The sequence below is a fragment of the Thalassophryne amazonica genome, chromosome 16 (assembly GCF_902500255.1).
Source record: "Thalassophryne amazonica chromosome 16, fThaAma1.1, whole genome shotgun sequence".
Taxonomy (NCBI): Eukaryota; Metazoa; Chordata; class Actinopteri; order Batrachoidiformes; family Batrachoididae; genus Thalassophryne; species Thalassophryne amazonica.
The window spans coordinates 85,668,899-85,740,987 of record NC_047118.1 but is presented as its reverse complement, the minus strand read 5'-3'; the positions used below and the strand labels follow the sequence as shown (position 1 = coordinate 85,740,987).

Genomic DNA, 72,089 nt, shown 5'->3' with positions numbered 1-72,089 from the left:
GATTACGTTACAATTCAAACTTTATTTCGAGCGAAAAACCAAGCCTTACCGAGACATGTCCAGAGTCTGTTCCGATTGAGGGAATGCAGATATAGTTTAAGAGGTTGTGCAATTTTTATGAAACCACCAGTAAGAACAAATGTAAGGGTTTTTGTGTGTCTGTGGTTGGGGTTAGGAAAGGGAACAAATGTTCAACAGAGGTTAGAATGAGTAGTACCTTAGTGAGATTTAAGAAACTACTCAAAAGAACATTATGTTCTAAGTATCATAAAGAAGCAAATATAATTTGATTTATATGGAATGTTCATTTATAAGTGGGACTTATTGTATATTTGAATGTGTGGGTATGTATATGTGTATGTTAGATATATAGATATGGGTAGGTGTATATGTATATGTATATAAGTGACTGTGTATATGTATGTATATATTTATGTTTGTAAAGTATTACGTATGTATATAGGTATATATGGCACAGCCCAAGCAGAGGGTCACCCCCAAGAGCCTGGTCTGCTTGAGGTTTCTTCCTTATAGGGAGTTTTTCCTCACCACAGTTACCTAGTGCTTGCTCTGGGGGTTGGTAAGGTTAGTCCTTACTGGCGTAAAGTGCCTTGATTCGACTTTCTTGTGATCTGGTACTATATAAATATAATTATAAGTGAATAGTATATTGATGTGTATGTCTGTGTGTCGACATGTAGTAGTGAATTTATATTTATGTAAATATGACTGATTAGAATGTTGGACTTGTACTAGCAGGGGTGGGCGCTAATAGCTTTGCTTCAGCCCACACCCTTTCGGACTCACTAGTTTTGTTTGTGTTTGTTTGTGGAATTGTTCATTTTTTTTCTATTTGAATATTTTGTGTGCCGAATTAAAAAAAAAAAACATATATATATATATATATATATATTCGTATATATATATATATATATATATATACGTTTTTCCATCAGAATTTTTTCAGAAGCTGTTAGAGACTGGCACCTGGAAACCCATTCGAAAAATTTATCTGGCTTTCAGTGAAAATTTTATGGGCTTCACAGAGAATAAGGACTGTTACTACAGCTTTAAGGATGGCCCACAATGGTGCTCGGCGCGCCGCGCTCCAAGCCGCGACGACAGGCATGAACCACCGGATCATTTCTAAATGGATGGCTGTGTGGAGCTGGGACCATCGTGTGCACTTTCCTCTGGTTATCACAAGAGCTGGACATCAACCATTTTCCAGCAGATTTCACTTTTAACAGGAGATTTTGTCATGGAAAGCCGCGCAGAGGCTTTGTGCGTCACGACCGATTCGCTGTTCGAGCGAGACAAGGAACGCCTCCGATTCGGCGTGCCAGAGACATGCCCAGCTCTCCACAATTTCTCTTATAACTCAATCGACTGGTAAGCATTGAAAGCCGAGATAGGCATGTCCGAACTTGTCCTCTGGCACGCTCAAACGGAGGCGTTCTTTGTCTCGCTCGAACAGCGAATTGGTCGTGACACACAAAGCCTTCGCGCGGCTTTCCACGACAAAATCTCTTGTTAAAAGTGAAATCTGCCAGAAAATGGTTGATGTCCAGCTCTTGTGATAACCAGAGAACGTGCACACGACGGTCCCAGCTCCACACAGCCATCCATTTAGAAATGATCCGGTCGTTCGTGCCTGTCGTCGCGACTCGGAGCGCGGCGCGCCAAGCGCCATTGTGGGCCATCCTTAAAGCTGTAGTAACAGTCCTTATTCTCTGTGAAGCCCGTAAAATTTTCACAGAAAGCCAGATAAATTTTTCGAATGGTTTCCAGGTGCCAGTCTCTAACAGCTTCTGAAAAAATTCTGATGGGAAAAAAAAACCCAAATCATTTCGCCATTTCCAGACAATGAAAATCCGATGACGGGCGGGACCACTCCTTCCACAAGGTGTGCTCACAGGCAAATGACATCACCGACAGGCGTGGAAAAACTCACGCATGCGCACGAGGGTTCAAGCTTGTCTGATGTGAAAACATATGAATCAAATCCATATAGTTTAAAAAAATAAAAAGGTACGATACTTTATGGACAGACCTCGTACATATATATATATACGAGGTCTGTCAAAGTATCGGCCCTTTTTATTTTTTTCAAAAACTATATGGATTTGAATCACATGCGATTACATCAGACAAGCTTGAACCCTCGTGGGCCTCGTCGCCTGTGGCTGGCTTTGAGGGATGAGTGGTCCACCCCTCCCATTGCAATCTCTTTGTCTGAGAACTTCCTGAAAGACTGCGCTTTGCTTGAGCAAAGTTTTTTCACAAACTGAAGTGGACACCATTCGAAAATTCAACTGGTTGTCGGTGAAAATTTAACGGCTGATGAGAGATTATGGCATGATGCTGTCGCTTTAAGGACTGCCCACGGAGCGGGACGTCGCGACGCGCTCTGAGCCGCCGCTGTCTGCCTGTTTCGAGCGGAATAACTTCCCTTAATTTAAGCCTCTGTTGACCAGGACGTCGTGAGAGAACAAAGAACTTTCAGGAGAGGTCGGGATCAGTAGTTTATCCGGATATTCCACTGTTAAAGGTGATTTTGTAATGAAAGAAAGTGCGGACGGGTCCACGCGTCGGGACACAGCCGGCGCAGCATGGCGGCATAGGAAAAACACCTCCGTGTTGGAAGCCTTAAGGACAAGTTGGAACATGTCCAGCTGTTAACAATTTCTCAGATACTCACTCAACTGAAAGCCATCAAAAGAGCCGCATGGTTTTTACAAATGGTTATCAACACGGAGGTGTTTTTCCTGTGCCGCCGCACTGCGCTGGCTGTGTCCCGATGCGCGGACCCGTCCGCACTTTCTTTCATTACAAAATCACCTTTAACAGTGGAATGTCCGGATAAACTGCTCCTGAAAGTTCTCTGTTCTCTCACGACATCCTGGGTCAACAGAGGCCTTAAATTTGGAAGTTTTCAGCTCGAAACAGGCAGACAGCGGCGGCTCAGAGCGCATCGCAACATCCCGCTCAGTGGGCAGTCCTTAAAGCGACAGCATCACGCCATAATCTCTCATCAGCCGTTAAAATTATCACTGAAAACCAGTTGAATTTTTCGAATGGTGTCCACTTCGATGTGCCTCTTCAGTTTTTGAAAAAATTTGATCAAGCAAAGCGCCAGTCTTTCAGGAAAGTTCTCAGACAAAGAGAGTTGCGACGGGAGGGGTGGACCACTCCTCCCTCAAAGCCAGCCCACAGACGAATGACGTAACCGACAGGCGTGAAAAAACTCACGCATGCGCACAAGGGTTCAAGGTTGGCTGATGCAATCGCCCGTGATTCAAATCCATATAGTTTTTGAAAAAATAATAAGGTACGTTAGTTTATTGACAGACCCCATATTATATATATATATATATAATATATATATATATACAGGTAACTGAAAAGTTATCTTTGATAAAGCTAAAACAATAAACCACCCAAAAATATATCGGAAGTTACAGATAACCGATAAATTCCAGTATTGTCTGTGGTACACTTGCAGCTACTAGTAGAAGCATCAAAGGTGACGACAGACCCAAACAATGAGATGGCACTTCTGTCTTTGAGCATCCTGCCCCTGCTGGAAGCTCCAGCTTACTACATGGCTTCCAGCACAGACGCAAGCTGAGAGGAGCCACAAAGCTCAACTCTCTACTCTATCACAGTGCTGCATCAGGTGGCAGTCTTGGAAAATAAAGCAGTGCTGAATTATGTTTGGTGTATAAATAAAATGAATACTGATAGAATAACTCCATTAATGTCAATTCTATCATTTGTGCGAAGTTAAAATATAACATATATCATACATATATAATGTTGAATAATGCACTAATTGTGAAGTTTTGTAACAAACACAGACAGATGGCATTCTGGGTAAATGTGCCTCCGCTAACACTGATAGGTTGACTCATTCATTCTATTTAACCATGTTAATGTGAGGTGTGTCGTGTGTTGGTGTTTACAGATAAATGTGCTTTTGTAAAATATGACATTTTTTATTTGTTAAAAAGGGCATTTAAAAAAAAAAAAGCCGTTGTAATTAGATACCGTCTGATATAAACCGTTGTCAAAATAAATAGAACACTGCCATGATCTACTGGTGCCAGTGCAAGGCCCTTTTTCAGCTGATTTTCTTTTGTGCAAGAATTTTTGTATCGCACCGAGATTCAGGTTAATCGTGCGTCCTGCATCGCTTAGTATACATGGAGTAACGAGCTGTGTTTAATATCTCACCACCACCTCCTGATCGGCGATTGCATGGTCAGATGAAAATCAAACCTGTTTGATATTCTGGTCAGCCGTCGTGAGGGTATCCAGCTGCTGAAGCGCTATAAGCGTCCAACCTCTCGCACTGTGCCTGTGCAAACACCGCAGACCTGTCTTGTAATGTTTTTTTTGTTTTGTTTTGTCTTTGGTGTCTCCCATCGAGAGTTTTTGTAAATTAAGTTTGGGGAAAAAAAAAAAAGCTTCTGTTGATGTTTTGCTTCTGGAAACATGAGTCCGACGTGTGGTTTTTGAACGTACAATGTGTGTGAGAACATAAATCGTGTGCTCTGAACTTTTACACCATGCGGTTCTGTCGTACAGTTTGAGCTGGAACTGAGTACAGTGATTAAAATATCAGCTCAGCTTCAGGGTCAATACTGCCATGAACACTACTGGCCAGTAGATGGCAGTAGAGACATTCAAAACTCGCTAAAACAAAATTCCACATAATCTGTCCGTGGAGCCTGATCAGAGTGTTTCAAATGCATTTCTCATGTCGTGAACATACTGAGATTACCCTATCCTACCCATAATGCACCTGGACACAGCATGCCCACACTAAAACCTTAAAAATTAGCGCATTGCTTTAAAACTAAAACATATATCTGATATTTTCACTTTAACTTCAGACATGACGTTAATTTAAATAACTTGTCCAAAATTAGTTTGGTTAAAATTTGAACCTTAAGTTAAAAATGTATGCCTCTGGATGACTTGGGTGATATTGCCCGCGTATCAGTATGGGGTTAAAAGAAATGAGGGTTTTTTTGTGTGACCAGTTTGCCTTTGACTGCAGAGGATAGAGTGTGTTTTTTCTAGAAGCATCCTCTGTTTGCAGAAGGTAGAACTATACATCTGCTATGAAACATTTAACAGGTAGGTGCTCAACTGATTTTAAATTTTATAATGTTTGTAGCTGTTCAGCTTTATTTACCACGTTATCGGTCTAAAAATTATCGGACAAAAATTATCGCAAGATAATTAGTCCGATAAGAGTTTTTAAAGTTATCTAAAAAGATAATCCGATAATGAAAACGTTATCTTCAATAATTATTGGTTATCGGATTATTGGAACTGTGCCCACCACTGGTTCAGCTATATGTGTAAGACTGTTTATTTTTAATGATCTGTGTGAACTTTGTGATTCATGCAAAACATCAGTGTTGGCAAACAGGGAAATATACTGCATCCTTCTCAAAAGCACCACGAGCAAAAGTTTTCCAACTGAACTGACTTTTGTATCACCAGCCAAACAAGCACACGGTATTAAGAAAAAAAAAAAAAACGACCTGGCTGGAGGCCGTGGCGGTGCGACACTTTTCAGCTCTGTCTTGTCAAATGCACCCCGTACGTTCTGCAACAAGTTCACCAAGTAACTTTAAATAAATATCATACCAAAAAAGAGATGAGCTGAAAAACTTAAGAAGTGCTGAAGAGAGCAGCAACGTGAGCTGGAGTTGTGTGTCCATCACACAACTATATACAGTGTGTGTATAATAAATGTATATTATTATAGAGTAATGACTTTACTCCCCAATGCCAAACACCTTCTCGAGAGCGTTTAGGTTTTAGTTTGTCGTTGATTGTCAGTTCAAGCCCAGTGCGCAACACAACCCATGACCCAGTAGTCCTGCCAAAATGTACACGGTTATGTTCATAACATCACACAACACACATACAAAGTGTACTCTCACAACAACATTACAAAGTTTGTAATGTTTGTCTAATGCCGTTCAAGTTTTGTCCTATAAATTCAGAAACAAATATCCTGTGTGTGTCCAGGGAGAACATGGAGTCTTTGAAGTTCTGGAACTTCTCAAAGAAGAGCTGCGACTGGCTATGGCCTTGTCAGGTAACACACACACACACAAACTGCACACAATGGCAAAACAACCCATGTACTGCACAATACAAACATGTTAAACAGCTGTATGTTGTTTGTTTGTTTAGGCTGTCGTTCTTTATCAGAGATCAATAGGTCCCTGGTCCGGAGAGCATCATTAACCTCGAGGATCTAAAAGAACGACTGCTGCAGGAACTTTGAGATAATTCCTGCGACAACTGCTCCGTCCCCGTCCTCCCAGTCTTCATGGCAAACACCCTGTTGGTGCTCCCCACCAGTCACTACCCCTAAAATGTGGACAATAATTACAGTTAGTTTTGTACATTCAGTTTTGCTTTAGCTTGGTGAAGAATACAAAAAAGTCTGCTCTGGCCTTTAGACCGTGCAGGTTCTTGGTGGTCTGTGGGGCTGCGTCACATTAATCGTGCACCAGGGTGATGCTCTGAATTTGGTGCACTTTGGTCCCACAGCTTTAATCTCAAGGTATTTCATATAAAGTAAACAACAAATGCATTTTAATACAAGAAATGGGAATACCCACATCTTTGCATTTAAACACACACAATGTATTTTAAAATTTGTTTTGAAAAATTTAATGAGTTACTGAGTGTAGAGGTCAGCAAAATGAGCATGTCCCCCACTGACCCAAAGTTACTTTTCACTGAATATAAAACAATAATAATAAATAATAATAAAATAATAAAATAAAATAATAAAATAATAATTAAAATACTTGCGGCCGGTAACCGCAAGTATTGACCCACTATTATAATCAGTCTATTTTAATATAATAGAAGAAATATGAAAATATATCTGAATTATTTATAAAACAGTGCTGTTTAATCATGCCCCCTAGTTTTGTTCAACCCCGTAACAGCACACCAGTCTCCCCTTTTTAAAAATAATGGTTCAGTCCAAATTCCACAGCATTCAGAAAATGACATCAAGCAAGTCTTTTCCCGCTCAAACTGGTAAAGACCAGTGATGCCGGTAACACGTTACTTAGTAAGGCGTTACTCTAATCTAACCACTTTTTTTTTAGTAACAATTAATCTAATGTGTTAATCTTTCCAGATCAGTAATCAGATTAAAGTTACTTCTCCATGTCACTGTGCGTTACCATTATTTTTGTATTGTGGTCGACAGCAGCATTAAACTTGGTCCGTGGGCAGGGGGTCGGGGTTGACTGAACTGCCCCCTTTCAGTGAGCTGTGAAGCTTTCATTCGCGGTTTTCTGCAGCAGCTACGACTCGTCCTCACCTCTTAAAGCGCGGTGACAACAGCACACCTGCACTGCGTTTTACAAAGACATTTTTATGCTTTTTTCTCCTTTATTTAGAATTCTGAGCTGAGCCGCTCTGTATCTGCTCGTTAAAAACAGCTGATCCTCTCCGCGACGCGTCAACAACTAACACTATTTTCCACTCAAATGCACCTAAACTCTCTTTCTGAGGACCACATGATGTAAAACACAATAAAACTTTCTTACCTGTAAATCTGGTCCTGTTTTCTACATAAATAAATGTTATCCATTCTTTGAGCTCAAACGCCAAAGCAGGGGCAAATCCAAATGGAATGGGGGTGTGGGGCAAGGATGTGCCCCACCCCCACCCCCACAACACCCTAGATTAAAGGTCCAGTTTTGAAGCCTTTTTTTTTTTTTTTTTACTACAACTTCTAATACTACTTATAATAATAATAATTTCGACAAGTAATATGTTTAGAGAGAATTTAAATATTAGAAAAATGTTAGAAAGAATTTAATAGTTACATTTATAAACAATGTAGGTTAGAAATTGCAAGTTTTACTGTTACAGTGCTGTCAACAGTTAAATATGAGGTCAAGAAAGAGGTCTTTATTTTACTTTTTATAAAACAAGTATTTATTTTCATTGAAGTCAAGAAAGGGTGGCTATAAAGTGAGTTTGGCAAAACGAGTATCATTGTCAGTTTGAGGTGACAGAGGGTGTTGTCAGCAGCTGGGGAAAGTAACTAAAAAAGCAACTAGTAATCTAACTTAGTTACTTTTACAACTGAGTAATCAGTAAAGTAACTAAGTTACTTTTTAAAGGAATAATCAGTAATTGATTACTTTTTCAAAGTAACTGTGGCAACACTGGTAAAGACAAGTAAGTATTATACTTTTTTAACCTATATTCATTGTTTTTATCGTCAGATTAACATTGTCAACCTTTCAACACTTACATGCATAAATTATACTGACTATGTTTGGGAAAAAGCAAATAATTGTGGAAAAATATATTAATTTCTTGTTTCCTCAGGCCATATGCTGCTGCTTACCTTAGCTAATATGGACTTGTGGCTACTTTTCGGCTAAAATCTTCAACCCTGTAACATTCAACCCCATAACAAAAAAACACTGTCATGGGGTTGAATCATTGTTATGGGGTTAAGTTGCACTGTTTTTAAGCCAGTCAGACCCTTTTCTCTAAATATTATTTCATGTTCCTTATTTCCAGAGAGGACCCAACAGATGGCTAAATCAAAGGCAGAGAGGCAAAGAGAATATACAGGGCAAGAAGAAATGCAGATCCACAGAGAAGGGAAGAATACAACAGGGAAGAGCGTGAGCGATGGAAAAGAAATACAGAAGCACGGAAAAAGAAATCATTCAATGACCTAAGTGAGAGAGCTCAAAGACATAAGCGCAAATAGTGGCGGAGGCTAACAGAAACAAATGAATTGGGATGACCCAGAGGGAAGAGGGGTGTGGTGTGTGTTCACTTATGATAAGTATTGTAACCAGGAATAATCCTTACCACAGACGAAATAAGCAAGTGCACATCTCAGGCCGCGCGGTGCATTATGGGTAGGCTAAATCTTTCGACTACCAACCCACATGCTATGGCGGCAGAAAGCAGCGAGGAGTGCTGTGATTTGGTTTGCTGGAAAGTGGATGATTTAAAGTGTTTTTGTAAGCTCTGCAGATTGCCTGTTACAACCAGGACTAAATACGGCAGTGGACAGAAGCGGAAAGAAGAGCTGGCTGTGCTTGCGTGTGCCGCATCGTTACAGAAACTACCATTAGTGCTGACAAAGAAGGAAGAGCGCTGCTGTCGAAAATGACCAGTCCTTGTTGATAGTTGGAGACAAACAAATTTCTGACCCCTTGAAGGCAACTGACAGATGGTTAGACGAAGTCCAGAGACTGAAACTGTGGATATTGCAGAATATTTGCTAAGCAGGGATGAGAAATCGCGACTCTGCCGGCTTCATAATGACGACAATGACGGTGAGTCTCACATATAACCTCTTTGGTGTCACGTTTGTTTTGATAAGTTGACATACAATGATATGTGCATGCATGCAGTTTGTTTATAGAACGTCAATATTACAATATTACGCGCCACGTCATTCATGGCGCGACATTACAGTCATAAGCCGATGCACGAAAACGGCAGCACGGTTTCAGGATATTGACAAAATAAATGTGTGCAAGAAACTTACAATTTTAGACCATCTTTTACGTTCGTCTGGATCTTTCTTTTCTGTGGGGAAATTGTGTAGAATGAACAGAGGTTTACGACCACATTTCTTCTTCTTTCCGTCTTTGTGTGGACTTGGCGGAGCTTTGCAATCGTGTGTTTTTCAGCCAACTTTCAAGACTATAAATTCCGTTTGAGCATTTGAAAACAGCACAATGTGCCCCTGTCATTATTGTATGTGTCGCTTAAGTCTTAAAGCCTTTGAAACAATCCCTGTAAAAGCCTTAACTTTTTACAGTCCGCTGATGCTACTGTATACGAATTCAATGGGAGCGGTTGTGAGTTGGTAGTTGGGATTTTTGCCCCTGTTTGACTCACGCATGCGCAGATGCGTTGCGCACTTCGCTTATTGACATTCAAGTCAAATGCAACATGTCACCAAACTAATGGTTCCCCCCTAAAACTGGTCCACCCTGCCTTCACTGCACATGCGTCATTTCGGACCACAGCATCAAGTCTGAGACTTACTTAAAGCGATCAAATGGATTAATGAGTTTATTACCTATCAGATGACAAGGTAAAACCTCTTAAATCATCCTAAAGTCAGTTTTAAGCAGAAACGAGGCGATACTCGGTGAGTCGCCACTGACGCTCTGAAATGACATAGGCGCAGTTGCTGCACGTCAGAGTCAGACGTGCTGCTGTGGTGCTCTGATTGGTTCACCATCTTTCATGATGAAATAATGCTGAAGTTATGTGGAAATGATAGTTGTACAAAAGCTTCATGTGTCTGTCGCTGAGATAGATGATGACTGGAGTGCAGTTTGAAGCAGAAATGAGGTGATAACTGGTGAATCGATGCTGACACTCAGAAATGGTGCATATGAAGTGAAAGCAGGGCGGGCTGATTTTTAGGGGGGAGAGTTTGGACGGTGACACCAGGATAACCAAAAACAGGTCTTGTACTGTAGTATCCATTTGTTTTTGATGTGCTTGAGTTCATACCGCCTCCTCAGCCCGTGATGAGACGTGATTCCCATCACATGCAAATTCATAAAGAGAACTGAGATAGACTGACTGTCTGACTCAAGGATGAAAAAATGACAAATAGCAGGAAAAGTATACTGGATGAGAAAAGAGGCCACCCACACACATTTATTCATCAAACTTAGTTGAGTTTTTTAACTCTCCATACTAATTTTAAAGCATTTTTACAGCAATGCGTCACTTTTTTTTTTTTACTGCTGATAGGGCAGAAGACACAATCATTCTGTTAAAGTTTGCAAGGAAGATATGAAATAGCTAGTGTGTAACTTTGTTGCAATGACAACTATTGCATTGTTAAACAGATTTCGGTAAGATAGATTTTGTTTTCAGCACTATGCTGTTGTTCTTGTTTTTTTTTTGTTTGTTTGTTTTTTTGCTTCTTAGCCAGATCCATTCAATCTGTTATGTTTTTAACAATGTTAAATATTGCATGCCTAATTGTGAATTTAATTTATCTTGTTTATTTTTAATGAAAAAATTAAAGTAAATTTCAATTTGATTAAATGTTGTCATTTATTCAACCCTGTTACAGAGTCTTCAACACCATAATTTATACTTGTCATACATTTTTTGATAATAATAAAAACATTATATAAATGTTTGTTGATTTGTATGCACAGTTTAGTAAAAATATATGAAAGCATAATCTAATGTTTATGTTAAAGTATATTTTCATGATTTATGAAGACCAATTGTACATTAAGTTTCTGTATCCTACCTGACAGTCAAATTATCATTATTTTGTAGCAATAAAATAAGTTATTTAATAAGGGACAGGTGATCACTAAGGTACTGTAAGAATTAGTTTTAATATGTTTAGAATTAAACTCATACAAGAATCAAATTGTCCTGTTACCGGGGTTGAATGTAAAAACAAGCTAAGTGACAAAGAAATTCCTTATAGTCTTTGAGATTTGAGGTGGGAAAACGTATTTTTCAGAGGTTCAAATAGTCCTTCATCAGGTGTAATGTTCAAAAGGTTTAAATTTCAACTTGAATAAAATGACACATTTCATGTTTTGATTTACAGCTTTGCCTCTTCCAGTTAGGTTTTGACGATATGACCTCAGACCCGCCATTGTCTTGCATTAATTTATCTGCCTCAACAACCAGTTTTCTTTTCTCTGACCCACATTTTGCTCTTGTTATGTGTTTATTAATAACATATTTTATCTTCAGTTCCTGTTCTGTGAGCCACATGCACATCTGTTATTTTATAGTCACACACTTTTTTCTTATCATCTTGAAAAATGTGTTGTGGGCGTGTTAGTCCCAGTCGTCTTGTGTGTTGATCTCATCTGTCTCTGGTGTGGTGTTTTGTCCTGGCTTGTGGGTGTGTCTTCTGTTCCGGTGAGTTGCGTTGTGCACGTCCCCTCCCACTGTCAGTCGAATGATTGTGTGTGTGTGTGTGTGTGTGTGTGTGTGTGTGTGTGTGTGTGTGTGTCGCGCACGTTGTCTCCGTTCATCCTCCTGCGTCCTCACCTGTCAGTCTACTCCTGAGTTTGATGTTGCTTTGTGGTTTTAGGATTTCTTCCCTTCTTCAGTTCTGGCCCTGACGCTCCCCCTGCCTCATGTTCGTCACCTCTGGTATTTCCATTCGTGTAATTTCATTGTGTTTGTTTTCTTGCGTGCACCCATCTCCCTTGGATTGACTCTGACTCTTTCTGGTTATTTCATGTGGTGTCATAGTTTTGTTCACCTGTTTGGTCTTCTGCGCAGTTTCATTGAGGTTATTATTACACTTGCTTACTGCAGGCGTTGTTTTGCATTTATTTCTTGATGTGTATGTCTTATTTTTGCCGCCCACTTGTGTTCATTAGTTCCTCACATGCGTCTGTCGGTCATCATTGCAGCACCTGTTGCTTATTGACCTGGTTATTCACGTCACTCCTGTTTGTCTTTGCTTTGCGGGTCCATTTGATTTGCTTTCCATGTCTCAAGTGTTTACTGGGGTCATGCTTCGTTTTCCTCGTCTTTCCATTTTTTGTAAGTATCCTGGTTTTTGTTATTCACTCTTTTTTTTGGTCATTCGAGGTCTCACCTCTGGGATTCCTCCACCCTCTGTAGTGGTTTGGACGCTGTATTTTTGTTCATGTTTTCTCTGCACCTGTTTGTGTAATTTTTCTCACCCCAAGTATTAATAAAGAGCTTGGATTTTTGGAAACCACCCTTTTGTGTCCAGGCTGATCTGCATTTCAGGGTTCTTCTTGACTCGAGTAGAGCTGTTAACCCCCAAACGTGAATCCGCCGCAAATTGTGAATTATCCACAAACTATGACTTGCAAAACATGAAGTGATGAGAATGTTCATCAGCCAAATTCTGAGAGTAAATGCGTCATCAGCTACGAAATGATTATTTTATATAGCGTGGCATCAATCGAGACAAAGCGGGATGCATTGGCATGACAAACTGCCAATGCATCCGCTTGTCCCCCACCTGTCACTGTCCCCGGAGCGAGTCACGCCAAGCGGGGCCGTGTGCTTGACACCAGAATGAAGCCGGCTCAGACATGCCTCCCCACTCACTGTAGCAACGCAAAAAAAAAAAAAAAAATTGGGGAGATAGGGTTTGCGGATCAAGATATCCTGAAGTAATTTATCTGTAAACTAATTAAACTGAAAGAAATATGATTATGATATCCATGTTTTGCAACTTACATTTCACGAGACCTGCAATCAGGTTTTGTGGATATTTTACACAGTTTGCAGCAAAATTATTAACGGTTTCATGGATATTCACGATTGCGTAAATTTTCATTAATGGTTTTGGATAATTCATGATGTGCAGCAGATTCATGTTTTGGGGGTCAATAGAGCACTAATCTTAACAAATGTTTACTATTATTTTTGAAGGTATTGCAAATTAGATATAACAGCAAAATATTTCATATATAATAGCTGCACACATGCACACACACACAACACACCTCTTTCGCTTCCAAACACAATGAAATTTATTTGAAACATTGAATTTATACAAACTGCTTATTGAACAAATCAAAATAAATAAAGTGACAAATTGCCATGACAGCTGAATTATTCAACTGACATGCATCATGTATCTTAATTTTTTTCCTCCCATGCTTAGTCAGAGTAGATATACACACACATCGCCAGGTGCAAGGCTACTGCAGTGAACATGAACAATAAAAAGCCTGCACACTTACTCCTTTGTTACTGCCTTTAATGTGACAGTGTTTCGATCTTCCTCTGGCCATCAAGACCAGAGACCAGTAAGTAAGACCAGTAAGTGTGCAGGCTTTTTATTGTTTCATCCTCACATGCTTATCAATGATCTGCTTGTAACGCTCAAGCATGATCATTATTGATTTTGCCAGCAGTGGTGAGCACAGCTAACCAAAAAGTTAGCTTCGATAACCATTAATCCGATAGCTAAAAAGTTATATTTTATGACGCTAAACCGATAAACTGCTAAAACAATTTAGCTTTATTACAGATAACTGATCATTTTTAGTATTGATTCGGACGTGGCCACATCAGATTACACTGTCAGCTTCTGATAAACCAGTTTCACTTTAAGCGCCGCAGGGGCTGCTGGGTAAATTCAAGGATCACAAACACAAAACGAACGCCCGAAAATGAATGAATAAAATAAAACCACAAACACTGTCATCTTTCAAAAGCAGTAATTACAGTATTAGAAGTCACAGTTTATCTCAGTATTCACCGTCATTTATGAACTAAAAGTTTTCTGCTTTTTTCACCTGCAGTTTAAACAACCAAATACGTCCATTAATGCATTGATTGGCAAAGTAAAAGACAGTAATAATATAAATTCATACCTGTTAGTTTCAGTGGGATTGATTAAATTCTGAAGAAATATTCCACATAAAGCGTCCTGATTATCCAAAACGGTGTGTAAACGGTGAAGAAAAGTCCCTCACAGCTGCACCGTGATATCTCCTCTCTCCCGCCAAGTCTTGGCAATTAAATGATCCCATTCTACAAAGAAATAAAATAAAATGTTAAAATTAGTCCGTTTCGTTTGTGTCGAGCAGACGGTAACCGTGTAACGTCCAAAGTGAACCTGAATTAGCTTGGGACTCCGACGAGGGCGGTCGCATCTCCTCCCTTATCTCTGCTCTCTGCTTTAACCTTCAAGTCCCTGCTTCACCAGACTGTGAATTCCTCAAATTATACTGGATACTGGATCTATTGGACTACTATTGGATTAACCATGGAATTGATCAGCTGGTCTCTGAACACTATTGACACCATTTTTTCTACAAGAAAGTCAGGACCGGGGGATCCTACCTGCCCAGATGGAACGTATCCTGCGGGCTATGTTCTCGACTCCTGGGGGTCTTGGCGTATTGCATGCTTGGCGCCTTTTCTCCATTGAGGATGTCAAGGATTTATTCATTTTGGTCTTATGGTAGCAGGGTTGGTACTTTCTGGCTTATGTGCTGCCCTGATCTACCGGAAAATTGGCAAGATGGCGGCATCAAGAACCACGGCCCCTCGCTTGTCTGTCATGATTAACGAGGTGGGCAAGGTGTTGCATTCTCAGACTGCGATGAATCTTGAACTCAGACGCAAATTGGATGACGTCTTGGAGCAGATGTGTGCCTTGCAGATGAAGTTGAAGATTTCCGAGGCCGGGGAATATTCTTAATTCATAATTGGGAATATTCTTAATTCATAATTGGGTTTTGGTTGTTCTAGTGAAGCTGTAAAGTGTTTTTCACTGCGCAAACCACAACACGGCAGGCTGATCAAGCCTGAAGGACAAATTGCCTGTTTTCCTCCAGAGGAAAACAGTCTTCAGGCCTTGGTGATTATTTGGCTCTTTTCTTATCTCAACTCACAAAGACAAACTGTTTTCATAGGACTGAAGCATGCTCCACTCCCTCCCCCCACCCCCCTCCTACCCCCCATCAAACACCCCCCATTCCGGCTTCTGCTCAAGTCACCCTTTCCCCCTTCTGCAGGGGCGGCAAGGTTTTAGTTGCTGCTGGCCCCCATTCCTTCCCCCAAGCTGATGGTGTTGCTTCTCAGGGTTGCTGTGTGACCTTCACCCACTTGCCTCAATTTGGATAACGGACTTCTTCAAATTTTGTGCACATAAACAATGTCAAATGTGTATGTGCTGTCTTTAATTCTGATGCGTGCCATTATTACGGTAAACAAGTAATAATTGTGGACTAATTGCTGTCTGAGGTAACTGGAGTGTAAACATAATTTCTCCACTGTGAGATCAATAAAGGATATCTCATCTCAACTACACTACCCACAATGCTCCCTGCATCTGCATAAACCACTGATCTACACATGAGAGGGATTAAAATGTTTGATTTTAGGGTTTCCAAACATTTTTGACTGTTAAACTTTGCTCACTTTACCAGCAAAGAAAAAAGTTATGGGAAAAAAGTTATCGGAACTAAATTTATCGGAAGATAATTGGTCCAATGATGGTTTTAAAACTTATCTGAAAAATTAATCCACTAACAAAAACATTAGCTGCGATAATTATGGGTTATCAGATTAGCTGAACAGTGCCCACCACTGGTTGCCAGATACACCGTCCAGCCCAAAAGGTGGTCAAAAACTGCCAACTTTCACAGAAATCTAAAGAATTATGAAAGTATTATATATATATATATATATATATATATATATATATATATATATATATATATATATAAAAAATTGAGACAAAGCCTTGGAATGAACATCGGCGGTAAATTGATGTAAATTTTGAAGAGTACCTCAGGATGTGAATTTTCAACAAAACATTGATTGAAATGGGCATGGACACCAGCGACTGCAACTTGACTGCAACAAAAGTCAAATAAATATTATTCATAGAAATAAATTAGCATGGTCAGAATAAAATATTAAAGGATTATTAACCGAGCAAGCTATGTCTGTTTTTAGCTTCCTGGTTTGTAACGAATATGATACACATTCCGGACCGAGTGTCATTGATAAACAGGGGGCATAAGCACCAAATTCTGGGCCTAGGTACTAGCCATATTGAAGAACACCCCCCCCCCCCCCCGTTATGTTCTTTATCATTAACGCAACACCACATTTCTAATGTGTAGTCAAACCAGGTCTAAATCATGTATACCTTAGATCACACCTGGGAGTCAGAACCCTTTTTAAAGTTGGGGGAGCAATATTGAGTTGGGGGGTCTGGGGGACAAATTTCACCATTTTTGTAGAAAATGGTGCAATTTTTGTAGAAAATGATGCAATTTTTGTAGAAAATGGTGCAATTTTTGTAGAAAATGGTGCTATTTGGTCCCCCAGACCCCACAACTCAATATAGCTCGCTTTCAAGCTCACCTCTCTTTTCAAAGAATTTGGTTAGCAGCTGCTTTCCTTCATTTAGTTTTTTTTCCCTGTCCTTTTTATCTCCTTTTTTGAAATCCAGACTTTCATTTTTTAGAAAAGATTTTCAGCCTAAACAGTAGGGCTGCAACTAATGATTATTTTACTAATCAGTTCATCGGTCGATTATCTTTTCAATTAATCGTTTTGGGTTTTTTTGTTGTTTTTTTACTTACATATGAGTTTTGCGATTATTTCTTTGAGTTATTATTAAAAGGCCTTTATCATGCAACATCAACGTTTGAGCTTGTAACAAAGTTATGATGTTATATTGTCGTCAAAAACATACCTGGAGTAGTGTTTTGTTTTATTTTGCACATAAATCACCGACACACCACAAAGAGATTTACATCAGGTTTCATCCGATTATGAGCATTTTTAGATGCCTACAGCAACTATCTCAACCACTGACAACATATTACAGCAAGAGTCCACAAAGACCTTTTTAAAGGCCTGACTAAAGTGTAATATGTTATATTTAATAAGATATTTCATGAAAAAAAGACAAAAAATGTGCAGTTTACTGCATTTTTTTTTTCTTGTGTTAAAAACACAGCTTAGATGTGGTTTGACCGAAACAAATTGTCATTAAACTTAAATATAACAGGGATGAAGTGGAGGTTTAAGAATCACTAGGTGTTCACAGGAAACAGTTATTTCTATATTTATTTATTTATGTTCATTGTTAGTTGGTTTAATCTTTTCTGTTTTGTTTTATCAGATTCTTTTTGTCCGTTTCTCTAAAACTGTATTGTGGCATTATTAGTTATTATTACTACAACTGATGTTGTTGCTATTATTATTATTGATGTATAAATAAAAATAAATGAATAAAATATTACAATCTGTAATACATTTGACTATTTTACGACAACAAACACTGAGCCATGAATTATTATACAGAAAACAAATGTGGTGACAGCTGCAACAGCTTAATGCTAACTTTAATGCCGCGTTCACACCAGGCGCAACGTGAGCAACAGCAGCGACAGGTTGCCATGTAATCCCTATGGAAACACGCGTTTTGGCACCAAGTCACGCAGTGCGACGTGATGGACGCGAATAAAGCGACGCGATTGAAGCGATTTTGAGCGATTGCGCGTTTGTGGCGCGATATTGCGTCACATCACGTCGTGTTGCCCTCCTCCCCAAGTTGAAAAATCTGAACTTTTTCATCTCGTCGCGCCGCGATGATCAATCAGGGACTGAATATGTAGTGACGTGGAGATGTCTGGAGTTTGACTGAAGATGTGAACATGTCCCGTCTCTGGTAGCAGCCTGTGAGCAGGACTTATGTCTCTTTTGTCCTTTATTTCACAATTATGACAGAGTTTTTGGAGCGAGCAGCAGCACCACAGCAGGGGGGAGCGGAGTTTCTTTTTCTTTTTACTTTACGTGCGCGAGCGAATCATCCATGGAGATTTTACTTATGAACTACACAGATGTAAAGCAAATGGTGACTGGTTCTAAACACAATTATGACAGAGTTTTTTGGGGGAAGAGCGAGCTGCAGCCCCACAGCAGGCAGCAGAGTTTCTTTTTTTTTTTTTTATTGTTTAAATGTGCGCGCGTGAACGGGACAGGCGGTCCTCAAACTGGGTCCCGCAGAGGTGGAAGGGACCGCTGAAAGCTGCCGTCATGCAGATGCAGCTCCTGCAGCAAATAATGATACTCCCTGAATTGGGAACGTCTCATGACGTTTGTCAGCTTTCCACAACAACTCGCTCCGTGTGATCAAGGTCCGTCATATAAAACTTGACTGACAACCGGAGCCGGCGAGCAGAATGGAAGCTCCTCCTATTTGATGACGCACAGGGGTGAATTTTCGCAGCAAAAGCAGAGCAACACACTGGGCAAAGGTGGCGCATCCGTCACCATGCGACCCCCGTGAATTTGTAGTGTATGATCGCGCCCAGTGTGAACGCGGCATAACATTAAAAACACCATAGACATGCTAATGCATTAGCATCGGCCCCATTTTTAAGTTATAAAATACATCTATCAACTGTTTTAGAAGACCATAACAGGTCAGATTAACATAAAAAGGTAAATATTACTCACAGACATATGCTCTTTGGGGTTTTAGTGGGGAAAAATTAAGACTAAGCGAAATAAAACACTGAATCAACAAAGCACCAGATCGAAAGCACTGTGAATCACTGCTTCGATTGGTTCAAGGTTCAAAGAAAAGCCACGCTGCAGAAACGGTTGATTTATATGGAAGAAATGAAACATTTGCGGTAAAAAAAGTTATTTAACAACTAATCGATGACTAAATTAGTTGACAACTATTTTAATAATCAATTAAATCGATTAGGTGTTTCAGCTCTACTAAACACCTCTTCTTTCTGTCAGATCCCATTTGGGATGTGTGTGTGTGTGTGTGTGTGTGGGGGGGGGGTGGTCACCTGTGCGCCTGGACTAAACCATTGTAAAACTGTGCAGGGGTGTGAAGGGCCCTCAGAGATCTTTCAATATTATTGTTAGAGCAGAATTGTTTTGAAACATTTATATATTCATTCTAATTATATTCTTTTACAACATGAATTGTATGGACATTAATAACATGCAACACAAAAATGTATTTAATGCTAATTTTTTGTGCCCCCCCTCCCCCATGCTCTGGGCCCTGGGTACATAGTACCCTTTACCCCCCCAGTCCTACGCCCCTGCTCCTGAGCGCTCAGTCCCTGATGCCAGCTCCTGTAGCATAAATCAACAGTTAGTTTGTCTGCTTTAAAGACAGCATGTACATGCAAATCTTTACTTTTTTAAAGTGAAAAGACACTTATTGCTGTATTGTTATGTAAAAACACAACTTAGATTGGTTTTCTTCAGTGGGGAAAATCAATGCGACGGATGAGGTGTAGATTTTACCAGACGCACTGAACGCAACATGGGTGACCTGTTCCTGTGTTTATAAATATAATACAGAGATAAACTGTGACTATTAATACTGCAATTTATTGCTTTTTATAAAGATGGTGACCCTGTTTGGGATTACATTTTTTATTTATTTATTTTTGTGCATTTGTTTTGTGCTTGTGAACGCAGCTCTGTTAACAGTTTATAAAAATATAATACAAAGAAACTGTGACTTCTAATACTGTGATTTACTGCTGTTTGTCAAGACCATGACCGTGTTTGTCAGGCTTACTGGTACAGCATGGCTGGACACAATTGCAGGATTCAGATGACAATAAAACAGGGTTTAATAGATGTTCAGGCAGAGTTTGGTACACAGGAAGGAAAGCCAAGATAAGTAATAGGATCTGAAGCATTAGGAAGAGATGAAGTCAAAAAACAGACAGGTCAAAACCACGGGCAGGCTTAACAGGGACAAAATGCTCAGAAGAAAAGTGCTCAAAAGTGGCTAAAGGCTTAACAATCTCACAACTAGGCAGGGTGAAAGGTGTGACTTAAATAGAGAGAGTGATTAGGAGGAAATGCAAGACCAGTGTGTGTGGTAGGATCTGTAGGGGAGACCGGTGCCAAAGTAACATTTTACATTTACGAGGGCTGTCAATAAAGCCGACGCTGCAATCCATCCGCACGTCTTTCATTAAAAAAATCTCCTTTAACAGTGGAATATCCGGATAAAATGCTGAAACCGACTTCTTCTGAAACTTCTCTGTTCTCTCACGATGTCCTGGATCAATAGAGCCTGAAATGTGGAATGAAAGCCATATAGTTTTTGAAAAAAATAAAAAGGACCTATACTTTATTGACAGACCTCGTATAGCCCTCTGAAACACTGTTGCTTGCATTTTGAGGGCCAAATTTTGTTAGGTAAAGCCATAGTTTTTTTTTTCATCTTTCACCAAAAGAAACGAGGCATCAAACCAAAACATGGAAGAGTGTAGAAATTAATTTATACACAGCAGTTTACTATAGAAAATCCTTACAAATGATTTTTTTTTAAACTTGAAGATTAATTTCTGATTACTCTACATTTTGAAGTTAAAAAAAAAAAAATCAAAAAAGGCCCTTTATAAGCCCATAAAGCAAAAGCTTCAGTGTGGTTGAAGCCTAAACAGTCCCGGAACCCCTGGCTTCATAAAGTGATTTTTCCATCCCATTACGCTGAGAACAAATCCTGCAGAGAACCCTGTAAGAGATGGCAGCAGAGTTTCTAACCACATAGTTTATTAAATCTTGGAAAGTGAGAAGATGCGTGAGGAGTGGAGATGAAGTGTGCTGGTTCCTGTTTTTAAGAACAAGGGTGATGTGCAGAACTGCAGTAACTACAGATGCATAAAGTTAATCAGCCACAGCATGAAGTTATGGGAAAGAGTAGTTGTCTTAGGCTTAGAAAGCAGATAAAAGATCTGTGAGTAGCAATATGGTTTCATGCTGAGAAAGAGCACTACAGATGCAATGTTTGCTCTGAGAAATACTGATGGAGAAGTATAGAGAAGGCCAGAAAGAGTTACATTGTGTGTTCTTAGATTTAGAGAAAGTTTATGACAAAAGAAGAGTTGTGATACTGTATAAGGAAGTCTGGAGTGGCAGAAAAGTACTACAAGGAGTAGAGGTGGTGAATGTACAGAAACAGCATTAGTGAAGGTTACAAATGATCTTCTTAAGGCCTCGGACAGTGGACTCATCTCTGTGCTTGTTCTGTTAGACCTCAGTGCTGCTTTTGATACTGTTGACCATAAAATTTTATTACAGAGATTAGAGCATGCCATAGGTATTAAAGGCACTGCGCTGCGGTGGTTTGAATCATATTTGTCTAATAGATTACAATTTGTTCATGTAAATGGGGAATCTTCTTCACAGACTAAAGTTAATTATGGAGTGCCACAAGGTTCTGTGCTAGGACCAATTTTATTCACTTTATACATGCTTCCCTTAGGCAGTATTATTAGACGGTATTGCTTAAATTTTCATTGTTACGCAGATGATACCCAGCTTTATCTATCCATGAAGCCAGAGGACACACACCAATTAGCTAAACTGCAGGATTGTCTTACAGACATAAAGACATGGATGACCTCTAATTTCCTGCTTTTAAACTCAGATAAAACTGAAGTTATTGTACTTGGCCCCACAAATCTTAGAAACATGGTGTCTAACCAGATCCTTACTCTGGATGGCATTACCCTGACCTCTAGTAATACTGTGAGAAATCTTGGAGTCATTTTTGATCAGGATATGTCATTCAAAGCGCATATTAAACAAATATGTAGGACTGCTTTTTTGCATTTACGCAATATCTCTAAAATCAGAAAGGTCTTGTCTCAGAGTGATGCTGAAAAACTAATTCATGCATTTATTTCCTCTAGGCTGGACTATTGTAATTCATTATTATCAGGTTGTCCTAAAAGTTCCCTAAAAAGCCTTCAGTTGGTTCAGAATGCTGCAGCTAGAGTACTAACGTGGACTAGAAGGAGAGAGCATATCTCACCCATATTGGCCTCTCTTCATTAGCTTCCTGTTAATTCTAGAATAGAATTTAAAATTCTTCTTCTTACTTATAAGGTTTTGAATAATCAGGTCCCATCTTATCTTAGGGACCTCGTAGTACCATATCACCCCAATAGAGCGCTTCGCTCTCAGACTGCAGGCTTACTTATAGTTCCTAGGGTTTGTAATAGTAGAATGGGAGGCAGAGCCTTCAGCTTTCAGGCTCCTCTCCTGTGGAACCAGCTCCCAATTCAGATCAGGGAGACAGACACCCTCTCTACTTTTAAGATTAGGCTCAAAACTTTCCTTTTTGCTAAAGCTTATAGTTAGGGCTGGATCAGGTGACCCTGAACCATCCCTTAGTTATGCTGCTATAGACGTAGACTGCTGGGGGGTTCCCATGATGCACTGTTTCTTTCTCTTTTTGCTCTGTATGCACCACTCTGCATTTAATCATTAGTGATTGATCTCTGCTCCCCTCCACAGCATGTCTTTTTCCTGGTTCTCTCCCTCAGCCCCAACCAGTCCCAGCAGAAGACTGCCCCTCCCTGAGCCTGGTTCTGCTGGAGGTTTCTTCCTGTTAAAAGGGAGTTTTTCCTTCCCACTGTAGCCAAGTGCTTGCTCACAGGGGGTCGTTTTGACCGTTGGGGTTTTACATAATTATTGTATGGCCTTGCCTTACAATATAAAGCGCCTTGGGGCAACTGTTTGTTGTGATTTGGCGCTATATAAAAAAATTGATTGATTGAATGTAGATGAGTTTAAATACTTGGGGTCAACTGTCCAAACTAGTGGAGAGTGTGGTAGGAAGCTGAAGAAGAGAGTGCAGGCAGGGTGGAGTGGGTGGAAAAAAGATGGCAGGAGTGATTTGTGACCGAAGAATATCTGCAAGAGTGAAGGGGAAAGTTTACAAGACAGTAGTGAGACCAGCTACATGGTGGGACAAACAAAAAGACAGGAGGCAGAGCTGAAGATGCTGTGATTCTCTATGAGAGTGACGAGAATGGACAGGATTAGGAATGAACATATCAGAGGGACAGCTCAGGTGGGACGGTTTGGAGACAAAGTTAGAGAGGTGAGACTTGTAATGGTTTGGACATAGAGGAGGGACCTAGGGTATATAGGGAGAAGGATGCTGAGGATGGAGCTAAAGAGGGAGGCCAAAGAGGAGGTTTATGGATGTGCTGAGGGAGAACGTGCAGGTGGTTGGTGTGACAAAGGAAGATACAGAGGACAGGGTGAGATGGAAACGATTGATCTACTGTGGTGACCGCTAACGGGAGCAGCTGAACGAAGAGTGTGACGTTGAATGTGAGGCATTATTTGTAAAGTGCTTTGAGCGTCTGACGCAGATGGAAAAGCGCTATATAAAGCGCTGTGAAAACTCCGCGGATCTGCGGGATTCATCATGGGGAAACTTAGCATGTGGACGTCCCAAACATTTAGCGCTTTCAAGTTTTTAAAAGATTTGTGCAGCATGTCTGTGTCATGGAGCGACGTCGCACAGAGAGAAGATGGTGAGAAAGACGGTTTGAAAAAGTCTTATAAGGACAAGAATCCATGGAATCGTCGCTGGCTTCATCAACACACCTGAAAGATAAAAGAAACGGGAAAAGTGAACTGTGCCCTCTCAGGAAAACAGAATTTTTATCTCTCTGGAAAATAAACATTCTGCTGTTCAAACAGGATTTTAGACAAGATTATGTGCCTTTTTTCACTAATCTAGACTTTCTTTCATTGTAAAAAAAAAAGACACTGTGGCTTTGAATGGATTTAGACTGCATGAATTTACACAAGAATATAAATGACTTTTTACTGTAAGTTATGTTATTGATATTTTACCATGATTTTCCAAATATTCTACAAGCTTTAGCTGTGGTTTTTGAAATGCTGTAAGTCTTTTCAGTCTTCATAAATTTAATGCAGTTTAATTGTTCTGAGTTAATACATAATTTGGTTTACAATTAAAAGGAAAATCATTACTTTCATGTCATATTCTGTTATTTCAACATGATAACTGACAGGTCAAATAAAAGGTTTAATGTAGGATCATTTAAATATCCATTAATTTTGAGATTTGTTCTTCCAGGAGATGCTGAAAAAGTATCAGATAAAAATTTAATTCCGGGGCCCCACAGGGCCCTAGACCCTGGCTCCTGGGGAGCTGTTAGCCCTCCCCCCCTGCAAATTTGCTCGGATTTCACAGTTTTCATTTCACAGCCCTGTATATAAATGCAGTTCATTTACGTGTACACTGGGGAAAAAAAAGTCTGTTGGATTTACATGATTTAAACATGTACATCAGTTGCACATGATCAGAATGTATCCAAATACCTGCACATACATTCCAGTCCTTTTGTGTCCTCTGGACAAATTGTGCCCATACGTCTTGTTGGTTCGTCTCCTTGGGAATTTCATGAAGAGCAACTCCAGTTTGGGCACACTGCCGCACCAAAACACAATACAGCGACTCACCAGCTCCTAATTATAGACTCCACATATATGTTGGCGATTCAAAATATCCAAATCATTATTTCCATATAAAAAAACGTAACATAAGCCAGTCTCCCGTGTTTGCGGACTGTTAATTCAGGCAGGCCACGCCCTGCTGTGATGTCACATTCAGGCTGACCTATTTTGTGCCAAATGCCAATAACAATAACTTTAAATGCTTGAAGTGGCCACTCACAGAAATAGCCATTTATGAGTTTTAATGAATGAAGACCTTTCAAATAGTTACAAAAGGCACTGACTCACAAAGGTCTGAGTCCATGTTACTGCATGTGGCCTTTAAATCTCTTCTGCAATATATTACACATCCATAGTCCCATGAAAAGCATGCCGCAGAATACTGCTTCCAGATATTATCAGTTATCAAGTATTTCACCAATGAATATGGTTTTTTACAAGGGTGTAAAAAGCCATATTCATTGGTGAACAACTTGATAATGATTTTATCATATACAGTGGTCCCTCGTTTATTGTGGGAGTTACATTCTAAAAATAACCCATTATAGGCAAAATCCGTGAAGTAGTCAGCGTTATTTCTTACAATTATTATAGATGTTTTAAGGCTGTAAAACCCCTCACGACACACTTTATACACTTTTCTCAAACAGGCATTAACATTTTCTCACTTTTCTCTCCTGTGTAAACACTCAAAGCTCAGACCTTAGTAGAAAAAAAAAAATAGAACGTTTTCCTATAAATACTTATGATAGCTTTTAGAACTAACAAATTTAATTTTAACGATCAACCTACGAGGTTGGACATGTAAGAATTATTAATAGTGAGTGTCATAACCTCAGTGTGCTCTTGTGTGTAGGCCCAGAAGCTCTTTGTGTCATGGGACTACATTCAAATTCATTTGTATGTGATACACAGCTTTAGACTGTGTCATAAATTAGGCCTGATTTCTTCATTTTTGGAATCAGGAAGGCGATTTGGGCCAAATATTGGCTATGGTTTATTCAATATTAGGAATGAGCAAGTACACCACTATCTGTATCTGTTCAACCATCTAATTTATCTCTATCTGTACTCGTAGTGGGCCTAAAGCAGAAGTGGGTGTGGTTTAACCTGAAATGGGTGGGGCTTAAATCAGTACATTATTTTAAGTCTGAAATTGATCTGGATTGATCAGAAGTTGGTATATTTATTGTTTATTTGAAAACTATTTACAGAACTGCCTCAAAATTGAGATTCTAATCAATGTTTTTGATCACAAAATTAAGAGAACTATTTACAGAACAAGTTTTTTATGAACTCAGAACATGAATATTCTTAAGTGCATGAATGAATAACAGAACAACCTCAGAATTGACATTCAATGTTGTAGGAAATTATGAACTACTAAGTATGCATGAACAAGAGTTGTCATACTCAACACAACTTTTTATTAAATTTTATGATGAAACTGTGATTTTTTTTACAATTATTTATTTATTTTTACTACCTAACGTTCTTGGCATTGCCACACAAAGTTAAACAATATTGATTAAGGTGTGTGTGTGTGTGTGTGTCTTGGCATATGTGTCTGTGTGTGCATGGATGTGTGACTGTGTGAGAGGGAGAGAGAGGTTGGTTGACTGACCAAAATATTTTATGAACTGCAGTGATAAAGTGTCAGATACTGCATGCAGCCATATTAAATAAAAATATTAGGCTACTTTGTGTGTTCAGCTGAATGTGTGTGTATGTGTGTAAGTGGTCTGTAAGACTGTTTATTTTTTAATGGTCTGTGTGAACTTGGTGATTCATGCAAACATCCAGTGATGGCAAACAGGGAAATAATATGTCAGCCTTGTTCACTGTATTCTTCTCAAAAGCACCGCGTTCAGTACGAGCAAAGTTTTCCAACTGACTTTATATCACCAACAAAACGAAGAGCAAACAAATGGTTAAAAATAAATAAATACATTTAAAAAACCCTAGCGGAGTAGAGGCAGTGACAGATGCCACACGAGCCGTTTTCAGCTCTGTCTTGTCAAAAGCACCGCGTACGTTACGAAACAAGTTCACCAAGTAACTCTAAATATCATACAAACCGAAAAAGAGGCAAGCTGAAGAAAACTTAAGCAATACTGAGTGAGCAACGTGAGGTAGAGTCAAGCCAAGCACAGAGAGAGATCCTGTCTGTGTGTATGAGAGAGGCTGCAGAGAGATGTGCCTGTGTTTGGAGGGGCGGGAGCTGTGTGCGACTGGCCAATCAAGAGTGTGAAGACAGTCAGTTAGCCAATGAGAATTTTCCTTCAGTACGAGTACAGATATTGATGAGTTTTACTGGTATCATGCTAGTACTCGTCAAAAATGCTTTATCCATACCGGGTATCCGGCTCAACCCTATTCATTAATGTTATCAGTATTATTAATATTCAGACTAGTATCATTTCAGGCTAATACAGCTGAGAAACCTTTATCGAGTACCATTGTGTAGTTCACACTGTGATTTGTCCTCCTGTATGCAGTCTGGATGGATAGAGTCCATTTTGAACACGTCCTTTTCCACTCTGCCGTGATACACAATCAGTGGAATATTCCTGAGCAGCAGGAATGAAGAAAGAATTCATCTCCTCATTTACTTTTATTTATTTAATGCATGTCAAATATAAATACATACATGTTTCAGAGAAGGATGACCACCGACAGCCCATAATTTCAAGTGATTATTCTGCAACCAAATACATCTGGTGATGAAAGCTGAAGCATCACACTGTAGGTTTGTCTACAATTCTAATAGTGCAGCAGATAACTGAAACAATCGTGCAAATGATGATACAAGCACCAACGTTGGCACAAATACTCCTTAGACATTACTCTTTTGAAATAACCAAGGCCACTTGAATTTTCAATAGTAAGCCAGGTAGGGGTCAAAATTAAAAATGCTCAAATCATTTTGAAAAGGACACCACTTTGTCTGATGGTAAAGATTCCAAAAAGATATAGTTTGGACTATCAGGAGTTATGGGGTAAAAACACCAAAAATGGTGACAAAGGTCAGTTTCAGTTTGTACAGGGGTCAAAAGTTCAAGTTCCTTCAATTTTGGTAAAAAGAGATGCAAATTATTGGTTGAGCTAATAGGATTAAATGGAATAGTTTTGATTGTGTTGAATGTTTGGTCTCCAAAGTAAAGGTCAAACAAGGTCAACGTCTACTGGATTCTATGACATGTGACATATGTTACCCCGTAACATGATAACTAAGCCTGATACATGGTCCAAACTATTCCTTTTTAAAACGCTGTTAAGTCCAAACTATACCTTTTTGGAATCTTTACAATCAGACAAATAATGTGGTGTAGTTTTCAAAATGATTTGAGCATTTTTAATTTGACCCCTGTGTAATTTTACAATTGACCCCTACCTGGCCGCCTTTTGAAAATTCTAGTGACCAGTCGGTTTTTCAAAACAGTAATGTCTAAGGAGTATTTGTGCCAACTTTGGTGTTTGTATCACTATTTGCACAATTTTGCTCTAAATATGCACAATTTTGCTCTAAATATTCTCTTAGCTGCTGCACTATAACTGTTAAAGCACATCACATCTCATTATGATACAAAAATAAAAATGAGAAACAGCAAGTTCAATACATTGTATCTCATCTGTTATCCTTCTGTAAGCTAATAAATGTTACAGGGGCATAGTGGAACAAGATTCAGAGTACTGGGAGAGGAAGGAAGAAAATCAGAATCTGCTCTACAGTACCTTCCTGCAGTAAGATGTTCATGTAACAGCTGTTGGTCAACTACTTTGGTATGGTCCTTCTTCTTTAAGGTCTCGCCTCCAACTAGAGAAGACAGCAGGTTAGGTCAGCTACCCCCTGGTCTCCAGGGATCTGGATGAACAGAAAAAAACAGGCTGCACATGAGTAAACAGCTGCCAAAGTAAAAGTAATTAATGGGACAAAATAATACATAACGTTTATCAATCAAAATCACCCCAAGTCCAACTTTAAAGTGTTTGTATTTGTGGTGAGTAGGTGAAGATCCAGAAGCAGATTCACTGAAAATGAAGATGTGAAAACAGATTCAATGAAGCTTCACAGGCACAAATCCATCAGGGTGAGAACAGAAATCAACCAGACAAGAAGAACAAGACTCGGAAGATACGGAATACAAGAGAACTGCGGCACCACAACCAACAAAAACATGGCTGGAAAGGAGGACAAGGGCTCAGAGATGATCAGACCAGACCACCACAGCAGGTGTCAGCAGGCTGGGTCTGGATTGACAGGAAATATGAGACCGTGATGGAACAGCAGTTGCAAACAGGGCTATGAGTGAAGAACTCAGCTTATCCTGAACCTTGATACCCTGGAGAGATGTGTGTGGGGGGGGGGGGGGGGGGGGGGCTGGAACCCAGGACTCCTCTGTTCAGGTCCAGAACCATCCAAGTGCAGATACCAGAGGCCACTATCTCAGCTGCAGACAAGCAGGAGAGGATGCACAAAGTCAAAAACGTTAACATCAGTGAGACAGGCAGTCGGAGGGGCACTGGTTGGGCACGAGCCAGTGAAGCTTTCCTTGACCAGTATTAGTCTGGACAAATAGAATGCTGGTAGCTGTCATCTTACATATGACTTTAGAGATGAGAAAGAGGCTGTTGAAATGATGGAGCAGTTTCCAAGAAAGCAGGTAAGTCCAGAGTTGAGAGCGACACCATCCATCAGTGACTGTAATGAGTGACATCAAGCAAAGGTCATCTGTCATCGAGCACAGGTGATGGTCTAGTGGTTAAGGTGTTGGGCTTGAGACGAGAAGATCCTCAGTTCAAAATCCCCACCTGACTGGAAAATCACTAAGGGACCCTTGGGCAAGGTCTTTAATTCCCTATTGCTCCTGGTGTGTAGTGGGCGCCTTGTATGGCAGCACCCTGACATCGGGGTGAATGTGAGGCATAATTGTAAAGCACTTTGAGCATCTGATGCAGATGGAAAAGCGCTTTATAAATGCAGTCCATTTACCATTTATTTACCACATCAGCCAGGGGCAGCAGATGGGGGTTATAAATGCCTAAACAGGGTCTCAGCCTTGACCCCTGTAACTTGTTGCACTTTGTACTTTGTACTACTTATTTTTTAACTGTGCTCAGTGCTGTTTTTATTCATTAACTTATTTTTTAACTTGTGTAACTTTTATATGCATGAATGAGAGCAACAGACACCACACAATTTCTCTCGGGATTAATAAAGTATTTACTGTATCTATCTATCTATCTAGAACATGTGGATGGACTATTTTCTATTTCCAACGATCAACAAGCACCCCCCAACAGATCAAATGAGCATTTTTTGTCACAGACAAACTGGACACACTGGACACTTTTAGTCCACTGACAGATATTTGTGAACATTTCTGCTTCGAGGGAAGACGCAAACATCTATTTCCTTTAAGTCGTACACTTTTGTGAGGCAGAAATTTTGGTCCGAGCACCAAGTCTGTCCACACGAATAAAGGTGTATTTTCAAGAAAAAAAAGAAAAATTTTCTAAAAATGCATTTTTTCAGATTTACAGACAAAATATTTAGACATGCAGTTTGTAGATAAATATATGCCACATATTCTGAATGCTGAGATTCTTCTGAACATTTTGATAGACAGTACATCGGCATTATGCTAAAAAGACATACCTTATAGCCGATATGTGATTAATGCGAGTATCTTGCTTGTTATTGAAATAGTTTTTTTCGTGCTCCTGTGACGAAATGAGTCAAATTTTCATGACGGGGTTTTTTTTTAACTCACTATTCCTCACCCTACTCCTACCCCCAACCCTAACCTTAACCCCCCCCAACCCCCCCTTTTTAATTTTGTGCAGTCATCACAGAATGAATTAGAATGAATTTGTGCTGCTGTGACGAAAATGAGGCACTTTTCGTCACAATATCACAAACCAGTAGATTAATGTATATTTCGTGCTGCTGAATCACGACTTGCCGTGAGACCAGGTTGCAGAGTCACGTAGGAGGCAGCATTTGTCAGCCAACCTGCTTCTATTCACTTTTATTGTTTTCTTTGCTAATTAAAATTAGAGGTAAAGCTGCAGCAAGCAGCCTGTTCACAGCTCATGTACATATGCAGATCACTTTGGCCCCTCCCAGCTTCTGCAGAGACGTCATCTGTGGTGGTGTGCAGGAAAGCAACGGTATGGTGGTACGGGAGGTGATGGTCTAGTGGTTAAGCGTTATGCTTGAGACCAGAGGATTCTTTGTTCAAACCCCAGCCTGACCAGAAAAATCACTAAGGGCCCTTGGGCAAGGTCCTTAATCCCCTAGTAGTGAGCGCCTTGCGTGGCAGCACCCTGACGTCGCTGTGTGGGTGTGTATGGGTGAATGTGAGGCATAACTGTAAAGCACTTTGAGTGTCTGATGCAGATGGAAACGCAATCTATAAATGCAGTCCATTTATCATTCATGGTCGCCATCTCCTTGACCAATTCTCCCCAGGAAGTTAAATCCCACCTTCAATAGACATTTGTTGATGGATCCTCGGCTTAGGTGTCCAATTCAGTTTATTTATACAGCACCAAATCACAACGTATGTTGCCCCAAAGCATTTCATCAGGGTAAGATCCAACTTTACCGACCCCCCACCCCGAGCACCTCACTTTCAATATGAGAGTGACTGGGGCACGTTTGATTTCGATATAAATCTGCATTAATGCATTTTCATTGTTAAATTTAAATGGCCACAAACTCTGTAATCTGGATCAGATCCAGATCAAGCTTTGTCAGTGGATAAAGGATACCATCCTACACAACACTCCTCAAATATGAAAGAAATTTGATTGTTTTTGACAGTCACACATTTTTGAAAATTCATTCAATGTTAAAGATAGGGATTTTTTCCAATTTTCCAAGATTTTTTTCCTGACTTTGCCATTTGACCTATGACCTTGAAAATCGAATCAGTTTTGGCCAATCAGGACATGAATCTTCAGTAGAATTTTCATAACAATATATGAAATGTTGTGGGCTCCAAGCTGTTCACAAACAAACAGACAAGCATGGGTGAAAACATAACCTCCACCTTCATTGGCTGCATTAGTTGTGATCAAATGTCAGCAGTATGTATTTAGTTCATGCACTTTAATCAGTGTTTTTTGTGGTGTTGTCAGGTTGAATTCTTTGCAGATAATTTGAAGAAGAAGAACAAGGGCCCTTTATTGTCATTGTACAGACATACGACGACATGTGTCCTCTGTATTTAACCAGCCTGACTACAGTTAGACACAGTCCAACCACTAGGAGCAGTGAGCAGCCAGAGTCCGGCGCCCGGGGACCAACCCAAGAAATAGAGATGCTGTCTTGGCCAGGGGCAGAGAAAGAAGCAGACCCTAAATAACCTGTTTTTGGTTGTCAGAGGAAACCCACACAGACACAGGGAGAACATGCAAAGTCCACACAGAAAGGGTGGGAAGCGATCCCATGACCTTCTTGCTCTGAGGCACCAGCGCTAACCACTAAGCCACAATGCCGCCAGAACATTGGTTATTTTTGCTACGCACAATTTGTAGTGGCTTTAACTGGAAGACAGGCATAAAACTGTAAAACAGTTTTAAAACAGAACAGGCATAAAATTGTAACCTCCATCTAATTTTGGTGGTTTAGGTAAATGAAGAACAGAACTAGAGCCCCGCACTCATGGCAGCACAAACTCTGCCAACACTAGTTTCCAATTCCACAAATTTTTACCTTGGAAAAACTTCCGAGGTCAAAGTCCTGTTAGAAGTGGCTTTTCATAAGCTAAAGTGTAATACAAAATATAGATCTAAAGGGCTTTTCAATGTTAAAATCAAATAGGGGAAACCGGGGCACGGTGAATCAGTAGCTACATCTGCAAAACTACATATATACTTGCAGCAGTTATGCCATATTTTTATGTATAAAGTCATCCCCCTTATAAATTATTGTTTTGTTTTTGGATACATTAAGGGTAAAGCTAAGTGGCAAGTGAAGTCAGTTTTTTCCTATCAAAAGTAAATTTTGTGGATGTCAGTATCTTTGAATTTATTTCTCACAACAGAGGAAAGGTGGCCAAAAAAATTGTTATTAGTTAGAAGCCTACCCCGTCCAACTTATGAGCATGTGTTATGTCTTCTCCAGACTATCAGCTATTTGATAACATGACTCGTGTGTCACATGCACCCGGGGCACAGTGAATCGAGGCCACAGTGAATCAGTCTAGAAAGTGATTTACTAAGCCCCAGAATCAAGTGGATGACAAATATTACTTGTTGAAGCTTATACATTTATTTCTATAATTTGTGTATACGAGGTCTATTAGAAAAGTATCTGACCTTATTATTTTTTTCACAAACCATATGGATTTGAATCACGTGTGATTGCGTCAGACAAGCTTGAACCCTCGTGCGCATGTGTGAGTTTTTCCATGCCTGTCGGTTGCGTCATTCGCCTGTGAGCAGGCTTTGAGTGAGGAGTGGTCCACCCCTCGGCGGATTTTCATTGTCAGGAAATGGCAGAATGATTTGGGCTTTTTTTCCATCAGAATTTTTTCAGAAACTGTTAGAGACTGGCAGCTGGAAACCATTAGAAAAATTTATCTAGCTTTCGGTGAAAATGTTACGGGCTTGGCAGAGAATAAGGAGTGTTACTGTCGCTTTAAGGATGTCCCCCAGCGGCTGTGGGGCGCGCCGCGCTCCGAAGCCACCATCGACAGGCTGAACAACCATTTCATTCTAAACGGATGGCTGTCTGGATCCGTGACCATCGTGTGCCATTTCTCTGGTTATCACAAGAGCTGGACATCAAACCATTTTCCAGCAGATTTCACTTTTAACAAGAGATTTTGTCATGGAAAGCCGAGCGGGAGGCTTCGCGCGTCACGATGGATTCACTACTGGAGCGAGACAAAACCACCTCTGTTTTGGTCTCACAGGACGGCTTTGAGATGGCGTTCAGACAGCTGTCGGTGGTTTTTCCATCGAGTGATTATTCGAGAAATTGTGGATGTGCCTGGACATGCCAGAACATGTCCCGTGAGGCTTCATCACGGCGTTGCTTTGCGACGCGCGAAGCCTCCGCACGTCTGTCTCAATGTGCCGAAAAAGTGCTGATGTCCACGTCTTTTCACAATTCCTGTGCTAGTCAGACGACGTCCCGGATAAAACACAGCGTCCAGTTTGGAAATGAACGGTACATTCCACTGTTACAGGAGTTTTTGTCATGGAAAGATTTTCAATTGAGCAGAGTGGACTTACCATCACTTTGGAAGAAGTCCAAAGGGTTTTGTCCAGGAACAAGGTGAGGAAGGCCCCTGGACCGGACAGAATCCCACCCCGGGTGCTCAAACTGTGTGCAGAGCAACTAGCTCCTGTTTTAACAGACCTTTTTAACTTGTCACTGCGGTACTGTACTGTCCCTTTATCTTTTAAAAAGTCAGACATAATACCAGTACCTAAGAAGATGCCTGTGACCTGTTTTAATGACTATCGGCCTGTGGCCTTAACCTCTGTTTTGATGAAGACATTTGAGCGTCTGGTGTTGGACTATATTAAAAGTCAAATACCAGTGTCTGTGGACCCGCTCCAATTTGCTTACAGACGCAACAGGAATGTCGAAGATGCCATCTCCTTCACGCTGAACTCTGTGTATAAGCACTTGGACAAAGGAAAATCTTATGTCCGTATGCTTTTTATAGACTACAGCTCTGCTTTTAATTCTCTTGTTCCAGTGCAGCACATTCACAAATTGAAAACTCTTGGCTTATGTGATGCCATTTGCAAGTGGATTTTAAACTTTTTAACTGGTAGACCACAGAGGGTTAAAATTAACAACTGTTTTTCAAATGTACTTCTTGTGAATACAGGTTCTCTGCAAGGATGTATTCTAAGTCCTCTGCTCTACAATTTGTACACATATGATTGTGTTGCGTCTTTTCCCAATATATGATCATCAAATATGCAGATGATACTACTGTTATTGGTCTTGTTAATTCAGATGGTGATGACTATCGGTCAGAGGTTCAGTATGTAGTCCAGTGGAGTGAACAAAATCATTTAGTTCTTAATACTTCCAAAACAAATGAACTGATTATTGACTTTGGGAAAAGCAACATTCACTTGCCTATATTATTAACAACACAGAGGTACAGAGGGTTGACAGTGTGAAATTTCTTGGTGTGACCCTTTCTAATGATTTGAGCTGGCATGCTAACACTCAAACTATTGCCAAAAAGTCCAGACAGCGGCTCTATTTTTTACGCAAACTTAAGGAGTTTACTCTAAATAAGCACATTCTTTTAAATTTTTATCACTGTGCTGTTGAAAGCCTCCTTATAAACTGTATCTCTGTGTGGTTTGGAAATCTACATGTAAAGAAAAAAAAGCTTTAAACAGAGTGGTGTGTTCTGCTCAGAGGGTAATAGGCTGTGAGCTGCCAGCCCTGGAGGACATTTTTAAAGGCAGCTTCTTTCGCGGGCATTACTGATCATTAATGACCCCACCCATCCTGCTAAGAACATATTTGAGCTCCTTCCTTCTGGGAAACGCTATCGTTCTATAATGCACCACATCTCGTGCTTCTTTCCACAAGCTGTGATGGCTTTGAACTGTGCACACTGACTGACAAGCACTTTACTATTTTTATTATCTGTTATTGCTTTATTGCTTTATTGTGGCAAGTGTTATCTATTTATTCATTTATTATTTATTATGTCTTTGTGTCCATGTTTTTAAAATGTATGTTTATGCACACTAAGCTCTTGTAATGTTTTTTTCCAATGTAGTTTTACTGCAAATGGCAAATAAACTGAAACTGACACTGAACTGAAACTAAAACCGACAGCACAGCTCCTCCATATCAGCCGCGGGTGAAACGGGGAGCACACAGGCAGCAGAGAAGGCACCAGAAAAATGTTTGGCAGTGAGGGGTTAAAAGCCCGACGGAGTCTGACAGATGCGCAGCACTTCTCAGGTACACAAGAGAGTTCAACACTAAAAAGACTGCTGCATGATCAGAAAAAACAAAGTCACCGATTTCTAAGTATGACACAAGCAGACCATGGGGAAAAAACCAAGTCTAATGTATGTCCATGTTGGTGGGTGGGGCCAGACACCCACTGCTTCAAATTAAAAGAGTCCACTAAGTTTAAAAAATCTTCCACCATGGCTTGTCAGGGCAGCAGACATGGATATTAAAATCGCCAACAGAAGAAGACGATCATAGTTTTGGCAACAGTCCTGCAAGGAAGTTTGAAAACTCATTTATAAACTCCTTGTTGTATTTTGGAGGCTGGTAGATGACGGCGCAGAGCACCGGGTCTTTGCAACCAACCTCAAAAACAGTCAGTTCAAAACTGGAGAAGGAAACAGGACACTGTTTGCAGATAAAATAACTTTTAAAAACAGTCAACGTTCCTCCACCCCGGCCCAGTGTCCATGGAGAGTTAAAAAAGGAGCAATCGGCCGGTAAAAGTTCCACGACAGGGCTGCACTCACCAGCTTTCATCCACGTCTCCGTAACACAAAGGAAATCCAGATCACGGGTATCAAATAAGTCTCTGAGAATAAAACTTTTGTTTGCCAGGGATCTGGCGTTCACAAGGTAAATTCTGGTAGGAACTGGAGCTTGTAGCCCAGCGGAACGCTGAACATGGAGCAGCATCCTCAGGTTACGGAGATTTCTCCCACACCGGCGGAGCCGTGGGGACACCGAATTGCATAACATGAGATTGCCATCATCCACGCATCATCATCCGGCAACAGCTACCAGACAGCTATCACTAGTGTCGAGGAATGCCAGGGCACCGTAAGGGAGCGCCACGAACCCTGCACAGGATGTAATCCACGAGATGAGTGTGCCAGAAGAATCCTTAGCTTTACCATCCGGCCGCTGCGTTTACCACGGCGCCGATGACACCTCTGACGGGAAGACGGAGCTGGGGCCCGGAGCAGGTGAGATGGTATTTCCGATAGGAGCAGGGGTAGAGGTTTCGATCCATATGGTTAAAACACTTAAAACTCCACATTTTGTTGTAGATCCAAGAGGGACTGGCGATCATATACCAGCAGAGACTCGATTTGTGAAGTGTTAAAACTGAGAAACGCCAAAAACACAAAAAAGCGAGAGAAACAGACGGCATGCTGTGCACACTGGCGCCATCTTTTGTATCATAAGCTAAATCTGCAAAGTCACAGATGAAGTCTTATTAAATTTTGGAGGGGCGATAAACAACCACAAACAAAGTGAAAAAAGAGTTCAAATGAACCTCAAACATTTGCAGTTCAACGCTGGAACAAGTAACACATGGAATAAGATGACACTGAAAGCTGGATTTGAACACCAAGGCCAGACCGCCTCCTCTGCCAGCACTCCGGGGGCAGCTGAAAAACAAACAGTTCAGAGGACAGTGTGCACTCACCATCCCGAAGCCACGTCTCTGTCAGGACCATGAAGTCCAAATCCCGTGAACAGAAAAAGTCTTTCGGTCAATACGTTTTGTTTACTAGTGGCCTAGTATTTAATAAAGCCATGTGGAGACCGAGCTCCTCAGTAGCCTGTGACGCAGCGCACTTCAGCGGTCAAAGGAGCTCAGGTGTAATGCCGCATGGCGGGCCTGCAGCAGACAGCGTGGAACCTCCACGGTCAGGTGAGAGGAAGGAGCAGGAAGGTTCAGCGAAGACGGGCACAGGTTGGGCAAAGTCGAGAAGCTGGCAATTGGAGGAGTCTGTCCCGTCATTAGAGGCGGTGACCCAGGGAAGACAGGACGGATCCAATAGCCCCTCGTGTGCAACGAGCACCTCACCGCATGGAAATAGTGTTCATCCAGGAGGAGACGAGCATGAAACCCCCCAACAAAAGGCCACCAGGTAGGCCTTAAATTTCACCATCACAACACATTTTCCGCGTCTTCTTTTTCCGAGGAGGAGCACAGGGAAAACAAAGCAGGTGCACAGGGATTTCAGCAAGTACAGGTGGGAGAACATGCAAACGCCACACAGAAAGGGCAGGAAGTGATCCTTCTGGTTATGAGGCATCAGTGCTAACCGCTACGGCACTGTACCATTTCATACAACCTGATATCATCGAAATAAAGTAAGTCCCTTCGGCTGCTCCCTTGTTTGCATTCAGCGTCACCATAGCAAATCAGAGGTGAATCTACATGTTGAATTGGCACAAGTTTTACGTCAGATACCCTTCCTGACACAACTCCACATTACCTGGAGAAATATGGCAGGAATGGGGTTTGAACCAGGAACCTTCTGCACTGAAATGATGCTCCAACATGAAGTAATTTATCAGTAGTGATTTAGAATACAACACTCTAATATTAATAAAAGACTGAAGCATCGGACCTGCTGCTGGTGGGTGTTGGACTCTGCCTGGGCTGCTCCTTGTCATCAATCCTCTGCATGATGTTCACGGACGGGATTTCAAGGTGCAGTCAGGGACTGGAGGGTGTCCAGTTTGGTGACATCAGAGTTGCATCTCTGCTTTTTGCAGGTGATGTAGTTCTGTCTGCTTCGTCAGGCGGTGACCTCCGATGCACATGGAGCAGGTTTGAGGCCGAGAGTGAAGCGACTGGGAAGAGAATCAGCACCTCCAAATCTGAGACCATGGTCTTCTGATGGAAAATGGTGGATTGTCCCCTCTGGGTCAGGGGGGAGTTACTGCCCCAAGTGGAGGAGTTTAAGTATCTCAGGGTCTTGTTCACAGGTGTGGGTAAGTTAGAGTGTGAGATCAACAGACGGATTGGGACGGTGTTACAGCGGGTGGGTATCCCAATACCCGCCCGCTGTGCATAAAGTGATGATGTCATAGCGTGTGCGCAACCTAAGAACTGACAATAACATGAAAAGGCGAAAAGTGTGTGTTGGTCCGAATATGGATATTACGGATGATTTCATCCTGGATAGTACGACAATGAACAGCAGCCAAAGCAGCCAGCTTGAAGAGGACGCACAAGCGAATTTGGAGAGCAGCGTGGTACCAGCCAACACGACAAAAGTTAAAGTGAGCCAACTTTTTATGTACACCTTTGCTGGGTGTCGTGAGTTTTGAAATGACATAAATATTGTTAATGTGATTCCACGTGTTGTGTATCTCAGTAAGTGATAATAATGCAAACAACATGCAGTTGTCATGCGGTATGCATTTTCAGAGTCCCAACGTCCATGCCCTGTCGCCCGCGATGGCAGATATTCACCCTAGTTAGACGAGGGTGAATAAGTGCCTTTGCGGGCGACTGGACATGGACGTTGGGACTCTGAAAATGCATACTGCCCTCCAAAAACATGTTATTGTATTAGTACCAGTGTAACGAGATCGATATTTTAGTTTCAGTTTGCCTCCTTTCTGCACTGCTGCATCCAAAAAAGAAGTGCACTGAAGTGGAGAAGTTTTGTTTGATTTGATACTTTATTTCCTGAACAAACATTCTATTTGAGATTTTACATACACTGCATGTGGAAAGTATTCACAGTATTTCCACATTTTATTATGTTACAGCCTTATTCCAAAATGGAGCAAATTCATTTAAATATTCACACCCTTTGCTCAGTACTTTATTGATGCACCTTTGGCAGTTTACAGCCTCAAGTCTTCTTGAATATGATGCCACAATCTTGGTGCACCTATCTTTGGGCAGTTTTGCTCATTCTTCTTTGCAGCACCTCTCAAGCTCCATCAGGTTGGATGGGGCGTGTCGGTGTACTGCCATTTTCAGATCTCTCCATTGATGTTCAATCAGATTCAGGCCTGGTCTCTGGCTGGATCACTCAAGGACATTCACAGAGTTGTCCTGAAGACACTCCTTTGATATCTTGGCTGTGTGCTCAGGGTCATTGTCCTGCTGAAAGATGAACCGTCGCCCCAGTCTGACTCCCTATGACTGCAGATTAGCAGTCACAGGGCGTGAGGCGGGGTTCAACCTGGACAGGACACCAGTCTGTTGCAGGGTCATGTATAGACAAAAACACATTCACACCCACACACACACCTACGGACAATTTAAAGTCTCCTATCCACCAAACCTGCATGTCTTTGGATGTGGGAGGAAGCCGGAGTGCCCGGAGGGAACCCACACAAACACGGGGAGAACATGCAAACTCCACACAGAAAGGCCACACAGGTGGGAATTGATCCCATGACCTTCTTGCTGTGATGCAACAGTGCTAACCACTAATCCACTGTGCTGTCCCTCAGAGGACACGATACATATCTAAATCATAATAATCATAAATAACTACTAATAACTAATTAGCATAAATGGACAACATAAATTAAATATTTTATCTTCTTATCATATCAGCACATAAATAACACCAACTCATTCGGGCTCCAACACAACATTTAGACAGAATTAAGGAGAAATACATGTACAAAATCATGATTTATCGTATCTACGATGCGGTATTTTGTTGGCATGATGTTAAAGATGGAACAGACGCATTTAGCGATCTGATAAAACAGCTTACGGTAAAATACATGAAAAGCAGACAAACTACAGAATGACCTTGAGTGTATATAAGGTCCTGTTAAATCTGAAAAGACTCAACTTCATACCTTCAAACAAAACGGCAGAAAGAAGAAAATATTGTGATATCTGAGGAACAGACATGTGTGGAGGCATCAGTTCACAGGCTGGAACATTCTGAGGAAATAGTTCTTAAATCCCACTGTGACAATAAAAGTCTTGTTTCCTGGAGTTGCTGCAGACACCAAAATATAAACCCATCACAGGGTTTGGATGCACACATACATAACGCCATACAGGACATTACTACATATGAATGTAAGGCCAAGCAGTGTGCTCGTCTCTAAACAGGAAGGGCATCGGTTCAATACCACCGCTGTGTCAGGAAGGGCACCGGTTCAAGACCACCGCTGTGTCAGGAAGGGCACCGGTTCAAGACCACCGCTGTGTCAGGAAGGGCACCGGTTCAAGACCACAGCTATGTCAGGAAGGGCATCGGTTCAAGACCACAGCTGTGTCAGGAAGGGCATCGGTTCAAGACCACTGCTGTGTCAGGAAGGGCATCGGTTCAAGACCACTGCTGTGTCAGGCAGAGCATCGGTTCAAGACCACCGCTGTGTCAGGCAGAGCATCGGTTCAAGACCACCGCTGTGTCTGGAAGGGCACTAATTCAAGACCACCGCTGTGTCAGGAAGGGCATCGGTTCAAGACCACAGCTGTGTCAGGAAGGGCATCGGTTCAAGACCACTGCTGTGTCAGGCAGAGCATCGGTTCAAGACCACCGCTGTGTCAGGAAGGGCATCGGTTCAAAACTACCGCTGTGTCTGGAAGGGCACTAATTCAAGTCCACCGCTGTGTCAGGAAGGGCATCAGTTCAAGACCACTGCTGTGTCAGGAAAGGCACTGATTCAAGTCCACCGCTGTGTCAGGAAGGGAATTGATTCAAGTCCATCGTTGTGTCAGGAAGGGAACTGATTCAAGTCCACCGCTGTGTCAGGAAGGGCACCAGTTTAAGTCCACCACTGTGTCAGGAAGGGCACCGGTTTAAGTCCACCACTGTGTCAGGAAGGGCACCGATTCAAGTCCACCGCTGTGTCAGGAAGGGCACTGGGCGTAAGTCTTGTTGAAAATCAACATGCAGATCCATATGGGCTCTGCTGAGGTGACCCACAGAGAAACTGTTAGAACTTACTCTTCTGGTACATTCTAACTCTGTCTACTTATGAGCATAACATTAATAGTTAACAGTGACAACTGTTAATATTAAATAAGTTAATTAACAAATTAATTTGATTCTTTTAATAATTACAGAGAGAGTAGGTTCTGAGTGGTACCTGACAGAAAGCCCCTAGGGTTCCCTGGACAAGGATAGGGATGCAAGGGACACGTGCCACACTTTGCTTCATTTCTGCAAAATCAGAACTCAAAATATGCAAAAATGTATACCTGCCTTTCAAAATCCAACAGCTCTCATTTTTGGAGTTTTTCCCAGTGAAAACTGGTGTTCATCAGGGCTGTATTTTGGTACACGGTGCCTGCCTGGATTGGTTGTTGGGGCGGGTTGTGGAAACCAGTGACTTAGGTGTTTTTGTTGGTGAGGGCAGGTGTCCTGAGCTTAACTTCATGGATGATGCTGTGATCTTTGCAGAATGAAAGGATGCTCTGATTGCAGCACTTGAGAAGCTGAGTGAGGAATCACAGAGTCCGGGTTTGTGACGGTCCTGGATCAAGAGATTCAGGCTTTCAGCGACTTCCTGGACTCAGCCATCATAAGTGGATCTGTATGTGGTGAAAGTGTTGAACTCCTCCTCCTTCTGCTCTGGTCTGGAATTTCCCTCAAGTGCATTGAAAAACCTGAACCTTTGCTGTGGATTTCGGTGAAGCCGTACACACTGTGTGCCAGGAAGCTAGCTTTGGAAAGCTGTTTCAGTTTTGGAAAGTTATCTTTCATCTCAGTTATTTTTCTGTGAATGCTCAAATTGCAGTTGGAGAAGTAAAAAGAAAATATTTTTGTGGTTTTAACACATTGTGAACATTAGTTATTTTTTTGCAGCAGTAGTATGTGGCGCTATAGTGTTCCGTGCGCATATTCCACACAAGTGAACGATGACAAAACAAAACCAGCCTTTCATTGTTGCTGTGCTCTCTGTAGTGAAATGCATTTCTTTGCATTAAACACTAGTGGGCGCACGGTGACCCCGGCCACACGCTCCGTGGGAGTGAGGCGTGTATTTGCACACTACCCTCTTTTACTCATGTACCCTGTACGCAGATTTGGCCTCAGCTTGTCAACATTTGGTTTGCATAGTTTATTTCATTTGAAATATGGATTTATTTTTTTTTTAGATATTATTCATGAAATTTGCATGCAAAATAAGTCTACCCTTCTAGCAGGAATAAATAAATAAATAAAATAAGTTAGTGACTAAATAAATAAACTCACTGCAATGTTCCTAAAGTCAGTTTCAATTCTGTTGGGAAAACCGAAGACGTGGTGATGTGGCGTGTCACCGCTGCCGTGTGCCGTGCCACGAGGAGGAAGAGAGTCAAAGCACACAAGGAAAAGTAGTTCCTTCGTAGTTTAATTTGTTTTGTTGTTTTTTTTTTTTCATATTTTCACCATCATTTTTAAAATATGCCATGAAAATACACAATCACAAAAATATACTGATGCATATAGTTTAAAACAGGAAAATAAATATTTGCACTGTGAAAACTGATTTCTAATGTAAGAAAGCAGTATGAGAGGTCCTGGTGGGAGTTTTCCTTAAGTTAGTCACTTAACAGTGACGAATGAGTGCAGAACAACAAGCAGCCTCACGTGTAGCTGGTGTGCTGGTGCCGTCTTCTGGCAATCCTCATCTTTTCAAATCGAGCCTCCATTTCTTCCAGGACCTTGGGAGTGTATCGAACCACCAGTTTGACTGAACTCTGAGCAGCTTTCAGTAGCTCCACGGCCTTTTCGTGGTGCTCTCCCTCAACACTCTGCATGGACACAAGGCAGAAATACTTCAATAAAATATTGCTTAATTTCCTTATGCCTTCAATTCCAATTCAAGTCTTAATACAGAGTCCCAATCGAATACTTTTATTTTCCTTGATTACATCCGCAGAGAGCAGAATGTAAGCACATTAAAGTCAATCCATTACAAATGCTTATCACTGCAACAGCTCGGATAGGCATTAACGGAAAAACATTTAATACAAGGCATTTCATAAAGTTTGGATTAAAATATTTCAAAATTTGAAACTTTTGTTATACGCCTCATCAACTGCACTTAGTACAGAATATAGTAGTAAAAGCAGGAAACTCAGTAAAAGTGACTGAATGATGTTTTAGTTGCTGAAAATACATTCATTATTATTATTTATTAATATGCTTATGTCACTGACATAAATGAGAGAAGCTCATCACCATCTCACTATGTCATTTAGGTCCTTCAGACTTTATTTTTAGTAAAATAGTTATGGGGAGCATTAGCATGACTAAAACCCTTCAGCTTCTGGGGGCTGAGGCCTCCCAGACCCCCCAACTACAGCCCTCTTAATCGCCAACCATTTTAAGCATAGTTCTTTATTTGCCTCTCATTCGCCTGGAAAGTCCTCACCATCTCATTCAGGTCCTTCAGACTTTTTTCAGTAAATGGTTCTGGGGAGCATTAGCATGGGTAAAACCTTAAAATGAATGTCATCCATTTTGGAATACAGCCATAACATTAAAAAATTGGAAAAAGTGAATCCCTGGGAATATTTTCCAGGTGCATATACATACATTCACTAAAATCTTTTAGGTACCAAAGGTTCTACAATGTATTTTAACATGACAAGGTCAAGATCTATTAACTTGTCATTACTGATCACGGCTGACTACAACTGGCGATTTCTCTTTGTTAGCAAAAAAAAGGATGTTTGACAGCATTCACTGAACTAATACTCAGAACAATGGGGAAGTCCAAGGAACTCAGTGCAGACCTAAGAAGGAGAATTGTAGAGTTACAAAAGTTGGGAAGGTCCCTTGGAGCCATTTCTAAACAACTGCAGATACCAAGATCATCACTTCAAACTATTTTATGTAAGTACAAGTTAGTCAAATGTGTCAGCACTTTGACAAGGTCTGGAAGAAAACCCAAACTATCACCCTCAGATGAAAAGAAATTGGTTAGGATATTCAGGAGCGACCCAAGAACCACCAAGGCTCAAACCTGCCATGAACTGGAAATTGCAGGAATGCCAGCATCACTGTCTACAGCGAAGTGAGTTGTACATCACCATGGACTGAGAGGGTGCCAACCAAGGAAGGTACTCCTGCTCCACAATCAACACCTTCAAGTTTGACTGAATTTTGCAGCTACCCACATGGACAAGCCAAATACCTTCTGGAGAAAACCTTTATGGTCAGACGAGAAAAAGATTGAGCTATTTGTCCATAATGACAAGCTTGGAGAAGTCAGTGTCAGGTTTCAAACCTAAGAACACTGTACCAGCTGTCAAGTATGGTGGTGGTAGCATCATGCTGTGGGGCTGTTTTGCTGCCAGTGGTACTGGCGCTTTGCAGAAAGTGGTTGGAATAATGAAGAAGGCGGTCTTACCTCCAAATTCTTTTGGGTGTTCCAACAAGACAATGATCCCAAACACACATCAAAACTGTTTGTGGGTTGGATAAAGCAGGCTAACATTACGCTTCTGGAATGGCCTTCCCAAAGCCTCAACGCTCATGAAAATTTGTGGACTACACTTAAAAGCCAGGTCTGTGCCAAGAAACCAACCAATTTAATTGAACTCTACCAATTCTGCCAAGAATAATGGTCAAATATCCAGCCACAATTATGCCAGAAGCTCGGTGATGACTACCAAAAGCATTTGGTCGATATGTAGCTTGCTTGATATTTAGGAGGGGGTATGTATATATTTGAGGATTGGTGGTGGCCAAGCAGTTAGTGCACTTGGTTTTGGTGTGGCAGGTTTCTGGTTTAAATCCCACCTCTGCCACATTTCTCCATGTCATGTGGAGTTGCGTCAGGAAGGGCATCCTGTGGAAAAGTGCCAATTCAACATACAGATCCACCTCGGATTTGCTGTGGCGACTGAGTGCAAACAAGGGAGCAGCCAAAGGGTTTTACTTTTATGCATATATTTGAGCCTGTATGTCTTATTTTGAGCCTGTGTGGATTTGAGAAGAGCCAAATAAATTCAAACTTGTGCATGAAATTGTTGTTTGTTGGAGTCATTAAGCCTTTAACTCGAGTGCCAGCCATTTTCAAAGTTCAGAACATCCCAGTGCCAGGATTTTTCAGCATTTGAGTGTTTTTTCAAGACCCACAGAAAAGTGAGTTCTATGTCCATGTCAACAACAAACATACCAAAACAAACTTCACACTTTTCTTTATCATCAGAAAAAAAAAAAAAAAAACGTTTGTTTGTACCTCTTTCCATTCTTTAGTAACTGTCTGCAGAACATGGTTGGGTATCACTAAAAAATGCTGATTTCTGACAAAAAAAAAAAACAAAAAAAATTGGCTTTTTGTGACAAGCAACATTTCAAGCAGAAAATGTCTTTGATTCTAATTGTTTTTGCTTCAGTGACATCTCAAACATTATGAAAAGTGATCCTATTGTATAATGCACCAAAAACGTCAGAGGAGGGACTCAGTCTGCTTCTTCTCTCGGCGGCGCGTCTTTTCCCTCTGGCTCGCGCGTATCGGACCTTTTTATTTTTTTCAAAAACCTGATGGATTTGAATCACGTGTGTTTGCATGAGCCAACCTTGAACCTTCGTGCGCATGGTGAATTTTTTCACGCCTGTCGATTGCGTCATTTGCTTGTAAGCAGCCTTTGTGTGAGATGTGTGTCGTGCGCTCAGCGTTTTTTGATTCCAAGGAAAAAGACGGAATGACTGGAGCAGCACGACTGCATCAAATTTTGCCAGAAACTGGGCGACAGCCAAGTGGAAACCATCCGGATTAGGAGCGGTACAACCGGTTTAAAGAGAGCAGGGGTGGTTAATGTGGTTAATGCGCTTGGTTTCAGTTCAAAAGGTTCCAGGTTCAAATCCCACCCCTGCCACATTTCTCCATGTAATGTGGAGTTGCGTCAGGCCGGGCATCCGGCGTAAAACTTGTGCCAATTCAACATGCAGATCCACATGGGATTTGCTGTGACGACCCCAAGTGCAAACAAGGGAGCAGCCGAAGGGACTTACTTTTTACAACCGGTTTAAAGACATCCGCACCACAGTGGAGAGCGATCCGCGCTCCGGTCGGCCATCAACATGCTGAAATGACCAGATTATTTCCAAAGTGAACACTGTGGTGATGTGGGACCATCGTGTGACTATCCGAGAAATTATGGAAGGGGTGGACATCAGCACTTTTTCAACACCCACCACGGTCATACTGACACCGGGTGGGAGGAGGGGAAAAAATGGACGTAAAGCAAAAAGAGACCCGGTATAGAAAAACAAGACCATAAAGCAAAGAACCATTAGGCAAACTGACAAACCCAAAAACAGACCAGTAGGAGAACCACTGGGTGGCCACCAGGGCCTAAAGCAGAACCAGGAGGGTGACTGCGAGACGTCACACAGTGTGCAAATATACCCGGGATCAGGGCAAAAACAGGAGGATGACCAGGAGGCCCTACACCATACAGTGGAATATCAGGGGACCGAATTACAGATGGATCAGGAGGGTGACCCTGAGCCTTCACACCTTGCACAAAAACATCGGAGGCCTGGCTAAGGACAGAATCAGGGAGTAGGCCAGTGTTGGGCCTGTGTTGGGCCTCCAACACAGTGCCGAAAAACATGAGGGGATCATTTAGCAACTGGGTCAGGAGGGTGACTATGAGCCACAATGCAGTCCATGGGAGCATCAGGGAACTGACTATAGAGGTCACAGGCCCTCATGGCAAAGCCAGAAGAACTATCTGGGTCTTTTCCAGAACCATCAGACTTGGCAAAACCAAAAGCCATGCTCAGTCCTCCCACAAATGGAGCCTACTGGAAGTAGAAGCCGGAAGAAATTTGGAAAACAAAGTACAGAGCCCCCCAAAAACCCAACCCCAAGTAATGACCAATTTAAATGGGTCTGAGGTCAAATAAACTGCATAACCCAAGCAGGAGCTTAACCATTTAATCAAAGAACTCAGGTGAAAACCAAGAGGGTACTTATATATGGAAATCAAAATGTCGACAGAAAATTCCATAAAAGTGGGCCGTTCAATTGAATTACAGAAACCAGATCGGGAAAAGATCCACCTGGGAACACATGTTCTTCCTTGAACAAATCAAAAGAATGGCTGGCAAACTGCAGAAAATCTGATTGAAAACCTTAATCAAGAAAGAAAGAAGGGATTTGAAATGTTTTTTGAGTGGGAACAAACCTCCCAAATCATACTTAACCTCAATGAGGACCAGAAAAATAGAACTGATTAACCAAAGGTCATTAATAATTTAGTGTGCAGCTTAAACGGCAACCAATCCAAACAATGACATTGTGATACAAACAGGTTTCTTGATAAATCAGATATTACAGTCAAAACCCAGCAGAGAAAAATACCGGCAGGAAAAGAAACTTCATTGACCGTCCCACCATGACTGTCCTCGTGGTTGGCTTCCAAACTGTCATTAATGCTGGAGCTGGATTAGGTGCAGGGGACGCACCTACAGGTATCAGTTCTGGGCATGATGCGATGCGTGCTGAGACTGATTCACTTGCTGCCGCCACTGCACTGGAGTGCTGCACGGCGCAGGCGTCACAAGAACAGAGTGCTGTAGGTGCAGATCCACCAGATGTGATGCGCTCTGGTGCCGATCCTCCAGACGCCGCTGGTGAAACGGGTGCGAAGCGCTCTGGTGCCACTCCGCCAGTCGCTGCTGGTGCGGCTGGAGTGATGCGCTTGGTGCCGCTCCATCTAGTGCTACGGGGTGCCACAGAGACAGCACGCTCCGAAGCAGATCTGTCAGCTGTAGCCGGTGTCACTGAGTGCGGAGATGACCTTCCGATGGCTCTGCCAGTGTGGAATCTGGGAGGAGACAGGCAAACGAGGGTTGCGTTGGTTTCCACCGGTGTTATTGCGCTTGAGCTGGGTGCCTGCAGTTCAGCGCTACGCGATTTCCTGGGAGTAGGTATTGGAGGTGGAACCGGAGGGGGATGACATCAGTCCTGAGGAATGTGGAGACAGGAGAGTGGACAGGGCGTCCCCGAGCGGCCGTGCTGATGACTTCACCACAGTGGTTAGTGCTGACTGGACATGAGGAGGGCGTGCTGGATCACAAGAGATTTCCATGGCCTGGGGTCTCGGTGGCATCCCGTGATGTCAGACTGGGTTGCTGGGCATAGGCTGTGATTCCAACTTTTCTGACTGAGTTGGTGCAGCTGGCTTTTGCGCAGATGCGCACCAGGCTGCATTTGAGAGAGTTATGTATTGGGGTTCGGCTGAACCGGCAGCAGTAATGTCCGATTTAAAACAAAATGGATTAGGTCCTTAATGCATGGAGGAACCTGGACCTGCTTGAAAAGAGCTCAGGAAACGAGGTGACCACTTCTGACTCGGCTGGCAAGAGCTGGTCGAAAGTGACAGTACGTGACGACGGTTCTGTTGACTCGGATTGTCCCTGGTACTCAAAAAAATATGTCCTGTATTTTAAATAGTACCGTAGCTGTGTCCTGGAGTGCTAACTGCTCTGCCTCTGATGACTCATCATCACAATCGCATCCACTCAGAGTCATCATCATCGGACAGGTGTTCAGAACACAGGTGAGCCTCAGGATTTTAACCCAGTCGGGAAGTCTTTCCCCAGAAAAATAGTGTCCAGATCCTGGGCAAATCAGGAAAGACTTCATACAGCCAAACATTTGCTTCCAGAAAGTTCCCTAGCCTATTCCAAAAAGTCAAATTTCTTCCATGGAGAGTAGCAGTCCCGGAAACACACAAAGAAAAAAGTAATGTCAAAAATCCTTCTAACGGCGTAGAGGTTCCAGGTTCCTGGCAACAGGGTTCAAGCCCGCTGTGGCCATGTCTGGCGCGTTTGTTCTGTCAGGCTGAGTGGAGGCGAGGCACAGACAGATGCTGGACACAAATGCAGGCTCTCAAACAGGACGTATGAGTAAAAATATAGGTCTTTTTACCAGCAGGGTTTGGTAAACAGGAAGGAAGTCCCCGGAGCAAAAGTATCAGGCAGAGGCGAGAACAGAGGATGTGGTCAAAAACAAATAGGGTCAGTACACGAGCAAACCGGTTTTCAGAGCTGAGGCAAAGGCAGGATCCAGAAAACAGAGCAGAGTCAAAACACAGCGTGGCATAAACAGAACAGAGACGAGGTGCTGGTTAGTGATAATCATCAACAAACGAGCAATGAGGGAGTGAACAGACGCAGTTTAAATAAGGAAGGTGGTGACAGGAAAACAAGACGCGTGTGAGGATGAAGGATTTGGGAAGGGGGACGTGGCTGACAGACGAGGAACAGGTGCAACAGAGTGAGGGAAGAAAATGCAATGCAGACAAACCAAAAGAACTAAGTGACTAGAAAATTAATGGTGGAAAATGTGACATGCTTAAGGCAGACAATAATTAAAATGAGCAAAACAAAGGGGGAAAAACTAGGAAATAATGTGACTAATCAATAAATTGGAAAACTAGGTGATCAATAATAAACAAAACTGGAACAGAACTGACACTGAATAAAGTATAGAAATAAATAGAATGACAATACAAAATAATAAGAATGCAATAAATCACCAACGGAACATAGTCAGATACAAAACACTGAAGATAAATAATAAGCAAGACCTGTGACTAAAGCATACTTACATTTGAAGATAACCAATACAAATATGACTAACAAAATAAAAGATAACCCAGAACAAAACCAGTGACCACAGCTAACAGAAAGAAAACCAATAAATGACTGACCTGAAAATGCAATACTGTTCTTTTGTCAGGGAGGAATGGTTGATTCTTCTCAGCATACATCATTAACCCATTAATGGTCTACTCAATCATATGATAAAGCATATTGACTGTTTCAAGGCATATTGACATCTCATTTCAAAATGAGCAAATATTTGCACAAAAACAATAAAGTTTATCAGTTTGAACATTAAATATCTTGTCTTTGTGGTGTATTCAATTGAATATAGGTTGAAGAGGATTTGCAAATCATTGTATTTATCATGTTTCTGTCCTGTTTGGTTTCCAGTTTGCATTTTGTCCTCTTGTCTTTTCTTTCTGTTTGCTTTGATTTTGACTTTATAGTTTTTTGGCCTTTTGATTATGTTAATTCTTGTTTCTCTTCATTCTAGTATTCTGGTTCTTGTATTAGAGAATTTGCGTGACGACGGAGACAACACGAACAACGGTGTTTAATACTTTTTAATTGCCGTTTCATCCCACCCCTTCCTGTAGTGCTGCAGTTTACACCGCCGTAATTGGTGGCCGGCGTTGTATCCCTAACCAACGGCGTGTAAAACCGCAATAGAGCCCACATCGGTGTCCTCAAAGGCGTTTTAACCGGCGACAGAGGCAGACAAACGGCGGCGCTAGCGGACAGTACGCCGTTCTAAAGGCCACCTCCCGGTTAACGGCATTGCAAACGGCCGATAGGAGGTGGTCAATATAAAAACGCTAGTGCGCTACATGCAGGCCTCTCACTCGCGGCCAGCTCCAGATATTTTTGCAGAGAAACTCCAGTATGCCTCCTAAAAGAAAATTGGCAGCGGCAAGGACTTACCAAGAGGAGAGGAGAGGCCTATGGTGGAGACGAGCAACACGCTGAGGAGGGGAAAGGACAGGAGAAGAAAAAGCTGAGTATGATCTCCCTCCCCCTGCAGTGACAGCTGCTTCAACCTATTATACTCTGGGGGCAGTGCCTATATGCAAAAGTTCCTGGAGTAACGCAGGATTTGCCTGGATAAATCCAGCGGTACACAGGGCATTATCGGCGGCAGCAGAACACCGCCGTTCTCACGCGCGTCTTAACCTGCGATTGTAAAGGATAGAACTGGGTATTAATCCCCGTTGCCTGACGTGTGCCGGATGCTATGGCGTCAAAACGCCGCTTTATTCGGCGGATTTAGCGGCATTTTATCCGCATATTTGCGACTAGTACGGCACTCAAAATGCCGGTGAAATGCTCCGCCCCTTTCCACCGTGAAAACAGCCGGAACTACCGCAAACTTCGGTCTACGTACTACCCGCCAACAAAACCGGCTATGTGTAACCTGGGCTTTAAAGCAGACTGCAGCGGCTCAAAAAGATCATTCTCAGTGAGGTGGTCTATAAGCTGCCGTGAAACCACCTTTTCTAAAATTTTGGAACACAATGATAGATTTGATATCGGCCTGTAATTTTTCAATACACTAGGGTCAAGATTAGATTTCTTAAGTAATGGTTTAATCACTGCTGATTTAAAACATTTCAGAACAGATCCAGAAGTTAATGACAGATTAATAATTTACAGCACAGTTGGCCCAAGAGTGGGCCACAGGTCCTTAAATAATTTTGTTGGTATGGGATCAAATAAACAGGTTGTGCAGAGTAGGAAAAAAAGGTAGTTTTTTTTAAACTGTGAAAACAACATGTTTAACAAACCATTTTTTACCAGAGGCCAACATATGGCCATCGGGTATTGCGAAGACCTGGACTCCATCCGTCTGTCTGCCTATCTGTGTACATTCTTGGGACACAGACCTTGGACAAGTTCAAAGATGGCTAACCTTCACCTATTTTAAGAGGTTAAAAAGTCACATTCTGTACCTAATTTTATGGCATGATCTCACGAATGTTAGTGTGGTGATGTCACATGCTGCTAGCAAAGTGCAACTTCATTTCGTTTGTGTTTAAATATAACCTCCTATGTGATTTCAAAGACATTCAGAAGATAACTTTCAGTTTCGTTTTTGAGTGGCGTGGGGTGACAGCCAATCAGAGTAGAGCTGCACCATGATGTCACAGTCTGGTTACTAGCTCCAAATTCAGTTTTGTGTGTAAATATATCCTCTTTGTCATATAAGCTAGTGAGAAATAAACACTTTGAAAACTGAAAACGCTGTTTTTAGAACCTAATAATACTTCTGAAGTGTTTTAAAAGGCATTTAGCAGACGCTGGCATTCAGTATAGTTTTGGAGTGGCAGGGGTGATAGCCAATCAGAGTAAAGCTGCACCGTGACATCACAGTCTGGTTGTGAGTTGCAAACTTTTGGAACCTAATAATTACTTAAACAACTGCAAATTATACAGAACACAATGTTCATGTGGCTGAGGGTATTTTAGCATTGCACTGTTTTTATCACTTAGAATGCAAAAACAAATGTAGCAAACAATGTTATATACAACTATTTACATTAAAATGCAGGAAATGCTTCAGGCTATTTACAAAACAAGCATGTCACAATAAGATGGCACACCAACTATTTGTGCCACTCACAAAACCAATTCCCATCCAACACAAGACAGAGGGGTACGTCACAGGCCTGACACTTCCAGGGTGTGTCACTCCTCCGGTTGTCCATCTGAATGCAGTGTTGGCACCTCAGCCTACCTTTGGTGGCTCTTTGGCCAGGATCTGTGGCTGTGGCAGTGGGCACAGGAATGTGATACTCTCTCCTGCTCTTCGCAGCGAGACCAACAACATGTATATCAGCAGACCAAAAAACTTGTGCAGAGCTTCTGTCCATCCAAAGTCAGTCCATTTGTATTTCTTCTCTAATTCCGTGATTTTTGCAGTATTTTAGTTGGTTTTGCTGTTGATAATCCTGACTGTGTCAATGGCAAAAAACAATAGAAAAGGGTCTTTTGGACTATGGGGACAAAGGGTCTCTACCTGGACTCCTGGTGTTCTCCATGACTGGAAAATGCTGATTCCTGCTGGGGCAGTGTCAGCATCCTCCTCTGTCTTCCAGGGGCGTGGCTCTACTGCTTGATCCAGCGGAGCTCTAAACCCAGAAGCAGAGGCATGCTGTCCCATCCTCCCAGAGGTCCGTGTAGCGCACCATGCATGTCAGTGGCTCCTCATCCTCTGGCAACTCTTCCAAAACAAGAGAGGGATCATCCATTTCATTGTCAGAATCCTGACAATACATGGGTTGGTGATAATTTTTGATTGGTTTAGGTTGTCCATATTTTCACGTGTTTTTTTTTCCTTGCAATTGCTCCAGTGAGAGAGGAGAGAAAAAGGAAGAGCAACTTGCTAAAACTTTGTTAAACTTTGTAACTGTTAGAATTGCCTAATGCTGCATTTACACATAATGACAGCACGTCACGAATGCCACAAAGTATACATTCTTGGCCGCTAATCACGAAAGTGCTGATTCGGGGCAGAGGTGTCAGGTGTCCTCAGAAACTGCTGCAACCTGTTACCATGCGTTACGATTAATGGCACGTGTTGCTGGAGAATTATCAGGAACCATTACGTCCAACCGTCAGTTGCTAAACAATTCAGATTGCTCCAGTTTGCTCCTCAAAATCCACAGCAGAAGAACTTTGTGACTGCATGCTTAGTTCGGCTCTGTGCCATGGAGTGGCGCAGAGAGGAGGAGGAAATGGAGAGCCAGATGTGTGGCTCCACGTGGCTCTCGTCTCGCTTGTTTTCCCAAACATCAGGCACATGCAGCAGGTGGAACACCTGCAAGAGCACGCTAAGGAGCACTGGAACAAAACCTTTAGCCGACTTGGCATCACTGTCCTTCAGCATACTGCAACAATGAAACTGAATGCGGCGCAGCAGGGTTTAACTGTGCGCACGTCAGAGAAGAACGCTGTCACGCTGTCACCTCCACAACATGAGGAAAATGAGGGTGGTGCATGACTTTCGTGGAAGATTTTTTGATAGCCAAAAACATGCTCCACAAAAAAATCACAAATATCACGCACCAACACGCACTATTAAGAAACCTATTCAGATGCGTTAAGTCATGTTAAAAATGTCAGGAATGTGCCAAGAATGACGCAAATATCCATCCATTTTCTTCCGCTTTATCCGGAGTCGGGTCGCGGGGGCAGCAGCTCAAGCAAAGCCGCCCAGACCTCCCGATCCACACACACCTCCTCCAGCTCCTCCGGGGGAACCCCAAGGCGTTCCCAAGCCAGCCGAGAGATGTAGTCCCTCCAGCGTGTCCTGGGTCTTCCCCGGGGCCTCCTCCCAATGGGACGTGCCCGGAACACCTCTCCAGCAAGGCGTCCAGGGGGCATACGGAAAAGATGCCCGAGCCACCTCAACTGACTCCTTTCGACGTGGAGGAGCAGCGGCTCGACTCCGAGCTCCTCCCGAGTGACCGAGCTGCACCGATCCGTGTATCGATCTCACGCTCCATCCGTCCCTCACTCATGAACAAGACCCCGAGATACTTAAAATCCTCCACTTGAGGCAAGGACACTCCACCGACCTGAAGAGGGCAAAGCACCTTTTTCCGATCGAGAACCATGGCCTCGGATTTGGAGGTGCTGATTTTCATCCCGGACGCTTCACACTCGGCTGCAAACCACCCCAATGCCAGCTGAAGGTCCTGATTTGACGAAGCCAACAGAACCACATCGTCCGCAAACAGCAGAGACGAGATTCTGTGGTTCCCAAACCAGCCCCCTCTACACCCTGGCTGCGCCTAGAAATTCTGTCCATAAAAATAATGAACAGAACCGGTGACAAAGGGCAGCCCTGACAGAGGCCAACGTGCACTGGAAACAGGTTTGTCTTACTACCGGCAATGCGAACCAAGCTCCTGCTGCGGTCGTACAGGACCTGCTGCGGTCCTTAGCAAAGGACCCCGGACCCCGTACTCCCGGAGCACTCCCCACAGGGTGCCCCGAGGGACACGGTCGAACACCTTCTCCAGATCCACAAAACACATGTGGACTGGTTGGGCAAACTCCCATGAACCCTCGAGCACCCGATGGAGCGTGTAGAGCTGGTCCAGTGTGCTGCGACCAGGGTGAAACCACACTGCTCCTCCTGAATCCGAGGTTCGACCATCGGTCAAATTCTCCTCTCCAGTACTCTGGAATAGACCTTACTGGGGAGGCTCAGGAGTGTGATCCCCCTATAGTTGGAACACACCCTCCGGTCCCCCTTCTTAAACAGAGGGACCACCACCCCGGTCTGCCAATCCAGAGGCACTGTCCCCGATCGCCACGCAATGTTGCAGAGGAGTGTCAGCCAAGACAGTCCCACAACATCCAGAGACTTAAGGTACTCAGGATGGATTTCATCCACTCCAGGAGCCTTGCCACCGAGGAGCTTTCTAACCACCTCGGTGACTTCGGCCTGGGTAATGGATGAGTCCGCCTCTGAGTCCCCAGTCTCTGCTTCCTCTTCGGAAGACGTGACAATGGGATTGAGGAGCTCCTCAAAATACTCCTTCCACCACCCGACAACATCCCCAGTCAGGGTCAACAGCTCCCCACCCGCACCATAGACAGTGCCGGTGGAGAGCTGCTTCCGCCTCCTGAGGCGTCGGACGGTTTGCCTGAATCTCTCCGAGGCCAACCAATAGTCCTCCTCCATGGCTTCCCCGAACTCCTCCCAGACCCGAGTTTTTGCCTCTGCGACCGCACGAGCTGTGGCACGCTTGGCCTGCCGGTACCTGTCAGCTGCCTCTGGGGTCCCACCTACCAACAAAGATAAGTAGGACTCCTTCTTCAGCTTGACGGCATCTCTTACTTCCGGTGTCCACCACTGGGTTCGGGGATTGCCGCCGTGACAGGCACCAGAGACCTTGTGACCACAGCTACGAGCAGCCGCATCGACAATGGAGGTGGAGAACATGGTCCACCCGGACTCCATGTCTCCAACCTCCCCCGGGATCTGGGAGAAGCTCTCCCGGAGGTGGGAGTTGAAGACCTCACTGACAGAGGGTTCCGCCAGTCATTCCCAGCAGACCCTCATGATACGTTTGGGCCTCCCAGGTCTGACCGGCTTCCTCCCCTCCCAGCGGATCCAACTCACCACCAGGTGGTGATCGGTCGACAGCTCTGCCCCTCTCTTCACTCGAGTGTCCGAGACACGTGGCCAAAGGTCAGATGATACGACTACAAAGTCGATCATCGACCTCCGGCTCAGGGTGTCCTGGTGCAACGTGCACTTATGGACACCCTTGTGCTCGAACATGGTGTTCGTGATGGACAAACTAGCACAGAAGTCCAACAACTGAACACCACTCGGGTTCAGATCGGGGAGGCCGTGCTTCCCGATAACCCCCCTGCAGGTCTCACTGTCGCCGCCCACGTGGGCGTTGAAATCCCCCAGGAGAACAATCGATTCCCCAGTCAGAGCGCTATCTAGTACCCCTCCCAGGGACTCCAGGAAGGTCGGGTACTCTGCACTGCTGCTCGGCCCGTAGGCAGAGACAACGGTGAGAGACCTGTCCCCAACCCGAAGGCGTAGGGACACAACCCTCTTGTTCACCGGAGTGAACTCCAACACATGGCGACTGAGCTGGGGAGCAATAAGCAATGCGACCCCAGCTCTCCGCCTCTCCCCGTGGGCAACGCCAGAAAAATGAAGCATCCAGCCCCTCTCCAGGAGTTGGGTACCAGAGCCCAAGCTGTGCGTGGAGGTGAGCCTGACTATCTCTAGTCGGTATCTCTCAACCTCCCGCACAAGCTCAGGCTCCTTCCCCCCCAGCGAGGTGACATTCCACGTCCCAACAGCCAGGGGCTGTGAGCATGGACCGGGCCACCGGGCCACCCAATCCTCTCTGCACCCGACCCCCATGGCCCCCTCTGCAGGTGGTGAACCCACAGGAGGGCAGGCCCACGTCGCTCTTTCGGGGTGAGCCCGGCCGGGCCTGATGGGCTAAGGCCCGACCACCAGGCAGTTGCGCGCGAGCCCCAACCCCAGGCCTGGCTACCAGGGTGGGGGCCCCGGCTCCGCGATACCGGGCGATGTCTCGGTCCTTGATTTTTAACTGGTCATGGAGGTTCTGAACTGCCCTTAGTCTGACCAGTCACCTAGGACCTGTTTGCTTTGGGAGACCCTACAGGGAGCACAAAGCCCCTGACAACATAGCTCCTAGGATCATCCGGGTACGCAAACTCCCCCACCACGATAAGGTGGCAGCTAGAGGGGGAGATGATGATGCAATGATGATGATGCAAGTATGACATTTGTAATGCATCTTGCCTATGTGTAAACGCACCTTAAGCAGCAGGTCACCCCTTTGAGTTTGTCTGCTTGAGGTTTCTTCCTCAATATCATCAGAGAGTTTTTCCTGTGCTTGTTCTAGGGCAGGGGTGTCAAACTCAATTGCACAGGGGGCCAAAATCCAAAACACACTTTCGGTCACGGGCCGAACAGGATAAACATTTATTGAATACATTAAACTTTAAAACTTTTAAAACTTAACTTTTTTGAACATGAATATGAATAAAAACAGACAGGACTATTATTCTGGAATAAATCAACTTAAACCTTAAATAACTTCTAATATTTTGCTCTCCATAAAAATATATCCTGTCTAAATTATACAAGTTAGAAAAAAGTAAACGTTCAAATGTCTTTACTCTTACATTATTTTATATAAAAAATAAACTTAAATTTAAACTTACTAAAATATCCCAAAAGATTTTGCTCTCCATAAAAATATATCCTGTCAAAATTATACAAATTCAAAATATGAACATGCTGCATAACAAAACCTGGAAATATAAATAAAATTTCAGCAATAACAAATCAAATCATTCAGTTTTTTTTGCTCTTATGTCGTTTTATCAAAGCTGGATGCCTGGCATCTTTTTTTGGCAACAAGTTCCTTTATGTTTGGTGTGAGTTTCTGTGTTGTGGAGATTCTCAGGATGGACTGCAGGTGCTCATCAGTGAGATGACTCCTGTGTGCTGTTTTGTTAGTCTTCATCACTGAGAAGAGCTTCTCACACAGATATGTGCTACCAAACATGCACAAAGTTCGAGCCACATGTAGACGGAGCTGGGGCATTTCTGCAGGAATGGCGTGAATAAACTGTGGGGGCCCTGCAGTGTCATATTTTGCCTTCAGTGTGCCATTACACTGCAGCTCAATCAGCTTCATCTGAATCTGCACAGGTGCAGTTTCCACATCGACGGCAAATGGGTTGCGAAGCAACTCCAAATTCTTTTTTTGTTCTTCAAAGTCACCAAAGCGCCGTGCAAACTCAGTGCGCAGTGCACTCAGTTTATCAGCAAAGTGCATATTTGGGAACACCGTTGTGCCCGCTTGGTTCAACATTACTTGGCAACAGGGAGAGTGGGACATGTTGCACTGGTGCATTTGTGACTCCCATAAAAGCAGCTTCACTTGAAATGCCTTTACTGCGTCATACATGTCAGTGATCATGCGGTCACGTCCCTGGAGCTGGAGGTTTAAGGCGTTGAGATGAGCTGTTATGTCAGCCAGAAATGCCAACTTGCATTTCCACTTTTCATCCCTAAAATTGGTGGAGTCTTTTCCTTTACTGTCCATGAACTGACAGATTTTGTTGCTGAGCTCAAAAACTCTGCTGAGAACTTTTCCCCAACTTAGCCAACGCACCTCTGTATGATAAGGAATGTCAGCAAACTCTGAATCTATCTCCTGCAAATTGCCGGTGATTTAAACCTTTAGCTCGGATAAAGTTTAGGGTTTGTGTTACAGTGCTCATTACATGGTCCATCTTCAGGACTTTGCCACATAGTGCTTCCTGGCGTATAATGCAGTGATATGCAGTTAACTCACCAGTACAGTTCTCCTGCATCTTTACTCGCATCCTTCCCACTAGTCCTCTTTTTTCACTACACATAGATGGCGCTCCATCAGTAGTAAGTGCAATACGTTTGTCCCAGGGCAGTTTCATGTCGGTTATACTTTGACATACATTTTCAAAAATGTCTTTTCCAGTCGTTGTCCCGTGCATCAATTTAATGTCCATTATTTCCTCTGTAACACGCAAATTGGAGTCCACTCCATGGATGAAGATGGCCAGCTGTGCAGTATCAGTCATGTCAGTACTTTCATCCACAGCAAGAGAGTATGCAATAAAGTCTTTGCTTCTTTCACTCAACTGTGTTCTTAAATCAGTGGCCATCTCACAAACTCGATCAGCAATCATCTTTCTACTCAGGCTTACATTTGCCAGAATCTGCTTTTTGTCTGGACATAAGACGTCAAACACCTTGATCATGCAGCTCTTCAGAAATTCTCCCTCTGTAAATGGCCTGGCTGATTTGGCGATCTCCTCTGCCGCGATAAAACTTGATTTCACAGCAGCTTCACTTTGTGATTTTGCACGGGTAAAAAATGTCTGCTGAAGTGTCAAATTCTTCTTTAAGTCTTCTGCTTTCTGTATCTTCTGCTCTGCATTCAGGTCTTTCAGGTTATCCTGATGTTTTGTCTCACAGTGCCGTCTTAGATTAAATTCTTTAATTACAGCCACATTATCTCCACAAATGAGACACACGGGTTTACCGGCAATGTCAGTAAACATATACTCAGCCTCCCATCGACTTTTAAAGGCTCTGTTTTCAGAATCAACTTTTCTCTTCGGCATCGTGAGGGCTCAATAACTCGGGCGCAATAACTTGCAGCATCATAAGCTAGGCTAAATGAACGTGAAGCATTTGGCAAGGCAGCTGAAGCGCTGCATTATGGGATCTGTAGTTTATTGTCTTTATTGCCAGCGCTTCATATTGCCGGGCCATTAATAACAATAATATATAAAATGATCTCGCAAGCTGGATAAAATCACACGCCGGGCCGGATATGGCCCGCATGCCTCGAGTTTGACACATATGTTCTAGGGGTTGGTAAGGTTAGACCTTACTTGTGTGAAGCACCTTGAGGTAGCTTTGTTGTGATTTGGTGCTATACACACACACATACATATACATACACATACATATATATATACACACATATACACATATATATATACACACATTGAGATATATATATATATATATATATATATATATATATATCAATCAATCAATCAATCAATCAATTTTATTTATATAGCGCCAAATCACAACAAACAGTTGCCCCAAGGCGCTTTACATTGTAAGGCAAGGCCATACAATAATTACGTAAAAACCCCAACGGTCAAAACGACCCCTGTGAGCAAGCACTTGGCGACAGTGGGAAGGAAAAAACTCCCTTTAACAGGAAGAAACCTCCAGCAGAACCAGGCTCAGGGAGGGGCAGTCTTCTGCTGGGACTGGTTGGGGCTGAGGGAGAGAACCAGGAAAAAGACATGCTGTGGAGGGGAGCAGAGATCAATCACTAATGATTAAATGCAGAGTGGTGCATACAGAGCAAAAAGAGAAAGAAACACTCAGCGCATCATGGGAAACCCCCAGCAGTCTAAGTCTATAGCAGCATAACTAAGGGATGGTTCAGGGTCACCTGATCCAGCCCTAACTGTTATGTGTCGGACGCAGCTCGGAGAACCGACCAGCGTTTGAAGGACCCAGTATGAAATAAGCAGAGCACGGTACACAGGCTAACTGAATTTAATACATAACAGTGATACAAAATATACAAAAGAAAGTGCGGTCTGGCGTGGTGCGCTCCCAGCAGCGCTAACGGTCCGGAGCCAGAAGCTGTTCGGACCCAAGGACCCCGCCGACACCCCCCAGGTGGCCGCAACAAACCGAGTCTGTGAAAGAAGGAACCATTATGTGAGTCCACACTCTACACACAGAGAGAACACTTAAAGGTGTACATAAACAGCAAACACTTCCTGGCTTGATTACTAATCAGCTTCCCAACCTGCAGGCATGGAACATCCAGTTCACAAAACTCCACTGCAGTGGAAGCCGATACATACAGCTCAACATAATAAAGGTGTGAGGGACACCACATTTACTGACTGTATAAATGTTAGTCACAAAATCTAACGTACCTCAGGAAGTGTGCTGACGAGCATGAGACCTCACCCCCTCCTCTTTCACAGACCGTGCATCAAACCCTGGACGTTCTCTGCATCCACTGATGATGAGATGGCTCCCGAGACGACGATCTCACCCGTCTGGTCACAAGGTCGAGTCTCTGGCAAATACACACTGTATACTCCAGTCTTAAATGCCACCATGTTCCATCCATATAGATGCACCACAGCTGTGAGTCCTGACGAGCCGCAGGTGATCAGGGTGAGGTCCTGATAACCTCAGCAACACAGCCACTCAGTCCCAAATGCAAGCCACCTGGAAGGAGAAACAAAGGACAGAAACAAAAAGGCAGCCAGGCCCCCCCCAGCCATATAACACTAACTATAAGCTTTAGCAAAAAGGAAAGTTTTAAAGCCTAATCTTAAAAGTAGAGAGGGTGTCTGTCTCCCTGATCTGAATTGGGAGCTGGTTCCACAGGAGAGGAGCCTGAAAGCTGAAGGCTCTGCCTCCCATTCTACTCTTACAAACCCTAGGAACTACAAGTAAGCCTGCAGTCTGAGAGCGAAGCACTCTATTGGGGTGATATGGTACTATGAGGTCCCTAAGATAAGATGTGACCTGATTATTCAAAACTTATAAGTAAGAAGATGAATTTTAAATTCTATTCTAGAATTAACAGGAAGGCAATGAAGAGAGGCCAATATGGGTGAGATATGCTCTCTCCTTCTAGTCCCCGCTAGTACTCTAGCTGCAGCATTTTGAATTAACTGAAGGCTTTCAGGGAACTTTTTAGGACAACCTGATAATAATGAATTACAATAGTCCAGCCTAGAGGAAAACTAAATGCATGAATTAGTTTTTCAGCATCACCCTGAGACAAGACCTTTCTAATTTTAGAGATATTGCATAAATGCAAAAAAGCAGTCCTCATATTTGTTTAATATGCGCATTGAATGACATATCCTGATCAAAAAATGACTCCAAGATTTCTCACAGTATTACTAGAGGTCAGGGTAATGCCATCCAGAGTAAGGATCTGGTTAGACACCATGTTTCTAAGATTTGTGGGGCCAAGTACAATAACTTCAGTTTTATCTGAGTTTAAAAGCAGGAAATTAGAGGTCATCCATGTCTTTATGTCTGTAAGACAATACTGCAGTTTAGCTAATTGGTGTGTGTCCTCTGGCTTCATGGATAGATAAAGCTGGGTATCATCTGCGTAACAATGAAAATTTAAGCAACGCCGTCTAATAATACTGCCTAAGGGAAGCATGTATAAAGTGAATAAAATTGGTCCTAGCACAGAACCTTGTGGAACTCCATAATTAACCTTAGTCTGTGAAGAAGATTCCCCATTTACATGAACAAATTGTAATCTATTAGATAAATATGATTCAAACCACCACAGCGCAGTGCCTTTAATACCTATGGCATGCTCTAATCTCTGTAATATAGGTTATAGGGTTAGGTTAGGTTCCTCAGAATTGAGTGATTCCATATTTTTTTCCCCTCTGCTTGGTCTAAAAAAGTAACCGTTACTGACTGCCACAATTTTTTTTCCTGATTTCTTATAGTGTTTCTTAAAGCCAGAAAGTTGCCATTTGAAATGACTTTAGTTTTGTGTCATGTCTGTGATCTGCTTTTTTCCTACAAAATTAAACAACTGAATGAACATCCTCCGAGGCCGGTGATTCCATAATTTTTGCCAGGGGTTGTATATATGTATAAAAAAAAATCCATGATCTTTGAAGTTCAGATAGATCTAGATCCTACTTTAATAATTGTGGGAATTTCTGATGGCCTTAGGAAATTTAAGGTAACACAACAGTGTCTTCTAACATATGGGGTTGTAACAACAAAAAACTGATCTTACTTCTGTGAAGAAACAGAGAGGTGCCCTCCTTCAAACACTGGCTGACAGATTTGACAGACACTTTTCATCTGGAGAGGATTAGATTCATTCTGAAAGAAATTTAGCCACGTGAGGTGTGCAGCTAGTACATTCTGAGTGCTGGTCCCAAGCCTGGATAAATGAGGAGCGTAGAAGAAGGCAGGGCGTTAACCTTAAAGTTTGTCTAATCTCAGCCACGCGGGGTGTACAGCCAGTGCACCCTAAGTCCCAATGTCACCGACCGAACAGTCTCCTCTAAAAACTGGTCAGCTCTTCCTTCACTGCTCATGCGTCTGAGAATGACTCCGAGATCTACACCCAAAATGTGATTATTAAGCATCAGATGACAAAGTAAAACCTCTTAAATCATTCTAAAGTCAGTTTTAAGCAGAAATGAGGCAGTCTAAAGCAGAAACAAGGCAACAATCTGTGAATCACTGCTGATGCTAAAAAATGACACTGCTGACACTCCGAAATTATGCATGCGCAGTTGAAGGCAGGGCGGACTGATTTTTAGGGGGGGCCGTTCGGTCGGTGACACCAGTCCCAGTAGCGTTGCGTCAGGAAGGACATCTGAGATCCGGGTTAACAACAACTACCAACGGTACCACTGCCCAACAGTGTGCCGGCATAAACTAGGCTACTGCTGGGTGAAGAAGAGGAGGAAAATGTGTCCAGAGACAGTAGGAGAAGAGGAAAACTAAAAGGGTGGAGGTCAGAGTCGGTATTTTGAATGCTGGTAGGATGACTGGTAAAGGCTGGCTGATATGATGGAGAGGAGAAAGGTAGACATATGGAAGGGAAGTAAGGCCAGGAGCATAGGCGGTGGGTTCAAGTTGTTGTATCATGGTGAGGATGGGAAGAGAAATGGTGTTGGAGTCATTCTAAAGGAAGAGTATTTTAAGAGTGTGCTGGAAATTAAGCGAGTGTCAGACAGGGTGATGAGGATAAAGTACTAAATTGAAGAGGTGATGATGAATATCATCAGTGCATATGCCTCACAGTTAGGTTGTGAGATGAAGGAGAAAGAAGATTTCTGGAGTGAGTTAGATGAGGTGATGGAGAGTGTGCCCAAGCATGAAAGAGTGGCAATAGGAACAGACTTCAATGGGCATGTTGGTGAAGGGAACAGAGGTGAAGAGGAAGTAATGGATAGATATGGTGTCAAGCACAGGAATGTGGAAGGCAGATGGTAGTTCATTTTGCAAAAAGGATGGAAGTGGCTGTGGTGAATACCATTTTTTAAGAAAAGAGGGTGACATAAGAGTGGAGGAAGGTGCACACAGGTGAACTACATTCTGTGTAGGAGATGCATGCTAAAAGAAATTGGAGACTGTAAGTTGGTGGCAGGGAAGAGTGTAGATAGACAGCATAGGATGGTGGTTTGCAGGATGACTTTAGAGCTAAAGAAGAGGAAGAGAGTCAGAGCTCAACAAAGGATCAGATGGTGGAAGCTGAAGGAGGAAGACTTGTGTGAAATTCAGTGAGCAGGTGAGAGAGGTACTGGATGGAGGGGAAGCAATTTTGGACAACTGGAAAGGTTCTGCAGATATGGTGAGGGAGACAGCTAGGAAGGTACTGAGTGTGACATCTGGACAGTGGAAGGAAGACAAGGAGACTTGGTGGCAGAACAAACATGTTCAGGAAAGCATAAGGAGAAAGAAGTTGGCAATAAAGAATTGGGATAGTCAGAGATGAAGAAAGTAGACATGACACCACAGTTTGGACACCACCAAAGTAGACACCTTACACCACAGGTAGATGTGGTGTAAGGTGAAAACAGACATGGCAAAAGCTAAGGAAAAGGCATATACTGAGCTGTACAAGAAGTTAACAGAGGTAGGAGAAAAGGACTTGTACTGATTGGCCAGACAAAGGGATCGAGCTGGAAAGGATGTGTTGCAGGTTAGGGTGGTAAAGGATGTAAATAGTAATGTGCTGGGAAGTGAGGAGAGTGTGTTGAGAAGGTGGAGGGAATATTTTGAGGAGTGGATGAATGAAGAAAATGAGAGAGAGAGAGAGAGAGAGAAAAGGCTGGCTGATGTGGACTGAGTAAATCAGAAAATGCAAGAGATTAGTAAGGATGAAGTGAGGGCAGCTATGAAAATGATGAAGAGTGAAAAGGCAGTTGGTCCAGATGACACTCCAGTGGAGGTATGAAAATGTCTAGGAGAGACGGCAGTGGAGTTTCGAACCAGATTGTTAATAAAATCTGTGTGAGGAAAGTGTGTGAGGATGCCTGAGGAGCAGAGAGGAAGTGTGCCGGTTCCTATTTTTAAGAACAAGGATGATGTGTAGAACTGCAGTAACTACAGAGGCCTTAAGCTGATCAGCCACAGCATGAAGTTATGGGAAAGAGTAGTAGAAGCTCGGCTTAGAAAGTAGGTAAAGATCTGTGAGTGGCAATATGGTTTCATGCTGAGAAAGAAAGATTTGCTCTGAGAATACTGATGGAGAAATACAGAGAAGGCCAGAAGGAGTTACATTGTATGTTTGTGGATTTAGAGAAAGCTTATAACAGGGTGCAAAGACAAGAGATCTGATATTGTTTCAGGAAGACTGGAGTGGCAGCAAAGTATGTGAGCGTAGTACTGGACAAATACAAGGATAGTGTGACAGCGGTGAGATATGCTGTAGGATTGACAGATTCATTCAAGGTGGAGGTGGGATTACATCAAGCATCAGCTCTGAGTCCTTTGTTGTTCACAATGGTGATTGACAGATTGACAGATGAGATCAGACAGGAGCCTCCATGGACTATGATTTTTGCAGATGACACTGTGATCCGTAGTGAGAGTACAGAGCAGATTGAGTCTAGCCTGGAGATGTGGGCATATGCTCTGGAAAGAAGGGGAATGAAGGTCAGTAGGAGCAAGACTGAGTACATGTGTGTGAATGAGAGGGAGCCCAGTTGAATGGTGCAGTTACATGGAGTTAGTTAACAGTGTTGTTAGTGTTATTGATTTATGTTTGTGTAGTTAAATTGGTTTAGTCAGTTTAATTAAGGCTCATGTTTCCATTAGCATAAGTGAGAAGCTTTTAATTTCTTCCGCCACCATCTGCATTTCTGCATGGCTAAAATTAGAAACTCCTGCCTGTGACAGAATGTGGAAAATACAATACAAATGCGTGCATGCAACTTTGATCATGGAGAATCTGGGGAGAGCTGACATTTGCCGTATGGTATGCTTATGCCGTTTGGGTCAAGGTTGAACGTTGCCAAAACAGAACGTTGATAGCACTAATATTTCTGGAGAAGCTACAGATATTAGCAAACGTTGATAACTACATTCTGGATTCATGCGGCATTCCAGCAGGGGGCGGTCAATCATGTTTATATTAAAAGTGTGAGTGCGTGATTTTATTTAGTAAATTCAATGTAAGTACATAATGTAATTGTAAATATTTTAAACAAATACATGGATGACACAAGAAAGTGAAAACACTTATTTCCATTGTGGTCCATTTAAAGATCAGATGACAAAATCGAAATAATAATAATAATAATACTACAAGCTTCACGCGGCTGCACTCATGGTACACTGAGCCCCAAACAAGAAGTGCCAAATTTTGAGTCCACAGTGAAGCAGGAAGTGTCAAATGTTCAACCACTTCCTGGATTGATAAGACATGAGATCTCGTGGAATCTCGCGGGAATTCGTTTGCAAGTTCAGACTGAAACAGGAAGTGCCAAATTTTAAGCCCACAGTGAAACAGCCCTTACCAAAAATAGTATGATAAGTTATATAAAAAGTAAACTGGAAGTATACTTGCATTGTCCTACTTTTTGGTAAGGGAGGAAATGGCATATGTTGAACAGTTCCTGGATTGACAAGACAGGGATCTCATGGGCAAGTTAGTGGCAAGTTGAGACTGAAACAGGAAGTGCCAGATTTTGAGTCCACAGTGAAACAGGAACTGTCAAATGTGTTTAACTTTGGAAAGTTTTTTTTTTAATAATTCCCCCCTGGTTTTGATCATTTTTTTTAATTAACCTGTTCTCTGGTATACAGTGGTCCCTCGCTATAACGTGGTTCACCTTTCGCGGCCTCGCAGTTTCGTGGATTTTTTTTAGTGCAATTTTGCATGCTTCTTTTTTTTTGCAGCACATTGTGTTCTGCGTCCTTATCAGATGGGCTGGTCGTGGCACTGGTCGGCATCACCGCGATTGCTCTCACTGCCTCCGATGCGCTTACCGAGTCTGCAGGCTCGGTAAGCGCCGCAGTGGGCCACTCACACAGTCCTCCTCTCTGCTGTGCAGAGCTGCGGACAACTCTGGCAACAGGTCCAGAGACTACGCTCACTGTTTTGATGTGGAGCGCTCCGCCAGCCAGCAAGGATAGACTTCTTCCTGAAAAATCCGCAGCGCCCACTGCATGGTCTTGGTAACCGCAGCCGCAGAGCTCCGTGGCCATGACTTGGATTCTTTGCGGGTCCCACATCCGTACCCCCGGAGGCAGTGAGCGAACAGAGAGCACGCGCATTGTGTTCTGCGTGTGTCTGTTTATAATCTTCTCGCCCAGAAGAAAAAAAGAGTGTTTACACAGGAGAGAAAAGTGAGAACATGTTAATGGCTGTTTGAGAAAAGTGTATAAAGTGTGTAGTGAGGGATTTTACAGCCTTAAAACATCTATAATAATTGTAAAAAAAAATAACGCTGACTATTTCGTGGATTTCGCCTATTGTGGGTTATTTTTAGAACGTAACTCCTGCAATAAACGAGGGACCACTGTGTTCTTTTTGCTGTTGGAGGTTTCTGTGTAACTTTTTGTTTGTCTCATTAAATAATAAAAAAGTCCAATGTTGAACACTTCCTGGCATGGGTGTAGCAGAAGCAGAAGATTTTTGCCATGCTTATGCTCCCTGCATATTTACTGAAAATAAAGTGTGACGAACCTAAATGGGATGGATTGGTGGATGTCAGAAATCTCAGATTGCTCTTGTTTTATTTTATTTTTGTCTTGGTGGATCATGGGATTTATTTTCATCGTGTGCAGAATGCTGAAGAGTCGACTGATAAACGCTGGTATGAATGAATGAAGTGCTGTGACTCTTTCAACTTTTAAAATAAGTTAATTTTTTTTTGTTGTGGCACAAAGTGCCAGCGTTCTCTGGTTCAGCCTGAGAACGCACACAACACAGAGGACTTCTTCTAAAATGCTAAGTTTCTTCAGCCACGACAAGGAACTAAAGAATTTTCAGATGTAATTTTCCAAAATCAGGACCCTTTATGTGGATAAGTTTTCATCAGGCTGTGATGATGAATCTGACTGAAATTAACAGGTAAGATTAAGACTTTATATTTACTCTGTGTGTGTATGCTTTTAAAAGTTGAAATGGTCTGAACTGTAATGTGAGAATGCAAATAAAGAATATGCTTAAAGTGGCAGGGGGTTAAGAGGGCCGTAGCTGGGGGGTGTGGGGGCAAAGCCCCCCAGAAGCTGAAGTTTTTTTTTTAGACATGCTTATACATTTACTGAAAAAGTCTGAAGGACCCAAATGACATGGTGAGATGCTGAAGAGCTTCACTCGTTCATGTCTGCAAAATATACATATTAATAATAACAATAATAATGATGATAATAATAGTGCGTAAATGATTACAACAACAACATAAATGATTTCTAAATACATTAAGACAGTAAATTAACATAAAAAATACATAATTAACAGGATAAAAAAGGGTTGAGTTCCTCTTCTAAAAAACTGTTGAGGTCTAAGGTTGTAAAAACATTCTGGACTCATGCAATTCCAACTCGTTATACAAGCTTTGCTTAATTTATTACCACTCATGAAAATGTCAGCTACCTATTTTATGAGCACCACTAAATCTAGAGCCCGTGGATCCCCACGGGCAACACGCTAGTAATATACATGAAATGTGACTGGTTTCAGTGTACTGTAATCTTACCACGCCATTGACAGACAGCAGCTGGTCTCCTCTTTTCAGCCCTCCCTGCCGGTCAGCCACGCCCCCAGGAATCACTCTGGAGATGTAGATGGGAGAGTTCTGTTCTTTGCCACCCATGATGTTGAAGCCCAACCCCTCTTCTGTCTTTGGAAGCTCCACTACCCGCGGGTGGGCGTGGCCCTCACTGGCTGCAAAGGCCGCCACTGTAGCCTTCCCAAAGAGAAAATCACATTCAGCCAGACAGTTAGAAAAGTAGTGTGAAATATTGCTTCAAATCTGTGCCGATAAGCAGACAAATAGCCACCAAAATAAACATACCATAGTTATGGTATGTTAAAATTTGAATATAAGTCGTATCTATTTTACTAGCTTGGGAGGTCCTGCAGTTTATATAAATACAATCAGTGATATTTTTGATCAAAAACATCTGTCTGACTGTAGGATTATATCAGAACTACTGGACGGACTGTGACGGAATTTTCACCACAGATAGATGTCAGGACATGGAAGACTCCGCTGAATTTTGAGGTGATCCGGATCCAGATTGATGGACAGGTTGCTCTTGTTTTATTTTATTTTTGTCTTGGTGGCTCATGGGATTTATTTTCATCGCGTGCAGAATGCTGAAGAGCCGACTGATGTCTGTGATAAACACTGATATGAATGAATGAGGTGCTGTGACTCTTTCAGCTTTTAAAATAAGTTATTTTTTTGTTGTGGCACAAAGTGCTGGCGTTCTCTGGTTCAGCCTGAGAAACCACAAAACACAGAGGATGTCTTCTAAGTTTCTTCAGCCACAACAAGGAACTAAAGAATTTTCTGATGTCATTTTCCAAAATCAGGACCCTTTATGTGGATAAGTTTCATCAGGCTGTGATGATGAATCTGACTGAAATGAACAGGTAAGATTAAGACTTTATATTTATTCTGTGTGTGAATGGTTTTAATATTTGAAATAGTCCAAACTCTTTACATAAAGACTGCAGCTTTCAGTTGTTGAGCCAATCAATGGAGAGCATCAATTAACTTATGAGTAACTTACAAGAAACATGTCAACAATCGCATAACTTACCAACAACTTATGGCCTGCTTATTTATGCAGGACATATCATACACTGGTATGCAATGAAAATATTGTACATGCCCAAACTTTTTCGAGGTACTTGCACATATATCAACAGCATGCTTCAACATACTCTTAACTTATACACAACGTACCCATAACTTATTAGACGTACACCAGCATTTTTTATACTGTTGGCATATGCTGGCTCAGTCGTCAAGGTATGACAGGGGTGAAGGTGATCTTAAAGCCTCGGTCCCACCGAATAATAAAGGCATGAATAATGATCCACATATGGATTTGCCAGAAAATTCAGTGATTATTTGAATAATGATCCACATATAAATCTATCAGCCTCTAATCAGCCATGACTGACTGTCATTTGAGCCCCATCCATCGTTGAATGGCTCATGTCGCCAGATATGATCCATGTTAAGCCACATATGATCCATGTAGCACCATGTAACGCGACATTGGTGCACGTTTAGGCATAGGTTTGGTCCAACCCTCCCGCCCTCCCACACTTGGTCAGTGTGAGTGTGGGTTTTCAATTCACAGCATCCATTGAAGATGTTGTCACATTTTTTAAACGCAGTCCAAAAAAAGACACTCCTGCACAGTGCAGCCTGTGTGCGCATCTGTGCTCCAGGCTGCAGTTCACCTGTGTTCCAGAGTCATTAAATGCACTTCTTCTTCACTGGCTTTATTTCTTCCGTGGCTCACCGCTGATCCAACTTTTAACTTGAATGATGAAGCAGATGACATGCAAGAAGAAACTCATCAGTCCCTGGAGCAACAGGTTGTTCAGTTTTTTTCTTCCAACAATATCCACATTAATAGTACTGATATTGCTGATTGCCATTCAGTTGCAAGAAGAGACAAAAAGGCGAAACCGGTGATCATCATCCGGTTTGTAAATAGAAAGTTTAAGAATGAACTGTTAAGGCAAACAAAAAGTTGAAAGGAACCAAGGTGTATGTGAATGAACATTTGACAAAGAAAACTGCGGAGTCCTTCGCAAGCAGAAAAAAATTCAAGCGACATGGACCAGGAACTGCAAAGTGTGGATCAAACTAAATGGAACTCCGGAGGAAGCGAAGGCCATAATGATAAGAGAGCTTGTGGATTTGGATACATTTAAATGATTGCTCCTTTTGGATGAACATGTTCCTTATTGTTTCGATATTGTTTATTGAAGGGATTTGGTATGTTTTTGTTTCATTTTCCTTTTTTGTTATGAGACAATTCTTGACTAAATCCATATCTCATACTGGTTTACATGAAATAGCCATATCATATTTAGCCGCATTTTTGGTTTTGTCGATTACAACCCTTTTATGATGTCAATTGATTCTTTTCAACTTGCTTCTGCACAGGAGCTTGATCTAAAAGTGTTTGATTACTCTGAACACAAATCTCATACCATTGATTACATATAGATCCAGATTGTTTTTTTCTCAAAAATACTACTCACCACTGCAATTACTTTACCGAGGAACAACTTAAGGACTGTTCCATGATAAACGGTTCTTTCTCCATTATACATTTTAATAGTAGAAGTCTTCCTATGAATTTGCCAAAATTCAGGATTGTTTAAAAGTGTCAATAACCCCTTTTCTGTCACTGCAGTTACAGAGACCTGGTTGAAGGATGAGCACATGGACATGGTCCGGCTCGATGGCTATGATCTTTTTTTTATAAATAGGATGAATAAAAGGGGCGGTGGGTGTGCACTTTACGTCAGCTCTAGTTATCAGTGTGAAACTGTCAATAATATGTAAAGCAAAAAACAAAGAGTTCACCGCGCTTCTGCACAGCACAAACAAATCTGGTGCAACCAGGCAGGACCAATATGTAAAAAAAGAGATAACTGGTACAACACAGAAATACGTGCCAAAAAAGTTTTAATAAGGTGCTGAAAGAAAAAAATGTTCAACGGGACTGACGTTTCAATGTGAAAGTCACATTCTACTGAGGAAGATGTGACTTTCAAATCTCTTTTTGTCAATAATATGTCCTTTTTCTTTTGATAATGTTATGGAATGTGTCTCAGTGGAAATTAAATGTGAAAAATCTAAAAACAATCATA

The 72,089-nt window shown here is 42.3% G+C and overlaps 2 protein-coding genes and 1 long non-coding RNA gene across 3 annotated transcripts in view; 1 reads left to right on the top strand and 2 right to left on the bottom strand.

Moving 5' to 3' along the window:
• hao1 (hydroxyacid oxidase (glycolate oxidase) 1) overlaps positions 1-6,295 on the top strand; it is an 88,482-nt gene extending 82,187 nt beyond the window's left edge. Inside the window, exons 7-8 of the mRNA XM_034191147.1 lie at positions 6,052-6,121; positions 6,220-6,295. Of these exons, the coding sequence (XP_034047038.1) occupies positions 6,052-6,121; positions 6,220-6,287 (138 nt within the window). The 3' untranslated portion in view covers positions 6,288-6,295. The remainder of the gene's footprint in view (positions 1-6,051; positions 6,122-6,219) is intronic.
• Positions 1-9,703, bottom strand: part of LOC117528509 — a 38,949-nt gene extending 29,246 nt beyond the window's left edge. The window contains exons 1-2 of the long non-coding RNA XR_004565791.1: positions 9,694-9,703; positions 4,356-4,360 (exon numbers count right to left, since the gene is read on the bottom strand). This is a non-coding gene — a long non-coding RNA (uncharacterized LOC117528509). The remainder of the gene's footprint in view (positions 1-4,355; positions 4,361-9,693) is intronic.
• An 18,728-nt stretch (positions 9,704-28,431) lies between these two features.
• Positions 28,432-71,539, bottom strand: LOC117528780 (protein lin-7 homolog B-like). Its single transcript, XM_034191405.1, has 4 exons — positions 71,487-71,539; positions 68,938-69,205; positions 43,126-43,289; positions 28,432-28,705 (listed from the first exon to the last, which is right to left on the bottom strand). Exons 1-4 carry the CDS (start codon positions 71,537-71,539, stop codon positions 28,684-28,686), a joined length of 507 nt encoding a protein of 168 aa, XP_034047296.1. The 3' UTR covers positions 28,432-28,683.
• Positions 71,540-72,089: the final 550 nt, after the last annotated feature.

Coding starts and splice junctions, on each gene's coding strand:
- LOC117528780 (XM_034191405.1), bottom strand. CDS start 71,539: ATGGAGAAAGAACCGTTTATCATGGAACAGTCCTTAAGTTGTTCCTCG. Junction 69,206..71,486: donor TTAAGTTGTTCCTCGGTAAA/GTAATTGCAGTG, acceptor ACAGATTTGAAG/CAATATTTCACACTACTTTT. Junction 43,290..68,937: donor TGCTGTCTGTCAATGGCGTG/GTAAGATTACAG, acceptor GTGTCCATGCAG/AGTGTTGAGGGAGAGCACCA.